This window comes from Coffea arabica, chromosome 2e (genome assembly GCF_036785885.1).
Source record: "Coffea arabica cultivar ET-39 chromosome 2e, Coffea Arabica ET-39 HiFi, whole genome shotgun sequence".
Lineage (NCBI taxonomy): Eukaryota > Viridiplantae > Streptophyta > Magnoliopsida > Gentianales > Rubiaceae > Coffea > Coffea arabica.
In genome coordinates this window covers 36,401,422-36,473,510 of record NC_092313.1, presented here as the reverse complement: position 1 = coordinate 36,473,510, position 72,089 = coordinate 36,401,422, and the positions used below count along the sequence as shown (strand labels likewise).

General features: G+C 39.5%; 1 protein-coding gene across 1 annotated transcript; it reads left to right on the top strand.

Annotated features, from left to right (window-relative positions):
* Window positions 1-36,727: 36,727 nt before the first annotated feature.
* LOC113729026 (putative F-box protein At1g67623) lies at window positions 36,728-37,810 on the top strand. The gene is made up of 3 exons (XM_027253354.2): window positions 36,728-36,852; window positions 36,951-37,113; window positions 37,598-37,810. Exons 1-3 carry the CDS (start codon window positions 36,728-36,730, stop codon window positions 37,808-37,810), a joined length of 501 nt encoding a protein of 166 aa, XP_027109155.1.
* The last annotated feature ends 34,279 nt before the right edge of the window (window positions 37,811-72,089 follow it).

The window sequence follows — 72,089 nt, the reverse complement described above, 5'->3', positions numbered from 1 at the left end:
CAATCACTTCACACATTCTACTTATCACTTAACATCCGATAAATTTTCCACAGTATCCGAAACTTACACTTAATGGCCGAATTTTTCCGAACTTTTCGCACTAGTGGGTCCCACGTCCACTATTCACTCTTAATTTTCTAAAAATTCACCAATGCTAGAAAAGTCATCTTAAAACTAGAATCGCTCATAAAATCCACTAAGAAAATATTTCTAAGCCAGAAAATGCAGAAAACATGCAATTAAAGGGAAATAAACCCTAGGAAAATATTAGGGTTTTACGGGTTCTCACACTCTCCCCCCCTTAAAAGAATTTCGTCCTCGAAATTTCTCACCTTACTTCCCGAAAAGGTTTGGGTATTTCTTTCGCATTTCCTCTTCCACCTCCCAGGTGGCTTCCTCAACTCCGTGGTTTCTCCATAACACCTTCACTAATGAAATCCGCTTGTTTCTGAGCTCTTTGACTTTTTGATCGAGCACTTGGACCGGTTTCTCTTCATAGGCCAGTGATTCATCTACGTCGATATCCTCCGGTTGTAAAACATGAGATGGGTCAGGATAGTACTTCTTTAGCATCGAGACGTGAAATACGTCGTGGATTCGAGAAAGACTAGACGGTAGTTCCAATCGATACGCGACCGCTCCAACCCTCTGCAGGATCTTGTAAGGTCCGACGTACCGCGGTTGAAGTTTCTTTCCTTTGCCCGTTGTAAGACTTCGTAAAGGTGTGATTTTTAGAAACACATGGTCTCCAACTTCAAATTCCAAATCTTTTCTTCGATTATCCGCGTAGCTCTTTTGGCGACTTTGAGCGGTTTGGATCCGTTGCCTTATCAACTTGACCTTCTCTTGAGCCTCTTCCATCCATGGAATGGTTGCCGGATCTAGTGCTTTCTTTTCACCAACTTCATCCCAGTAAATCGGTGAGCGGCATTTGCGTCCGTAGAGAGCTTCGTACGGAGCCATTTGAATTGACGAATGGAAGCTATTGTTATATGCAAATTCGACTAAGGTCATGTGCTGACCCCAATTGCCTCCAAAGTCCAGAATGCACGTTCGTAGCATGTCCTCGAGCGTCTGAATTGTCCGTTCTGACTGGCCATCCGTCTGAGGGTGGTAGGTAGTGCTCAAATTGAGTTTCGTCCCCAGGGTTTCTTGAAACTTCTGCCAAAACCGAGACACAAACCGTGGATCCCGATCAGAGACGATGCTCACAGGAACACCGTGTAATCTTACTACTTCATCCATGTACAGTCGAGCCAACTTGTCCATTGAATACTTCATGTTCACCGGCAAGAAATGGGCCGACTTGGTTAATCGATCAACGATCACCCAAACAGCATCGTGTCCTCTTTGCGTCCTCGGTAAACCGAAAACGAAGTCCATGGTAATGTTTTCCCACTTCCACTCGGGTATCTCCAAGGGTTGTAACAGACCCGATGGTTTTTGATGCTCTGCCTTCACTTGCTGGCAAATGAGACATTTTTGTACATATTGCGCGATTTCCTTCTTCATATTGTCCCACCAATAGGTTCCTTTCAGGTCTTGATACATCTTGCTGCTACCCGGATGGATTGTGTACTTAGATCTATGAGCTTCCTCCAGAATTTCTGCTTTCAATGCCTCATCCTTTGGTACCACCACTCGGTTTCGGTACTTTAAAATACCCTCAGGACTCAAATTGAAGTCCGTAGTTTCTCCCTTATCCACTTTCTCTTTCCATTTCTGTACCATCAAATCTTCTTTTTGTGCCTCTTTAATACGTTCCAGTAGAGTGGAGGTAACCCTAACATTGCCAAATATCACCTTATGGCTCCCTAGACAGGGTTTCCACTCGCACACGGATTCTAGCAAACCCCACTCCTTAATCATTAGCCCTGCTACTTGCACCTTACGACTCAAGGCATCTGCTACCACATTTGCCTTTCCCGGATGGTAATTGATCGTACAGTCGTAATCTTCCAGAAATTCCATCCACCTTCGTTGCCTCATGTTTAATTCCTTCTGGGAGAAAAGGTATCTAAGACTTTTGTGATCCGAAAACACTTCGAAGGTCACCCCGTATAGGTAATGCCTCCACTTTTTCAGAGCAAACACCACTGCGGCTAATTCTAGATCATGAGTCGGGTAGTTCTGCTCGTGAAGCTTCAATTTTCTAGAGGCGAAAGCAATCACATTCCGGTTCTGCATCAAAACGCATCCCAGTCCTTCTCGCGACGCATCCGCATATACTACAAACCCGTCCACTCCATTGGGCAAGACCAGTACTGGAGCCATGGTCAATCTTTTCTTTAATTCTTGAAAACTTGTTTCGCATCGGCCGTTCCAGATAAACTGGCCATGCTTCTTTGTCAAGTCAGTTAAAGGTCCTGCCAGTTTGGAAAAATCTTTAATAAACCGTCGGTAGTACCCAGCTAGCCCTAGAAAGCTGCGAATCTCCGTGGGAGTTTCTGGCCTTTTCCAATTTGTCACGGCCTCAACCTTCGCTGGATCCACCGAAATACCTTCGTGGGAGATCACGTGCCCTAGAAACGCTACTCTCTCCAACCAGAACTCGCATTTACTAAACTTGGCATACAGCTGATGTTCCCTCAATGTCTGCAATACCATTCTCAAATGCTTCTCATGCTCCTCGCGTGACTTAGAGTAGACCAAAATGTCGTCAATAAACACCACGACAAATCGGTCCAGGTAGGGTTTAAAAACCCTATGCATTAAGTCCATGAAGGCGGCGGGAGCATTAGTCAATCCAAAGGGCATAACGGCGAACTCGTAATGCCCGTATCTCGAGTTGAAAGCAGTCTTCGGAATGTCCTCCTTCCTGATCAACAACTGGTAGTATCCCTGTCGGAGGTCCAACTTCGAGAAGACCACTGCTCCTTGCAGCTGGTCAAACAACTCGTCGATGTGGGGCAGTGGATACTTATTCTTGATCGTAACGTTGTTCAGCCCCCTATAGTCAATACACATCCTCAACGTGCCGTCCTTCTTCTTCACAAATAAGACCGGAGCTCCCCAAGGAGACTCACTCTCGTGAATGAATCCCCGCTCCAAAAGGTCTTGCAGTTGCAACTTAAGCTCCTTAAGTTCTGCAGGCGCCATTCGGTAAGGGGTTTTTGAGATAGGTGCGGTTCCAGGTAAAAGATCTATTCGGAATTCTATCTCTCTTTCCGGAGGTAAAGCCACTAACTCATCAGGGAAAACATCCGGAAAGTCCCTCACTATGGCTACATCTTCTACCTTTAACTTATCCGTAGGGGTATTAATTAAGAAGGCCAAAAATCCTTGCGCCCCTCTACTTATCAGTTTCCTAGCTCGAATGCCCGAAATGAGAGCAGATGAGGCTAACCTACCCCTTATATCTAACCTTAAGGTTGCCTCGCCAGGAATGCGAAATTCAACTATTTTCGTTTTACAATCCAGTTGGGCGTTATATTTGGCTAACCAGTCCATACCCAAAATCACATCGTACCCCTTAATGGACAAGCTAATCAGGTCTCCTAAAAATCTCCTCTCTCCTACCCATACATCGCAATCCTTATAAACCATACTAGTCACCAACCGTTGATTCCCCGTAGGTGTACTAACCTCTAAGGCATATGGTAAGCTAGCAGGTTTTATATCGATGCCACACATGAAATCAGGGTTAACAAACGAATGAGTGGCACCAGGATCAATTAAAACTTTGGCAAAGCGGTGGAAAATAGGGATCGTACCTTCCACCACCTCGGAAGAATCTGGGACCTGATGGGGCTCTAAGGAATAAACCCTAGCTGGCACCTTAGGTTTGGATCCGTCTCCCTTGGCTGGTCCAGTGTTAGTCCTCGGCGGTAGCTGACTCCCCTTTCCATCTTGTTTCAGGACCGGACATGTAGCCAGCTGATGGTCCGCACTTCCACACCGCAGACATTTCCCCAGTTTCCTCCAGCAATTGTCCTCGGTGTGGTTTGTCTTTCCACAGTGCCCACAGGGACCACGAGGTGCCGAAGCCGAGCCACTCTGGGTGTTTCCCCTTTGTCCTCGCCCAGCTTGGCCGCCCCTGAACGGAGTCCCTCTGCCTGATCCCGATTGTCGACCACCTCCTGATCCTCGTCCAAACTTCGAGGGAGTACTCTTCTCACTTTGTCCAGATGTACTCCCAGGAAAACCACGCTTCTTGGCCTGGAAGTTTCGGACCTGAAGCCGTGCACTCTCAACCCGTTGGGCTTTTTCCATTGCCTCGCTAAAAGTAGTGATTTGAGCCGCTGCGAGATCTTTCTGGATCTCCACGTTCAAGCCCTGAATAAAGCGCCTCACGCGTCGTTGTTCGGTCATAATTAGTTCAGGCGCGAATTTGGACAGGCGGGTAAACTGGCTCTCGTACTCCGCCACAGTCTGAGCCCCTTGCCGGAGCCGGATAAACTCGTCCTCCTTCCTTTCCTGGACTAGAGGAGGGAAAAACTTAGCATTAAATTCTCGGATGAAGTTCACCCAAGTCCTCTGTGTCTGCTCCCGCTCCCATTTCTGCCTAATTACGTTCCACCAGGAACGGGCAGCCCCCTCGAGTTGGAACACGGCAAAAGTCACCTGCCGTTCGTCCGGATAGTGTAAGGCCGCGAATATGTCTACCATCTTCTCCAGCCATTTCTCGGCCACGTCAGGGTCGGGTCCCCCAACAAACTTCGGCGGGGAAAACTTTTGAAAACGTTCTAGAGCTCTATCTTCGCTCTCATTATGATGGCCAGGGTTTCCGGGGTTTCCAGGGTTAGGGTTTGGGTTCTGGCCCTGTTGTTGCACTACTTGTGCAAGTAGGTTTGTCATTTGCTGCATAGCGGCAGCTATTTGAGCATTGGGGTTTATTTGGGGTTCAGGAATTGGGCCAGTAGAAGCTTCCCCAGTTTCTCTAACCGGTGTGGGTTGTCTAATACCGCGCCCACGCCCCCGACCACTTCGTGTTCCTTCCATAAGGTATACTTGTTCTAGGCAAGAGTACTAAACCAAAGCAGGAATAAAGCAGGTAAGTAACACATAAACTTTCACATAACACATAGTGATACAGTTCATACAGGGTCACAAGCACACGTATATACAAGCCAAACATTTATACAAGCAGTCAGTCAAGTACGGCCAAAGCACGTACGTACACAAAGATCCACCTGAGGATAGGCCTATCAAAAGAGATTTACACGTAGCTAACTCTACATCCAAAACGGTTAGCTAAGGCTCTATCCCTATCCCTATGTACATTCAAAACCACCACTATCCAAAAGGTGCCCTAAGATCAAGGCCTAATCAGTCGCTGGGGTCTGGGACCCAGGCGATGGGGTAGACTCCTCCCCAGGCTCGGCCCCAGCACACGAGGCCTCATCACTAGACTCCTCGAGTCCGTCGTCGCACAAGTTAAGGATCGCCTCCGCACGACCCCTGACCTTGCGAGCGCGCTTAACCTCACGCTCGCGACCATCCCTCAGTTGATCACATAGGTCATTAACTCGGTCCTCCGCCTCATTCACATCATACTCTAGCTCCATGATACGTGCGGCTTGCTTCTCATTGGTTGCCCTAGCCTGAGTCACCTCAGCTTCCAATGTCGCAACCGCAGCTTCCAGCTTAGTATTATCCTTAGCAAACTCCTCACGTTCCTTTGCCACCGCCAACACTAGAGTGTTTGGATAGGCGTAGTTGCTACGACACTTGCACTGTCGAACACGGCTGGCCGGGCTCCAACGCACCACGGCCCCCTTCTGCCTAAGTTGATACTTAATTGGCGGCAGCGGACTACGAGGACGATCTCCTGCCGGACGGTCACTCGGGTCACCACTCGCATCCATCCTATAGCAAAGGAAGAAATAACATGATTACACTTAATAGGCATAAACAATAAAATCCTCAAATCGAGCACTTCTATTATACCCAGGCTAATTCAAACCTAGGCTCTGATACCACCTGTGACAGCCCCACCTTCCCCTAAGGCGAACCAAAGGGGTTAGCGGACTGCCTGCCCAGCTCTCGCCAGGACTACGGTACAGTTAACGTCGTTCTATAACGTTCCGGAACATACCATTACGCGCAAACAAGTCAGAAAACACAAAATAAAAAAAAACGAAAATTGAAAACCGAAATGAATAGTGCTGGACACGCCAGAATCCGGCCGGAATCTGGCCGGATTAGCGGCCGGATTCTTGGCCGGATACTGTCCAGTGAGCAACTCGATTTTTTTTCAAAAGTTCCACCCAATCCGGCCGGCAATCCGGCCAAGATTCCGGCCGGATTGTCTGGCCGGATACCGGCCAGTGAGCAACTGGCCGGGTTTCCAATTTTTCTCAGGCAATCCGGCCTTCAATCCGGCCAGTTTCTGGCCGGATTCCTGGCCGGATTCAGGCCAGTGAGCTTTTGCCAAATTTTTTTTTTCTTTTGCCGTTTGAAAGCCGAATCGCTCCGAAGTTCATCCAAACATGAATTCAACATATAAACATATATATACAATGGAAATCAACAGTTACAACCATAATGGCATGCCAACCATTCATTAAGGAGTACACATTCGATTTGCCTATCAAAAGGAAATGAACCCGTTACATTAGGGTTTCACTTCGAGAGCGATACAAAAGACATGTACAAGCTCAGTATGGCAATTGACTATCCAGTCCATTTTCAAAAGCATTTATATTCCTGTAAGGAAAACAAATAACACGGAATGAGCCAAGGCCCAGTGGTATACCACCCAATAAGCAATCAAAGTCATATAAGAATGAACCTTCATTTAAAGTGCACAAATAAGCAATGAAGCAAAATGGTAAAAGGATACGGTCGGCTCTCAAGAGCCCATTTCCACGCTTGCAATCTTGAACCAATCTCATTGACTCTCCGTCAATGTTAAAATACCAAACCGTAGACAACTCTTTACTTCCATTCCTTCCACCCAACATACCCCAACCGGGCCCGCACTCCATTTCGGTAGCTTTTGGTAATACTCGAGTTTACCGGAACCAAGGGTCTCATTACCACAAGGTTCCCCAGTACAGTCCCCGTGGCAATTCAATCTTCACGACCAAGCCCTCGCCGGCTCGATCCAATTGACTACCAAACGGAGTTGAGCTCAGTAATGCAGTATGGCCGTTGGACATCGTCCAAACGACATCAATTCGGTTTCCATGAAATGGAATTTACCAACCAATATATTAAGTCCAGTAATGCAATAAAACGGTAACCAATCAGTGACAATAACAAAAGAGGTGAGGGCGGTCAAGTACACCCTCACCTTGATCAATTTCAATATCCAAGTAGGCCATTAAGGCATCACATAACATTTAACAAAGCCACATAGTAATCCATCAAGTGAGTAGTATACTCACCAAGTGAGAAAATGGTGTTTCATACACCGTGATCACCAAGACGCCGTGAGCTACCGTCACGCCCTAGAATCACACAACAAATGCAATGAGACTCGAGAACGAGTCATCAAACAATGCTAAACACAACCCCAATAGGGTTTCACATGCATAAGTAGGCATGATAGCAAACCAGAAATTAATATATGGCCTTAACTTAAGCCTCGATAGAAAACCGTGTTTGAGCTTAGAATGCGGTAATGGCGTCAATTTCACTACGGTTATCGGTTGGGGGTGTAAGACCCACCATTTCGAAGCTATGAAACAGGGCTACAACAATGTAGAAGGGCACTCAATCTAGTTCCTAGCTTAACTAGGTCAAAATTGCAAAATACTAAACCAGAATTACCAAAACAGGTTTGCAAAACACAGAAAACTGTAATCGGTATATCTCAGTCCATACAAGTCCAAATACCGAAATTCCAAAGGCATACGTTAGCTAAGACATTCAGCTACAGTTCATCAGAAGACATCAACTTCAAAATCCAAACCAAAACCAGTCAAAATGGCCAATCACTATCGCAGTTTTCACATTCTGTCCAAAGCAGAACAGCTACAGTAATTTCGTCATAACTCATTCTACATTAATCCAAATGACCTTAAATTTTACAGGCATCTCCATCACATCAATACCTACAACTTTCATGTTTTGAGCAAAGTCTAATTCGGCCTCTAACCTAGTGATCTAAAACCGGACAGAATTGGGGATTTTCAAACCCTAACTTTCCAATTTTCCATCCAAATCCAAAATTAGTTGCATTTATCCACATTTCACATCCACCAGAGCCATTATAGTCCATTGCCAATCATCAAAGACGGCCACAACATTCATTTCATATGAAACCAGAAAAATTCCCAATACCAAGAAACAAGAGAGAGAGGGTTGTTGAACACCTTAAACCTTCAACCAAGCTTCACTAAACAACTTACTAGCACTAGGAGGTAAGATTGTATGGAATGGAATTGGATGTAACCAATGTTTTTGGTTGATTTGCTCCAAGTAGAAGCTTGAAAATTGAAGAAATCTCCTTCCTTTCTTGCTCAAGGTGGCCGGCCAACAAAGAGAGAAAAATGGTGAATTTTGTGCATTTTTTTGATATATAATTCTTTGGTCAAAAAAGTCAAGAAATTGAATAGTGACCTCCATAAATGCATTCTTATCTTTCTTTCCTCACTCACATCAATCACTTCACACATTCTACTTATCACTTAACATCCGATAAATTTTCCACAGTATCCGAAACTTACACTTAATGGCCGAATTTTTCCGAACTTTTCGCACTAGTGGGTCCCACGTCCACTATTCACTCTTAATTTTCTAAAAATTCACCAATGCTAGAAAAGTCATCTTAAAACTAGAATCGCTCATAAAATCCACTAAGAAAATATTTCTAAGCCAGAAAATGCAGAAAACATGCAATTAAAGGGAAATAAACCCTAGGAAAATATTAGGGTTTTACGGGTTCTCACATTCTATCGTAGGGGTTGTCTGTATGATGGCATTAGATAATGCAAGTTCCCAACCTTTGGCAAATGGTGTGCATTCCAATAGTAGGCCAACGCAATGACACCCACACACACAACACTTAGTACCAAGAAGCACTTGTTGTAACACCGTAGCTTCCTGTACAGCAACTATTGCTTCTCTCCGCATTCTCGCACAACCATTCACAAACCTTCATTCCCCTTTTCCAATTCTGCCACCCTACGCGTCAAACACTGATTCCAGTCTATGGCATGGACGTTCGTCGCCTGCAGAGCCAAATTGGCTTCCTTTAGTGTACATATCTTCTCAGCTGCTAGCCTAGCGAGTGATCTTCCCCTGTTGCAGTAGCTATCAACATCGACCCACCTGAAAAAGAGCATTCGTGTGGCTGCATTCAAAGGGGGTTTGTGGCCCCTCCAGTATAATTGCATAAGTAGATGAGCTATGTATAAACTTTATGTGATAACAGGGAACAAATCGAGTAATTACTGCATGCTGCAAATCTACGGCTTGGGTTGCTGCGCGTGAAAGAAGTTTGTATACGGACAACCAATCTACAGCGACATCGCAGCTCTGATGTCGCGGTGGAGTCTTCACTTGCAGCTGCAAATGTCGCCATGTGAAATGTAGCTGTGGTTTACAATGAATGAGGGTTCAGTACCAGGGAATTGGTACTTCCTTTGTACAACCGCAGAGATGTTACCCAAAGGCAACAGTTGCGGTATGATGTTATATGTACTTCGTGAAAAAGTGGATAATGGATACAAGAGGGAGAGAGGAAGAAATGAGACGAATAAAGAGTGAGAGAGACCAAAAGAGAAGGGACGCGACAGTGGCAGTGGCGGTGTATGGTGGCGACGGTGGTGGTAACAAAGAGAAGAAAGAGGAGGAATGAGATGGAGAAGAGAGAACACGAAAAGAGGAGGAAATGAGATAGAGAATTCGTGAGACAGAGAGAGATGAGGAAGGGGTGGTGGTGGAGCGGATAAAATTGGGGAGGAAGGAGATGGAGAAGACTGAAAAGGGATAAAATCGAAGCACGGAGGGGGACACCGAAACAGAGGGAGAGGGAGAGAGAGACAGCAAAGGTGATGGCGGTGGCGGCGGGTGGTGGTTGGGGTGCTTGTTGGAGGGGGAAGAAATGGGAGGGGAAAAGAGGACAGGGAAAGTTGAAGAGAGAACGGGGAGAGAGAGACAAACACAAAGACAGAGAGAAAGAAAGAGAGAGAGAGAGATGTGCAGACAGAGAAAGAGACAGACGGAGAGGGCGGCAATTGGGGTGGGACTACTAGTGGCTGTGGGTGCGGGGTGATGGCAGGCATAAGAAATGTTGAGATGGACTAAATAAAAGGGAGCAATGACAGGGAGAAGAGAGCAGTATGAAAGACGAAGAAAGAATGGAAAGAAAGAGACAGAGAGAGACAAAGACAGAGACAAAGCATTGCAGACAGAGAGAGAGGGAGAGAAAGAGGAGAAAGAGGGGGTGGCAGTAGGTGGTGGTGGAGGTTCAAATTCATTATAAAATATCTGAAACAAATGTTAAATTCTTAAAAATTTCCAAAGTTGTACCGTAAATAGTGCGTTATGGCTTTCCTCCGTCATAAGAACAGAATTCCCATTTGAAGTTAAAGACATACATTTACCGGAACTTCTATAAATAATATAGCAGCAGACTGTGTGTTATTAAAACACCAGCTCTATATGCATTTCCTCCATTATAACAACTGAGCAGCCATTTTTCCACAATAAATTTAATTTATCGGATCACCAGAAGAGTTAACCCATTCCCTTGTAAAACATTAGCTGTGTGTGGCTTTCCGCCTTCATAACAACAGACTGGCCATTTTCCCATAAACCATTTTTTGTTAACCGAAAAAATAATAAACCCGTTTTTGGTAAAACACAAGCTCTATATGGCACGTCCAAAATCTATAACAAGACTGTGTACCTATTATCCCTACAAAAAAATCCATTGTTGACACAAAAACAAACCACGTTTTGCATCAAACAGCAGCTCTATATGGCTTTCGTCCATTATAAGAACAGAGTATCCAATTGACATATATACAAATTTATTCTTCGGATAAATTGTTGCCGAAACCCGTTTTGCACTAAAACACCAACTTTTTATGGCTATCCTCCATTACAAGAACAGAGTACCCATTTTGCTATAGGCCCAAAATTACTTTAAGGCATGAAGTTAAATGAAACACGCTTTCCAATAAAGGCGCATGTCTTTATGGCTTTCCTCCATTACAAGAATAAAGTATCCAATTTACTGAAATACAGATTAATTCATCGGCTACATTTAAATTAAACCCATGTTACAATAAAACACCAGGTTTTTATGCCTTTCCTCCATTACAAGAATAGAGTACCCATGTTGCCTGCGCGCCAAAATTAGTTGATCGTATAAATTTAAATTGTGCCCGTTTTTCACTAAAATACCAGCTCTTTATGCATTTCCTCCATTACAAGGATAGAGTACTCAATGTCCCCATATAAAAATTTAATTTATCGCCTACATGTATATTCAACGCATTTTGCAATAAAACACCAGTTCTTTATGACTTGCCTCCAATGTAAGAACAGAGTGCCCATTTTTCTTTCTGGTGAAAATTACTTTATGGCATAAAATTAAATTGAATCCGTTGTCCAGTAAAACACCAGCGGTTTGTGACTTTCCTTTTTTACAAGAACACAGTACCCATTTTGCTTTCGGACGAAAATTAGTTTGTGGCATAAATTTAAATACAATTCGTTTTCCACTAAAACACCAGGTTTATATGGGTTTCCTCCATGATAAGAACAGTGTACCCAATTCACATACACACAAATTTATTTTTTGGATAAATTGTTGCTTAAACCCGTTTTGCACTAAACACGTTTTGCAATAAAACACGTTTTGCAATAAAGGCGCAACTCTTTATGCCTTTCCTCCAGTACTAGAACAAAGTACCCAATTTGCCGAAATACAAATGAAGTCGTCGGCTACATTTTAATTAAACCCGTTTTGCAATAAAACACCAACTTATTATGGCTTTCCTCCATTATAAGAAGAGAGTACCCTTGTTGCTTTCGTGCCAAAATTGCTTTATGGCATAAATTTAAATGCAACCTATTTTCCACTCAAACACCAGTTTTTTATGTCTTTCCTCTATCAGAGTACTCAATCTCCCGAAATAAAAATTAAGTTATCGGCCACATTAAAATTGTACCCATTTTTCAATAAAACACCAATTCTTTATAACTTTCCTCCATTATAACAATAGAGTACCCATTTTGCTTTGGCCTCAAAATTGTATTATGGCACGAATTTAAAGTAAACCCCTTTTCTAAAAAAAGTTCAACTCTTTATGGCTTTCCTCCATGACAAGAACGAAGTACCCAATTTGATGAAATAAAAATTAATTTATCGGCTACATTTAAATTTTACCCGTTTTGTAATAAAACACTAGTTCTTTATGGCTTTTCTCCATTATAAAAATAGAATACGCAGGGAAACATAAATACAAAGTATTTGTCCGGAGAAATACAAAGTACGCAGTCTGTGGCCCCATAAAAATCCAGCTCTTTATGCCTATCTTGCATTAATTTAACAACCTATCCACTAGCCTAAAAACTAATTCAGTTATACGATAAATTAATCTGAAGGCCCATTTTCCAATACAAAACCTGCTCTTTATGGGTTCACAATAAGATTTGCATCCCTCTAACTGTGTGTTTTTGCCCTCCAACAAAAACAGTTTACTACCTCCCAAAAATTTGAAAAAATTGGAAAGCAGCAGACTCAAACGGAAAACCTTTGAATCCCATCCTGACCCGTACTCTGCCACCACCAGTCGCGACTTGGTAAACATGCCCCCCGCCGGATTTTCACCTCTTCTCGTAAGTTCCGCCACCATGTTTAATTTGCCACAATTTCATTGATGTGTGATTCAATTTGTTGTGTATTCGTTTGCGTTTGACTGGTGGCAGCTGGCTCGTGCTTCAGGCTTCACGCTCGGGTCGTCTACGCAAAACTGAAGCTTACGTATCTTAAGGTATTTTTCATTAATGTGTAGACAAATTTTTATCTACTTTTTAGAAAATTTGCTGTTGTTTAGGGTTGTGTGATTTAGAGTTATTTTTTGGGTAGTTATTTTGTGTCGGTGATTTGGGTTTACACACTCAACATGTAAGGATCGAAAATAACCTAAGAGGGGGGTGAGTTAGGTGGTTAAAAATACTAGCCAAGATTTGAGTCACTTTTTGTGAACTTGCCCTCTTTTTCTAAAAGACCACCTAACGGAGCAATTGATGAGGAAGAACAAGTGCTTGTTAGTAGAAGAAATAAGCAGTTTATATTGCAAGACAGTAAGTAAAAAGATAGAATAGCAAACCAAGCTTCAAACTCCATTTGAGTTTGAACTACACTTTATATAGGAAGTTTTTTTAAGTTGATCAACTTACAACCAGTCTCTTGTGTACAAAGAAAGGATCACTTCCTCCTTACCCCAAGCCTCACTTGGTCAAGTAAGGAAGTTTTACAATCTCTCAGATAACCCTCACAAAACTACACTATTGAAGAAATTGAAACACACTTGAAAAGCTTATCGAAAATTACACAACAAAGAGTACAAATCTTTTTTTTGGAGTATTCTCATACTTGAATCACTCAAGATCTGATGTAGTCTCAATGTGCGAAGTTGTTTTGAAGTGGTTGACTTTGCTCTATTTATCGGAGACCAAAAAGTACTTCAATTAATGTCGTCAACGGATAGAAGGCAGTTGAAGAGTCAACTAGCCGTTGCTGGTGTCGGACGTCCGATAGGCTGGTTTTCCGTGTCCGATCGCAGGCAGTGAGTTCAAGAAGTTTTTCTTGAAATGTTTAGGACATCCGGTGCTTCAATGTTTTGCGTCCGAAGTGTTGCAACGTTTGTCGGACGTCCGGTACTCAGGTATTGTACGTCTGAATGAAGTCAGTGAGTTTAGAGAACTCGGTTTATTATTTTTTGAACGTCCGAGAGTGTGTTCCTTATGCGTCCAAAGTCACTCGAAGGTTGTCGGACGGCCGATGCAGACTTTTTGTGCGTCCAACTCATGCTTCAGCATATGTTAGCCTGTTTTGTTCCAAATCTGAAAACATCTATTTAGGGAATATTAGTAACATCAATTTATTTTGTAATCATCAAAAGATACGAACTGAGATGAACAATCTCCCCCTTTTTGATGATGACAAAATAATGGATGGAGCAAAAAATTAAGTACAGCTCCCCCTTACTTAATGCATCTCCCCTCTTTGCTTAAATATAAAATTTAAGCATAACTTCCGTTCAGAATAATGTTCACCCCCATGTTTACTCAGAAAAAGATGACTCCCCCTCATATAAAGACCTCATAGAGAATTATATCCAATCCATTTCTCCCCCTTTTTGTCATCATAAAATCAATCATGGCCATATTACCAACAATATCATCCAGCAACAAACAATATCAGACATTAAGTGCCAAACATTCATCCAAAAATCATAGGAATAATAAAGGGAAAGGGAATAACCATAGGAATATCAAAGCACACAAGATATCCAAATATTCTTACAAACCAGCAGTGAAAGGGAAAGTGGAAGTTTTAATACAAAACACATAAAGTTTGAAACGCAAGGGATGCCAAGAGCCTATTATAAACTACCATGAGGTGCATGTGTCTAGGGGTGCCTAAAATGTGATTTTGGAGGATCCAGATCTTCTTCTAACTAGACAAAACTGAGCAGGGTCTTCTTCCTCAGTGTCCTCATCCTCATCATCATCATCCTCCTCTTCAGTTTCTTCTTCAGTTGCCGGAGCTTTTCTCTTGTCCTGTGGTTGTGAACTGGAGGCACGGTACTCTGAGGTAGCCTCAATGGTTGGCTCAGTTCTAGGCTCCTTTGGGTGTGCATTTTCATTTTCTGGAGGAATGGGAGGTACGAGCATATTCCTTTTGGCAACGAAGGTGGCTTGTTGATCAGAAGTCATGGTCATCATCAAGCCATCTTCAAGAAACAAGATATGTTGTTTGAGATCCTCAAGCAGAGTGATGACCTCAAGGTTGGATGAAGGAAATTTAGAGACTGATTTTCTGGGATGAATGGTGAAGGGTGTCACATACATTGACTGGTCACGAGGAGTCCTAGGGGTGACAGGGGTTTCATGAAGATTTTTCCTCCTAAACTCAGAGACAGTTTCTTTGTAGCACCAGTGACCCTAAAAAAATTTCAGGTTTTTCCTTTCAAAGTAAGCCTTTGAAAACACAGTTGATGCACTCTCTTTTGGGGATTTGCCAGTAAAAGGAATTTCAAAATGATTGAAAATAGGAGTCAGAAATTTTTCATAGGACAGTTTCCTACGGCTGTCAGAACTTATCTTGAGCAGAAACTTATACATAATAAAACGAAAATCAATTCGAATTTTTTCCAGAAAACAGTAGAACAAATAAAGTTCTATTTTATTTGCATCAGTTCGGTGGCCATCAGTGGGCACCAACAAGTTTGAAATTATGGTGAAAATGATCAGATTCTGAGGGTTAAGATCCTCCAATCTAGCCTCAGCAGGAGTATTAAAGTGAGATTGAAAGTAGGTCATTAATTTTGCAACATGAAAGTGATGGTATGCAGAGGAAAATTCTTCGTATGAAACGAAGTTTGCAATTTTGCCTTTAAAACCACTTTCAATTTTGGTTTCCAAAACAGAGTTAATAATGTCAGGGTCCAGTTCAATGTTAACAGAGTTGACACGAGAAATGAGATCAGTTTGTGATCTGCCTTTCCTAAGATTAGCAAAAAACTGATGGAGCATGTCAGGATAGTATGTGTTTGGAATGGTTAAAAGATGGGTCTATTTTTAGAATTCAAACAGGTTGAGAACAGGTTCAAGATCAAGTTTACGAAATTCGTAGGGGATAATGGTCCTCTGGGTGATGAAGCCCTTCTACAAGATCCATTCAAACCTTTCTCTGGCTTCATCGTCGATAAACTTGGGTAGAGAAGTAGGTTCAGTAGCAATATGGGTCTCAGGTTGCTCAGGACGCTTCCTTTTTCCACTGCGCTGAGCAGTTTGCGCAGCACTCTGGACACCAGACCTTGACCTTGGTGATCTCCTAGTAGATGGTTCCTCAGTTTGCTGTTTCTCAGCAATTTTTTCTACATTCTGCTGATCCCTGGAAGGATCAACAGTTTGCTTTTCCTTGGGTTGAGCATTGCTCTTCCTTTTGGCAGACCTTTTTCCTTTCCTGGAAGATTTGGTTACTGTTACATCTGCATTGGTGGGCTGCACTAGTTCCTCTTCATTGTCACTCACTTGATGCCCTTCAGATTGCTGTTCCTCTATCTGCTCATCAGATGGTTCAGCAGATGGCTCTCTAGTTTGCACATTCTGCTTTTTTCTTGCAGATTGTTTCATTTTTCCACCCCGGTTTCTAGTTTTCTTCTTGGGTGATTTGATGGTGGGTTCAACAATTTGAATATCTTCATCCTCTTCGTCACGCAGCCTGAAAGTGCGTCCGGCACTCACGGATCCCCCTTTAATCCTTACCATGATTGAAGTGCAGTGTGGTTTGTGTTGTGTGATGTGATGCGAATGAGTATCAAACGGTGAAAAATTCAGTATAAACTACAATGGATGCACAAACAGCCCACAGAGAGTGAGTTTCCGTGATTAGGGTTTCGGGTAGTAATTGAAATTTATAGTGTAGTTGGCGGTTGGGGAAAGTTACGAAATGCAATAAACCCGCAATAGGTGTGAGAAGGTGACGGTCAGAGTGATTTCTTGGTACTTGTTCCAAGGAGAGACGAATTTGAATTTTATACTTTGAGAGAATGTGAAGAGTTGTGTCCGAGATAAAAAGGTAAGAGTGAATTGAATGACGTAGAGAATTTCTTTATAAGATGCAATTTTTGAGTGTCGGACGGTCGAACGAAGTGAAGCATCCGACACAACCGTTCGAACCAAAACTTTTCTGGAAAAGGGATGAAGTACACTGTCGGACGTCTGTTCTAACCTATTGGACGTCCGATAAAGAATGACCAGAAAAAAAATCTTAGAATATTTTTTCTGAAACGACCAGTTTTGTTCTCAGATACACCAATTGATCTAGTGGAAGGGCTTTTGTGAGGATATCAGCAATTTGATCTTTAGAACAAACATATTGAACACAAATTTTACCCTTGTGGACAAGATCGCGAATGAAATGATACTTTATGTCTATGTGCTTAGTTCTAGAATGTTGAATGGAATTTTTTGTCAAATTGATGGCACTAATGTTATCACAATACATAGGCACACAATCATACACTAAACCAAAATCATTAAATGTGATTTTCATCCATAATAATTGAGCACAACAAGCACCAGTAGCAACATATTCAGCTTCAGTTGTAGACAATGAAATGACATTTTATTTTTTGTTAAACCAAGACACTAAGCAATTTCCAAGAAAATTACATATACCTGTTGTACTTTTTCTATCTACCCTACAGCCACCAAAATCAACATCAGAGAATCCACACAGAGGAAGTTCATGACACTTAGGATACTAAAGGTCAAATCTCAAGGTTTTTTTTAGATATCTAAGGATTCTTTTTGTGAGAACCCGTAATTTTCCATTTTCTAGGTTTTATTATTTTTCATGGCTTGTTTTCTGCATTTTCGTGAGTAGGAAAAATTTCTAGATATTTTAAGGAGCAGATATAATTTTTAGATGATTTTTCTAGTATCAAATGGATTTTGAGAAATTAAGAGCGTATACCGGACGTGGGACCCACTAGTGCGAAAAGTTCGGAAAAATTCGGCCAACTAGGTTAAGTTTTGGATACTGAAATTAATTTATCGGGTGTTAAGAGATAATTAGAGGAGGCTAAGTGGATTGGTATAAGAGAGACAAGTTAGGTAAGTATTTAATAAAAGGTGACAAGTGTCACCATGTGATTGCTTCTTACCTTAAGACCACTATTCATGGTCTTACCAATTGACTAATTAAATCAAAAAAACAACCAAAAATTCTCCATTTCTTCTCCCTTATTGGCCGGCCCTCTCTCTCAAAAAGAAAGGAAGAAACTCTTCAAGTTTTGCTTCCATTTTGCTCCAAATCATCAAAACCAACCATTGAAACTTGAACTTACTCCATAAAACCTCTTCAATTAGTGTTAGTAAGTTGTTTGGTGGAGTGATTTGGAAAGCTAGGAGGACCTCTTGCTCTCTCTCTCTTGTTTCTAAGGTGAGTTGTGAAGAACCACCCTCCTCCTTTAATTGATGCTTAAATCATGCTTAGTGGTAGTTTGAGATGCAAGTTTATGGATTATTTCTTGATTTGTGGTTGAAGTGATGAAGTTTTATTATTTTTGGGGATTTTTCTGTTTTAATATAAGCATGATTGTGTGGCTATCTATGATGATTGGAAATGGTATATAATGACTCTAGGAGGTGGAAAAAGTGATTAATTGCAACCAATATCTGGTTTGGAAGAAATTTCAGAAAATTAGGGTTCTTGTGGGAGCATTCTGTCCGAATTTTTAGCTCCTAGTTAGAGGCCGAATTGGCCTTGGCTTAAAAAATGAAAGTTGTAGGGAATGGCATTTTAGAGGTGCCTACAAAATTTTAGGTCAATTGGAGTAGTGTAGAATGACAAAAGTCGAAATTACTATTGCTATTCTGGTTTTACCCGAATGTAAGAACTGCACCTGTAATTGGTTGTTTTGGCTGTAATTGCTTCCGAATTGGTTGTTGAGGTCTTCTGATGAAATGTAGCCCTGTTTCTTAGATTTCATCAGGCTTTGGAATTTCTGGATTTGGACTTGGAGAGCCTGAGTTATCATGTTTCCGCTAGAATGCGTTTTAGTGAATCTGTTTTACGTTTTTGATGTAGTATCTTGCATTTTTGACCTGTTTGCACTCAAAACTGGGTTGAGTGACCTTCTGTGATGTTGTAGCCCTGTCTTTTAGCTTCGAATCTGTGTATCGTACACCTTCATCCGATAATCGTAGTGAAATTGGTGCCATTACCGCAAAATGAGGTCAAAAACTGTTTTTTTCAGGGCCAAAGCTAATTGCATTTCCGAAATTTCTGGTTTCCTCTAATGTTTGTATATGCTTATGGAACCCTATTGGGGTCATGTTTGGCCTTGGTTTATGACTCGTTATCTAGTCTCATTGTACTTGTTTGCATGTTTTAGGGCGTGACGGTGGTGCACAACGTTCTTTTGACGGAAGTGCATGAAACCACATTTGCGAGCTTGGTGAGTGTACTACTCACTTGTGTGTTAATATATGGAGTTGATACTTGAACTTGGTGCTTTGAATGTTAATTGCTTGAAGTGAAAGTGTACTTTATCACTCTCACTATGTGCCTTATATTCTTGTTATCATGTGATTGGAATGTTACACGAAGTGTTACTTGAAATGAAAATACATGACTTGGTGTCGTTTGGACGCGTATCCAACGACTACAATTGTTATCAATGAGCTCAACCCCATTGGTAGTTGATTGAATCGAGCCGGCGATGGCTTGGTCGTGCCAATTGATGTGCCTTGGGGAAGTGTTATGGGATCTTGTAGTATGAGAGACTCTCGATTCCGGTTTACTCGAGTAATATCAAAGTGCAAGTGTTTGGATTTCGGGCCCGGTAGGGGTATGTTAGGTGGAAGGAGTGGAAGTAAAGTGGAGTCTACGGTTGGTACTTTTGAACATTGACGGAGAGTCAATGACGTCCGATCAAGAAATGCAAACGAGGAAAGGACTCTTGAGAGCCATCTGTATCCTTTTATCACTATATTTGACGTGTGCCTTTGCTGATTTTTACTATATTGAATGAAAGCTTGATGCTTATATGCACTTGGGTGCGTAAGTGATAGTATCTCATTGGGCAATTAGCTCACACCGTTCCTTTTGTTTTCCTTACAGGAATATGACTCTTTTTGGAATGAATCTTGATAGATCATTGCCGAATGAACTAGATGTATATCTCTTTTGTATTGTATATGAAGTGAAACCCTAAATGTATATTTAGGGCCGTTTTCACTTTTAATTTGGCAACCCGTGTATATATTAACTTTTGAAAACTTTTGTATGCCACTTTGGGTTGTAATTACTAAAGTTCAAGATGTGAATGTTTGTTTGATATTGGTTGGGTTCTGACGGGTCGGTTACTATTCATGGCCGACTCCGAATTTCATTTTTTTTATTTTGGGTTATTTTGCCCTTTTGCTTTGTTTACGCACGTTATAAGTTTCGGAACGCAATAGATCGCTCTAAACTGCACCGTTAGTCCTGGCGAGAGCTGGGCAGGCAGTCCGCTAACCCTTTTGGTTCGCCTTAGGAGAAGGTGGGGCTGTCACACTTTTTACCGCATTCAATTATGATTCCTTTGGACAAGACTGAAAACGAGCACATAGGCACATAGCAAACATAATATCAGGTCTACTAGCAGTTAAGTAAAGCAAACTACCAATCATACCTCTATACTTCTTTTCATCAACTTTTGTACTTTCTTTATCCTTGTCAAGCTTGGTAGATGTGCACATAGGTGTTCCAACTTGCTTTGAATCCTCAATTCCAAATCTTTTTAGCAGCTCCTTGGTGTATTTGGTTTGATTGATGAATGTTCCGTCTCGGGTTTAAACCACTTGGAGTCCAAGGAAGAAATTTAATTCTCCCATCATACTCATTTCAAACTCTTTTTGCATGATATTGGAAAAATTCTTGCACAATCTCTCATTAGTAGCACCAAATATAATATTATCCACATATAGTTGCACAATTAAAAGATCACGTGAACTTTATTTAGTGAAAAGAGTAGTATCCATAATATCTCTTTTAAAATCATTTTCAATCAAAAAATCACTCAAACGTTCATACCATGCTCTTGGAACTTGTTTTAATCCATACAAGGCTTTTGAGAGTTTAAAAACATGATTTGGATAAATTTCATTTTCAAAACTAGGAGGTTGATCAACATAAATTTCTTGATCTATAAATCCATTTAAGAAAGCACTTTTAACATCCATTTGAAATAATTTAAAGTTCTTAAAACATGCGAAGACCAAAAATATTCTAATTGATTCTAGCCTAACTACGGGTGCAAATGATTCATCAAAATCTATTCCTTCTTCTTTAGTGTATCCCTTGACTACCAGTCTGGCCTTATTTCTTACTACCTCACCTTTGTCATTCATTTTGTTTCTAAAAACCCACTTGGTGCCAATGATAGGATGATCTTGTGGTCTAGCAACTAATGTCCAAACCTTATTTCTTTCAAATTGATTTAACTCCTCTTCCATAGCTAAAATCCAGTTCTCATCTTTCAATGCATCAACAATACTTTTGGGTTCAAAATGTGAGACCAATGCAAAATTATCTATTAGTTGTCTAGAGGAGAAATGTGTTCTGACCTTTTCAGATGGATCACCAATGATGAATTCCTTAGGATAGTTTTGGACAAATTTCCAGGCTCTAGGAAGATCATTAGGAGTGGTAGTGTCTCTGTCATTATTTTTCCTAGCTGGACTGTCTTGAGTTTCATCTTCCTTTGAATCATTTTCTGGTAAAGCAGTACCTTGGTCACTAATTGTTAGTTTCTTTAGTTCTTCTTGAACACCTGCATCATTATCTTCACCACAACTCATGGAAATGTTACCATTAGATTCATCAAAAGTAATGTGTATAGCTTCCTCTATAACCAGAGTCCCACGATTATAGATTCTAAAAGCTCTCTTATTCTCACAATATCCCAAGAAAATATCCTCATCAGATTTTTTATCAAACTTTTCAAGATGTTCCTTGATATTTAGAATGAAGCATTTGCAACCAAAGACTCTAAAATATCCAACAACAAGCTTTTTATCAAACATCAGTTCATAGGAAGTTTTGTTCAAAATTGGTCTTAAAAGAACTCTGTTTATGGTATAGCAGGGTGTGTTTATAGTTTCATTCCAAAAATACTTTGGTAAATTACATTTACTAAGCATGGTTTTAGCAGCCTCTTGAAGAGTTCTATTTTTTCTTTCAACAACCTTATTTTGTTGGGGGACTCTTGCAATGGAGAATTCATGTGTAATACCATTGTTATCACAAAATTCTGGAAAACCACAAAAATGAAATTCTGAGCCATTGTCACTTCTTATTTTGATGATTTTCAAACCAATCAGATTCTGAGCTTTTACAAATAGTGAAACAAAGTTTTTGAAAGCATCATCTTTGTGTACAAGAAACATCACTCAAGTGTATCTAGAATAATCATCAACAACAACAAAATAAAATCTTTTGCCACCTAGACTTGTGGTTTGAGTAGGACCAAATAGATCAAGATGTAAAAGTTCTAGAAGCTTTGTAGTAGAAACACATTTCTTGGGTTTAAAAGATACATTAACTTGTTTTCCAAATTGGCAAGCATCACAGATTCGATTTTTTTCAAATTTGATTTTTTTTTTGGAAATTTCTTTTAGCAAATCCATATTGAAATGACAGAGCCTTCTATGCCACAACCAGGGGTCCTCATTTGCTGCTTTGAGACAACTAAGGCTAGAGGAATTAACTTTTTCAAGGATGACTACATAAATGTCATTTACTCTTTTTTCTTTAAAAATAATGTTGAATTTTGAGTCAAGAACAAGGCATTCATGCTTTTTAAATAACACAAACAGATTCCTATCACACAACTGACTAACACTTAACAAGTTGTAGCTCAAATTGTCAATTAAAAAAATATTGTGAACAAAGATTTGACCATTCTTACCAACATTACCAATTCCAACAGTTTTGGCTTTGTTGTCATCTCCAAAGATTACCTTTCCGCTTGCTTTTGGTTTGAGTTTGATGAACTGTGATGTATCACCAGTAATATGTCTTGAGCATCCGCTATCTATGAACCACTTTGATTTCTTAACAATATTCACCAGGTTCACCTACACAGAGATCTATAAGATAATATTTGGTACCCTTTACTTTTTGGGTTCTTGAGAGTTAGCATTATGTCTAACCATCCACATGCATCTCATGCCATTTCTCATATTTTTTCTAACATAACAATTGCTTTTTATATGGCCAAATTGACAACAGAAGCTACACTCAGTTAAAGAATTATTCAAATGAACAGGTTTAATAAATCTGACTTGCCTTCTCCTATGGATAGCAAAATCATTTGCATTGTGATTCAGCCTATTCTAATGAGTACCAAAATGAGGTTTTGTGTCATTCTTTTGAAAATAGTTTTGTTTCTTATATTGAAGCATATGACTAAGATCATCCATTTTTCTTTTCAAGTTACTTTGTTCATTTATAAGCATGTTACAGAAGTTTATTTTTCTATCAAGTTCAGCATGCAAATCATTTTCAATCCTTTTTAGGTTCTCATTTTCATTTCTCAAACATTTATTTTGTCGAAAAAGCTTGCATTGTCTTGTATCAGAAAATTAACTTTCTATTTTAGTTCCTTGTTTCTAACATAGGATTCTTTCAAACTGTTGTGCATTTTTTCCAAAAATGAATTAACATCATTATCAGATTTACTATCACTATCAGTTTGAGAGTTACACGTGGTTCCTCTTTATCACCAATGGCCATGAAAGCCACTTGGACAGATTCCTCTTCTTCTTCGACTTCACCTTCTGAATTGCAATCATTCCAAGTGATTTGAAAATTGTTGAACTTTGATTTTCGTTCAACCTTGCTCTCCTTCTTTTTCTTCATTGGACACTCATTTGCATAGTGTCTAGGTTGGCCGCATTCAAAGCACTTATCAGTTTACTTTTTGTTGAACTCTAGCTTCCCTTTGTTTCTCAGGTTGTTGGACTGATTTGGGAAGGAATTGCTGGGTCCACCTTTTCTGAATCTTCTCTTGTTGAGTATTCTTTTGAAGCCTCTTGTAATGAATGCAATATCACTGTCATCACCTTCCATGTCATCTCCATCTAGGGAGGCTGTATCATCTTCATCTTGTGAAGCTTTCAGAGCAATATTCTTTCTCACTTTTGTGTTTTCTTCTTCCTGCACCTTGGACTTGAGTTTTCTCACCTAGAGAGTAATCTTTCTCAAGCACTTCTAAATCCTTAATAAAATTATTGAATCTACAATACATCTTGTCAATGTTTTCTTGAGGTTCCATCTTAAAAGATTCATACTTAGTGACCAGAATGGATTTCTTCTGTTCTCTCACATTCTCACTTTCTTCATGAATTTCTCTAAGTTTATCCCAAATCTCTTTTGCAGATTTGCAGCCCTTGACTCTAATAGACTTATTTGAATATAAAGAATTGTATAGTACATTCATCGCCTTGGCATTTAGAGTGAGATGAGTTCTATCTTCAGCAGTCAGCTCACTTCTTGTTTTTGGTCTCGGCCTATTTGTATCTTCATCAATAATAAAAGTATCATATGGATCTTCATTGACAATAAATCACAGCTCAATATCAATAGATTGTAAGAAAATAATCATCGTCTCCTTCCAACTCACATAATTTGATCCATTGAACATTGGAGGTCTAGTGGCTGATTGTCCCTCAAAGAACATGGCATTGTTGGTTGTCATTTTTACATCAAAACCGATTGAGTTTAATCTCTAGGAGACCAAGCTCTGATACCAATTGTAAGGATCGAAGACAGCCTAAGAGAGGGGGGTGAATTAGGTGGTTAAAAATACTAGCCAAGATGTGATTCACTTTTTGTGAACTTGCTATCTTTTTCTAAAAGATCACCCAGTGGAGCAATTGATAAGGAAGAACAAGTGCTTGTGAGTAGAAGAAATAAATAGTTTTTATTGCAAGACAGTAAGTAAAAAGATAGAATAGCAAATCAAGTTTCAAACTCCACTTGAGTTTGAACTACACTTTATATAGGAAGATTCTTCAAGTTGATCAACTTACAACCAGTCTCTTGTGTACAAAGGAAGGATCACTTCCTCCTTGCCCCAAGTCTCACTTGGTCAAGTAAGGAAGTTTTACAACCTCTCGGATAACCCTTACAAAGCTGCACCATTGAAGAAATTGAAACACACTTGAAAAACTTATAGAAAATTACACAACAAAGTGTACAAATCTTTTTTTTGGAGTATTTTCATACTTGAATCACTCAAAATCTGATGTAGTCTTAATGTGCAAAATTGTTTTGAAGTGGTTGACTTTGCTCTATTTATAGGAGACCAAAAAGTATTTCAATTAATGCTCTCAACGGATAGAAGGCAGTTGAAGAGTCAACTAACCGTTGATGGTATCGGACGTCCGATAGGCTGGTTTTCCGCGTCCGATCGCGGGTAGTGAGTTCAAGAAGTTTTCCTTAAAATGTTTAGGACGTCCGGTGCTTCAATGCTTTGCGTCCGAAGTGTCGCAACGTTTGTCGGACGTCCGGTACTCAGGTGTTATACGTTTAAATGAAGTCAGTGAGTTTAGAGAACTCGGCTTATTATTTTTCGAACGTCCGAGAGTGCGTTCCTTATGCGTCCGAAGTCACTCGAAGGTTGTCGGACGGCCGATGCAGACTTTTTGTGTGTTTGACTCATGCTTTAGCATATGTTAGCCTGTTTTGCTCCAAATCTGAAAATATTTATTTAGGAAATATTAATAACATCCATTTATTTTGTAACCATCAAAAGATACGGACTGAGATGAACACAACAAGTTTGGGGAGTTTTACAGACCCTTCACGGCATTGTATGGTGACATTAAAATGAGTGTTGGGTATAAAACATGAGTTATGAACCCTTACATTATTTGCAAATGTGTAATTGCGTAATTGATGGGCCAAGATGTAAGTGGAGTAAAATCAGGGGTATCATACGCAGAAACAAATGTACCATTGTTGTGTTTGAAAAAATGAGTGGTAGAGGGTGCACTTAAAGGCTCAAGTAAATAAAGACCCTATATAGCATAGATTTAACTTCTTTAAATTTATAAATAAGGATAAGATCAATCCAAAATACTCGTAACCCTCCCAAAAGAAGTGGAACAAAACATTGATAGTTTAGTTGTTATGCTCACTATGATTACAACGGCAAATACAAAAATTATACAATATATGAATGTTTAGAATTTCTGACAAACTCTGGATAGTTATACAACTTGCCCGCAAAGATGTACGATACAGTTTTGTGACTATCCCGTACTTTTAAAGAATGTGTAGTTTTTGGCCTTGTCTACTTTGCCGTAATTGCAAAGATGGGGCTAGAGTGGTACTATGTTTGAACATAAATTTAATGCAACTGCTGAGAATTATAGTTGATAGGTGTTTGACAGTCGCTGCGTTTCGCTTTGTGTAAACCATAAAAGGCCTGCTTTTTGTTCGCACAGACTTAGAAACATTGAGTTTAAGTTTTTCCCCGTACGAGTATTTCACCAGTTTGTCACCCTTTGCTTTCGGACAGCCGACCGCAAATCACGTCACCATCGTGCTGTGGTTTTGTGCTGCTCATATAACTGAACAATTCATATCCCATCCGAGACTAAGGTTGTTGCTATTATGGACAGTTGTTTGCATCTTCCAGTCTCTCCAGGCATGCCGGTTGAGGTAGAAGCACTGGCCTCCGAGTGTATTGACATTAGGTCTTATCTGCATTCCCAACATTTTGATTAATTTGTTGTCCATTAATGATAAGTATTACAATGGACTGGTTAGAGAATTCTATGCAAATTGCAGTGCAAATAAGGACAAGTCAGTAGTGCGTTCTGAGATTAGAAATGTACATATTGAGGTGTCCACTGAGATTCTATGTACAGAGTTTGGTCTGGTTGACACTGGCTATAGTGTTGATTATAAAATGATTAATACAAAGAATGTTGATAAGTTGGCTGTCTCGGGGTATAGTGAGACAGAGTTTCTAGGAGAAACTCTTGAAAATGATGACAACGTTAGGCGTGAAATGGGTAAAAACCCAAAGGTTTGTGCGCCTGACATGAAAGTTTTGCCGAGCCTCTTGCATCTTATCATCAGCCATTACATTATGCCTAAAGCCGAAAGTATCACTTCCGTTAGTGCACTAGAAAGAGTAATTTTATGGCATTTGTTGAAGGAAAAACCTCTGAAGATTGCCAAATTGATGATTGCCACGATGTTCAACAAGATTAGGAAGATTAAGAGTAGGGACAATAAAAAATCCATCTCCCGTTCGGTATCTTTCTAACCAGGATATTTAGGTGCTTTAAAGTCCCTTTTTATGGTAATCATGTTGACAAAGATTTTTACAGTCATAGTATGGGAGTTTCGTACTTCAAGAAAATGGCTGTGAAGACAGAAAGACAGGGTTGGATGTGGAAGAAATTCAAAATTGTTGATGCTGGTATTGGACAGATTGGGGAACAAAACCAGAAAATTGAAGCAGTCAACAAATTGGCAAAGATGGGGGAGTGTTCTGGGGTTGAGAAGCTGTCGGTATTCGGAGAAAACGAAGACATTGAAGATGTTGTCATACTTTCAGAACATACCAGACTTGGGGGAAGTGTATGCTAACGTAAACTCTTTTGTCATCTTATTGTTTATTTATGGCAAATAACCAAAGTGCATAACGTAATTTGTTTAATTTGTAGGCTGAAAATAAGGTCAAAGAAATTTTGAAAAAGATTGGTGTCGTGCAACTCAAAGGGACCACATTTGACGCTATGCCATTTCTAAAAGATGTAAGAGATGTTTGTTACGTTTGCTTCACTGATTTGTATATGCACTAATATCTTCATTGAGCAGTGGCATGCAGAAGGATCTGGTGTAGCAAACGAGGACGTGAAAGAAGCTGTAGCCCTCTATCTTGCAGAAATTGTTCGTCAAATGTATGGCTAAGTGTACTTCCTTTAATCAGTTCAAATATGTGACTTCCATCTCATTTTGATGATCCTGAACTTCATTGTCCACAGCTGTGTGAGTCTACTAGATAAGCAGCATATATTTGATATTCGAAAAGAAGAATTGGAGCAAATGCTGCATGATGACCAATGTCTGAATGACAAAGTTAGGTTTTCCATTCTTCTCAATAGTAATTGTTGCTTCTTCGTTTTTGTGTATTGCCATTTTATTCATACTGTGCATTTTGTTCCATTTGTTTTAAGGTTGTGACACAGTACATGCATTTACCCCAAAGAGAGTACCACCAATTATTTTTCTTCAATCCTTTGTTTTGGGTACGTTGTAATACTTTTTTTTTTTTTTTGTGTTTTGCTTGCCAAATTTAAAGCTATGTCTTGCTTGTCATGCATTTCATTGCAGCTAAAATACGTGTTGGATTATCCATGCATATCTTCCACAATGAAAAGGACTTTTGTTGATGAAACCAATCTGCAAACAATGAAAAATCCTGAAAAGGTATACACATTTTTTCACTGTCACTGCTTTGTCCCCCTCAACTTTAGGGGTGGAAAAATTACTTTCATGGTTGCTCAGCCTAATATTGCATAGTTCTTACCAACAATACCATTGTTTATTGTGTGATATGTGCAGATATTTTTCCCCATCATTTATTCCAAACATTGGTTTCTCATGATTGCACATGCCAAGGAAAAACAAGTGTACATAGTTGATTCTATGGATAATGTGAACACGTTTACCAGGGTATAATGCAATCTGTGGTGGGTACCCTGCAAACTTGTTGCTTAGCCTAATAACAAAGAATGTCAGATTTACAATGGCAGGGTCTTTGTGGCTTTTGTAGGAATGGATTTTGGGAAATTTTTTTAGGGATGGACCATGGACATTTTGCGTTGTAGATCACAAACTGAAACAGACAGATACGACAAGTTGTGGCGTCTTCACTTTGAAGTTCATGCAATGTTGGTCAATAGGATGTCAACCGAAACCAGTAAGTGCACAGATGAATGATTTCTGTCTAGCAGACTAACTCTATTGCTTTCCTATACTTACATGTGTATGTACAGCTCGATGTTGTCATTGCTAGAAATTTCATTACCTGGGAGATTGCATTGGGGAAATTGGCAAACCCCACCAATTACGCTACTTTTCTGAAATCAAATAAACAGGCAAAAGAGGTTGATGGCAGAGGACATTTGCAGGAAGCTGGTAGCAAACATGTGGAGCATGTGGATGTAGGATAAGGTACGCTAGATATGTCAGTATTCTAATGTACTGGTGAACTTTAAGGCTATATGTCTTTTAAAATTCATTGTCAAATGGCACTATTGGTACCAACACTACTTGTTTAAAGGTGCGGAAAAAAAAATTGTATGGTCCTCTGTTCCAATGCATCTGTTGCTGGCCAAGGAGACCGGAAATTATTTTTGTAGTCCTCCAAACCAACACATTCAATGGATGCTACTTCGCAAATTGTTTGTGTCCACTGTGCATCCCTTTTGCTTGAACTTTCCAGATTATGTTGCTTGATTTCACATGGTCGGGCCATGTTAGATTTCACAGGCAATACATCCAACACATGTAATGCTTTGTGTTCTAATTAATTCTCAGCGGAAAGTATAGGCCTTTGTTCAAGCATACCTCAAGGTCTTTCCAATAAGGATTCAAATAAGAAGTTTCTTATTCTGGATTTGAATGGAGTGCTTATGGCCAGTGCATTATCTCGGAGGACCAGAAATTGTGATTTTAACTTCAGACCGCATTGCTGTGAATTTTTGCAAGTGTGCTTCTCATATTTTGTTGTGGCAGTTTGGTCATCAAAACAATGGTATATGTCAGTGTATATTCCAAAGTAACTGATTCATACGTTACGGCTTGTTTTTATTTAACAACAACTTATGTGAATGGCATTTTTTTGCAGGCATAATATTGTACCAGTTTTGGATAGTATATCAACACAAATGAAATAAAGTTTCGAACATAAACTGTTTTTTGTCTGGGTGAGACTTGTTTCGTATTTAATAAGCTTTTCACAATCAGTCGCTTAGTATCATTTGTGGTAATGTGCACTTGGGGTTCTGCTGTATTTTGCAGCATCAGACTCGTTGCATTGTCACGGAAACCAGAATTAGGAAAAATCCGGAGAAAAAGGTCATGTTCAAGGAACTAAAAACTGTTTGGAGAGATTATAAGTCATACAACAGCTCTAATACAATATTAGTTGATGATTCCCTGTATAAATCATTCCTTAATTCTGCAAGCATACCAACTCAAATTTCATTATGTGATGTATCCTTGTATTCCCGTTTAGATGATACTCTAATTTTTTGCATTTCTGAATTGTTTAGCCGTACAATGCCATCTTTCCAACCAGTTACACATCTTCCAGTGTACAAGACAATTATTTAGGTCAGAAGCATTTTTGGTGGCTTTGTCATTTCTATTGTTACAGTAACCTGAAATTGTTCAACAATCCTAAAAACATATATTTGCAGATCCTGAGGGAGCGTTTGTACAGTACTTGAAGAAATTGGCCGAGGCAGATAACGTTCAAGAATTCATCAAACAAAATGCTTTTGGCTAATCACCTATAACACAAGGCAGTGATGATTGGAAGTTTTACAGTGCTGTTGTTTCGAAGCTTTGATTGGTTAACCCACCACAGGAATTGAAGCGAAAAAGGGAAGCCCCAAAGAGATATATTTCTGAGGTATGCATGGGGTACATGTTTATGAATATGTTTGCAAAGCTAGAGTATAGTCTGTATATTTAAAAATTGCGTTTACGTGCTGCACAGCTCAAGCCAAAAAGAAAAATATGAAAGCAAGAGGAACATCAGGATCTGGACCTTTGATTCTGAGGATGCTTCGCCAAACATATGGGACAGCAGAGAAGCTTTGTTGTGAAGGCTGAGACAAGCAATACGGGTGTGCTTCAGTGGGACGCTTGGTGCAGGCACTCATGTTCAGACTTTTGGTACTACTTTCTTCCCTTAGGTCTGCCTTGTTTACAAACTGCTTTGGGCTGAGTCTATTGATGAATGGTAGTGAAATCTTCACGTTCGGTATTGTTTACGTTTGGAAGTTTTCGAATGCAAATGGAAAAAAAATTATTGGAAGACAGCAAAACAGAAAGGGAATTTCCTTGTTAGACCGCAAGTTAGTTGCCGGTTATGTATTTATTGGTTTGAGGTTATAGACAGAAGAACCTCAAAACTCAGTTAAAACACTTCGTTACGTCTGCACTCTTCTGGAATGTTCTTTTAAGACTCCGTCGTACTGACCCCAACATTTTTGCTATTGTTGTGGCTCTTCAGTTTATTCCCAAATATGTTGTATGTTTCAATTGTCCGCTGTATCTTTTTGGATTGTGCGTTTTATTGCCAATGTATGTGGGCTGCAATTGTTTTACTCCACTCTTATAAGTTCAAATGTTGTAAATTTTCCGTGTCAACATATTCTTTTTGTGTCTTAGCATCTTGTGTTGTCTAAGACAATCGTAAATGCCAGTCACTCCATTTGTCCATCTGCTGCCTCTATCGGATAGATGGAATGCGGAGAGTGTAGAACGTGTTGAGAAATAGAAGTCTGTATGAACTCTACTGCTTTAGCTAATCCATTGGTTTAATATGTCATTAGATAGGATAGATTAGCTGTTGGCAGACGAAGTAGAGATGTTGGATTCAAAGACGGGAATGTCTCTGCTGGTGACAACCTTGAACAACTTGCGGTACAAAAGACATCTTTATGGATGGATTAGTGGAACAGAATTTGGGAGATGTTACAGTGGGGATCCATGCAGCTGGCACATGCGAATCTCATGATGCAAATGGTTTGTCGGAACAGGTAACTGATGCTTCAACTTCTGATAAACAAGTTGTTGTTTCTGGTTCTGAGTTGAGCCTGGAAGGTTGTCGTGCATGAAGAAAGCAATGTGTGTTATTAAATTCATATTAGAACTGGTGAAACTTAATGGGGAGTTCCAGGTGTGGCCTTACCTGTGCTTCGATTGCAAAGGCCAAGCACTCAGTTTATTTATGAACAGATTATACAAGTGTTGAAGTTGGAGGCTGTATTTTATGATTCCTCCCCGTTGAACTGCTTCTGAACAATGAACACTCTCCCAAATTTGTACAGACAACTGTGATGGTATAATTGATACATGTTGCAAAGCAGCACTAATGCTGGTATTGGAGTTGATTTGTGTTTCCATTCAATTTCATTCTGAAATTTTTAGAATAAAACACCTTATTCTTTTTGTTATTCACTGTAAGCTCTACGTAGCTGTATGCAATGACTGAATTCATATGAAGCCAGCTCTTGTTTAGCACGTCCAAAGCATCATATTCTACAGTCAGCTGAACATATACTTTTTGTTGTCGCACCAGGCCTGATACAAAAATGTGGAATTTGTTGGGCTGTAAGTCATGCGTCTTTTACTGTACACGGTTGATTCTCTGCTTGTCATCACGGATTAAACTATGAAAACATTGACATTCCTCATGGAAAATTTAACCTTTGTCACGCCAAATTGAGTACACAAAGGATATCTGAAAAAGTGTTCATGGTATCCATATTGGAAAATGATGCGCATAAAAAGCTGGTACATTTAATTCGATTCAGGAAACCCATAAAAAACTGGTATTTCATGTCGAAAGAAGGGAGAGGGACGGAGGGGTTTGGAGTGTCTGCTTAGGTGTACATGATTTTGAAGAGTAAGCAAGGGAAATTTTAATTGTAACGACGGTTATACAAGTTTCAAAATAAAAGAAACAAATTTATAATTATTTTTTGGGATACTTTGTTATAACAGATCGTGGTCACCTACTGTAAACCATGACTTTGCCGTTAAAAACTAGTTCTTTATAGCTGTCTTTCGTCATAAGCAAAAAGTACCCATTTGTCTTAAAACCATTTCAAAAAATTTTTAAAATGGCATCTATTGGCCATGGTTTTGACATGACAAACACCAACTTTTAACGGCTTTCCTCCCTTATTAAAAAAGTGTACCCATTTCGGAGTCAAAAACAAAAATGTATTGATGGATAAATTTGAAAATAAAGTCCCGTTCGAATAAAGCACCAGCCCATTTACGCCTTTCCTGCATTCCACCGACAGTGTACCCACTTTGGACGGAAAAAATAGAATTATTTATCGGATAAAACTTTAAAAAATTGTTCTTCCAACAAAACATCAACTCTTTATGACTTTCCCCAATTACAGCAAAACAGTACCCATTTTGGGGGCAAAAAACAAATTTGTTGTAATGCAGGAAAAAAAATGGTGTTTTTCAATAAAACACCAGCTGTCTATGACCAGCCTCTAGTATGACAAAGCAATTGTACCCATGTTGGAGGCCAAAAACTAATTTTTTTTTACGAAACAAAAAAATGGTGTTTTTGAATAAAACACCAGAAAATGTATGGCTTTCCCCCATTACAGCAAAACTGTACCCACTTTGGAGGAAAAAACAGATTTATTTAGCGGATAAAATTACAAAAAAATGTGTTTTGGAATAAAACAGCAGCTCTTTATGGCTTTTTTCCATTACAACAAACGAGTTCCCTTGTTTTCGGAGGCCAAAAAATAGATTTTTTTTTTATCCATTTTGAAATATTTGTGTTTTGCAATAAAGCGGCAGCAAATTCATAGCTTTCCTGCCATTCGTATGAGTTGGTACCCATTTTGGAGTAAAAAACATATTGACGCATCAGATAAAATTACAAAAAAAATGAGTGTTTTGGAATACAACACCACCTCTTTATACCTTTCCTCCATTGTAACGAAAGACTTCCCTTGTTTTTCGAGGCCGAAAAAAAATTGTGTTTTCCACTACTGCACAGGAAAAATTTATAGCTTTCCTGCCATTCCAACAAAACTGTGCCCATTTTGGAGCGAAAAACATATTCACTTATCGAATAAAATTTTTAAAAAATGGTGTCCTCGAATAAAACACCAGCTCTTTATGGCTTTCCTCCAATACATAAAAAGAGTTCCCTTGTTTTCGGAGGCCAAAAACAAATTTTTGGTAAAGCAAAAAAATATTTGTGTTTTGCAATAAAGCACCACGAAGTTTAAAGCTTTCCTGCCATTCCAAAGACTATGTACCCATTTTGGAGCAAAAAACATATTCACTTATCGGATACATATTCTGCAAAAATGGTGCTTTCGAATAAAACACCACCTCTTCATGACTTTCCTCCATTATAACGAGATACTTCCCCTGTTTTTCGAGGCCCAAAAAAAATTTTTTGTTTTGCACTATAGCACTAGCAAATTTATTGCTTTCCTGCCATTCCAACAAAAGTGTGCCCATTGTGGAGCGAAAAACATATTCACTTATCAGATAGAATTTAAAAAAAAATGGTGTCCTCGAATAAAACACCTGTTCTTTATGGCTTTCCTCCATTCTAACGAAAGAGTTCCCTTGTTTTTGGAGGCCAAGCACAAATGTTGTAATTATGTAATCTATTTTGATTTCAGATGTTATAATGTGTAGACGGTTCAGGGGACTTGAAAAGTTGAAGTGCTGAATCCTTTTTTGAATGTTAATAAATTGGAGTTGTTTATACGCAAAAGGGCATTAGGTATTCAAAATACCAGCTGTTGATACCCATTGCACTGTCAAACATTTAATTTATGACAAATACATCAATGTTTGTAAGTAACATATAAAAAGTGTTACAGTAATATTCGTATCAAAATATATAACGGGTAGGTTATATATTTAATATAAATTAAAAATTTTTGTAAAAAGAAATGGTGTACCAGGTAATAACTCTTTATGACTTCGGGGTTTCGTTACATGAAGACATTTTCGGCCCTGTAAGGGCATGTTACTGTGAAACATCTAATTTCTGTTAAACACAATAATTTTCGTAACTAAAACTGAAAAAGTATCACATTAATGGTTTGGTATGAAAACGAAACTGGTAGATTCTAAATTTAACAAACTTTAAATGTGAAGAAAAAAAAAAGATATTGGCCATAACATACCAGCTCCCAATGGGTTTGATGCATTACATCAACAAATAGTAGCTATTTATGCCAATTTTACTCTGAATCATAACATTCATCTTGAATTTGGAATGGATTCAATGATGACAGTAATGTTGTTTGGTTCAGTGTGATGAATTTTTATCGTTACTATAGTTGCTATCTTGTTCGTTGGCTCTTTGGAACTGGGATATATGAAATTTGCACTCATTAAACATATTTGTATAAAATGTATTTCTAAATTGATTAAAACTAAATTGTAATTTGTACCGATAAACATTATTAATTGTTAGTATAATTCATAATATCAATTACATTACGTACATTAATATACATTATATAATTCTGTATAATTAATAATAATATCATTAATTGTGTGTAACTTAGTAAATGAAATATTTTAGTCCAATGTACATATACAAATGTTATAAAATAAATACATACTTCTAAAAATATTAGTTATACAATGCAACTGCTCCCCATTCGAAACCGTTTTACCAAACGGTTGCTTAGACTAATGAATGCCTGTACAATTGGACCCCATGCGGACCCAGAGTTGGCTAAATTTCGTTCCAGTCGTTTGAAGTTTAAATGCGAAGGTGTTAAGCCTTCCCTGCTGTTTGTTTTTTTTTTTTAAATTTACTTTCCCGCGGTGTTCTGCTCTCGTTTCATGCTTTTTTTACCATGAATAACATTTGTATTAAAGGTCTATGTATAATATCGGGTAAACCTAGCAACAACGTATTGTGAGTGAGGGAAAAATAAATTTTGTAAAATCTGGGGGACGAACAAAATCCCTCACCTTGGTGCAATGTGAGGAACAACGGATCAGATTATGTGTAATGAATTTGATAATTTTAAACCAGGAAAACGATCATGTACAAGACATGTGGTACATTTCAGCGGAAGTTGGTGGAAAAAGTAGATAGGGACCAACATTGACCAATGTTAATTTCTAAGGGATGTAAAATTACACTTTTAAAAGTAAGACACCAAAAAGTTGAAACTCTGTTTAATAAGATGTTCTACACGCTTTTCCCTTGAACATGTGCAGTACCATAATTTTTTAATCAGAATGTTGTTGATTTTCCATTCCCCCATTCTCAAAATACTACATGTTATGTACCAATTCGAGGGCGTAAAGTGTCATTACGCCGTCATAATAAGTTTTCCTGTGTTGTGAGGGGGTATATGCCTTTTGGGTTCCAATTAGGACGGCCGTGCCAATAGTTGAGGAGTCAGGCAGGCAAATCGCAAGGAGACGTGACTTTCTACTTGACCTGGATCGGGCGGGCCTAGTCTACCAAAGTGATTCTGCTGCATTTGGAATTCCTTTGACGATTGATTGCAGGTACGTGCTCATCCTGGTTAGCTATCATATTGGCACCAACTTTGCTTGTTTCTGCACGTTTTACAGATAACTACACTTCAATACTGTTGTCGTATTTGATATCGTTGTATGGTTTCGTTTCTTCAAAATTGTACCCAATTCAGAGTTAGATTGTTGTGTTGTTTGCATGTTTGGGATGAATGTTTTTTCACGTGCGTTTGCTATTTCGTCTTCAGTACAAATCACCATTTTACCATTATTGTTGCTTTATTGCTATGCTGCGACGTTCCCCAAAATTATGTCTGAGGACTTTCTATCATCGAAAGAAGAAATAACGTATTTGTCAAAATATGCACTGTAGTTGCAGTAATGCAGTGGTAACTTTCCCACTCCGCTGCCTCATCATATTCCTTTTTGGTTTGTTTTGTTTGTAGAAGATTCCTTAATTAACCCACATACAAAAAACAGAAAAATTTCACATGCTATGTCACAGTGTTAATCCTCATCCGTTTTGGAAATTAATTGCAAAACTTATGAAGCTTACTTTTCGGATATGACATTACGTAACTTGGAGCATGTTTTGAAACTTGAAGCCATGCAAGCCCACAAACCAGAGTGTTATCCACAAACAAGCGAAATTTAGGTTGTTGTACCGGATGAAGCATTATTTATTTTGATTATCAAATGGTGGTTGCAAAAATTTGACTTCATTGTTGGGGCTATCCGGGATTGCGTGTAGCGAAGAAAAGGAAGCAACCGGACATGGCCAACGCGGGTAATTTGCAGACAATAACCTCCATCTCCTCCCTTCCCAAAGAGCTGGTATCCGAGGTTCTTGCACGTGTCGCAGTTTCTTCATCCACTGATCTTTTTCGGGCAAAACTATGGTACAAGCAGCTATTAATGATACGACCATGAGCAACTTTATTTTGTTTTACACGTGATTTTCTTTTAAGTTTGATGGATCATGATTGTTATGTTGTAGTTGTAAGGTGTTTTGCGAAGTTTCTGAAGAAAACTATATTTACCAGCGTGTGTCCCTCGACAAGTTTGAAATCAGTCCATGGCGTAAAAATCATAAAGTTTCCATGTTCTTGGACAAGTGCAGACGAAGTAAAAATCCAGAAGCCTTGTATCGAAAAAGGGTGGTAAGCAATATGTTTTTTTGTTAATTTTGAATATTCTGCCTTTTGAATTCAAGCTAGGAATGAACAGTTTAGTCTTTGACATTATAATTCCAGCTCAACATTAGGACAACTTGGGTTTCTTTGGAACGTTAGAAGCAAGAAACAAAAGAGATCATGGATTGATTGCCTTAAAAGATACGAAATTATTTATTCATAGCTGAAGTATAGTATTGTCTTACCAAAGGAAAAAAATAAAACATCTGCTGATGTCAAATACATTAATCTTTTAATCATACACGAACACTATCAGTGCCCTTTTGTTCGTAAAAATCCATAATCCTATGTCTTCATTGGTAACTTTGGGAAATCAGCTTGTGTCCTGATGATTTTGTTTTTAACCTTATGTGCTAATGATGTTCTGCATGCAGTTAACCTATTTTCATTGTCTTGTAAATATTTTAAGCAGTTTTAGGTAACATTGTACTTTCAACCTTGAACTGTTTAGGTTGATTATTTTAGAGGTAACAATCCAGAATCAGCATTGGAATGCCTAGAAGAAGCTGCGAGATCAGGCCATGACGAAGCTGCCTATGCCTTGGGAATAATTTTCGTCTTTGGTGGGGACGAATTAAAGCGGAAAGGTATGACTCTGCTTAGCGCCATGAAGAAATCAAGAATTCAGAAACGGAGAGTGAAACATTGCCATGACAATTTGTGAAGGATTCTGAAGATGATTTGGGTAAAAATTTCTTTGGTTCTAAGCCAAAGGCCCATTTGTTGTGCCATGCAACATAACAGAAAAAGAGGTTGGCTTATGGATGAAATTGACGAAGAGGAGAGTACATGTGAAGGCTGCGCTTGTAATGAAAAAATTACCCCAATTTGTGATGCCTTACCTCAATTTCATGTCTAAGTTTCAATGTTTGCAAATCGTTTTTACGCACAAATTTGTAACCAATTGCATTATACTATGTTTAGGAACTGAATGAACAACTACGTTTCACTCTTTTGATATAAATGAATGAAAATGTAATTTGCTACTTTTGCCCCTTGATCAAGGTTGTTGTGGAGTTGATGGAATGATTCATGAAGTTAGTTTCACGAATTTCTAAAAATCCGGTGATGCAACAAAAGGTGAGGAGTATCATATTGGATTGGTTTTTTATGCCTTCGGAGGACATTGCACGGTAGTCTGCAAGGCTCGTTACGGTCTATATTTAGCAATCTACATATATACATAAACGTACTTAACGTTAGTACTTCATACAGATGCAAAATCAACAGAACACCAAAATAGTTAAAAGTGTATGAAATTGAAGAACAAAAGATGATATTTACAAGCTAAAGAGGAAAATCGTAGGCAGTGATCAACATGAATGGTTACTGTAGTGAAGTTAGAAGTATATTAAATACATAAGTAATGGTGTTAGATTAATTGTAAAAAAATTTATGTATGGAAAGGAACATTTGAGCAAGCTAACAACTAATTAGCATATCCAGTGACCATAATTAGCTACCCGACTCTTTGTGGCTTTCCTCCATTATAACAACAGCGTACCCATTTTCGTTATATAGAAATTCAGTTATCGGATAGAGTGAAAATGAACCCGTTGTTGAATAAAAAACCACCTCTTTATGGGGGGGCCTTTCCTTCCGGGTGTGGAAAAATTCCCCACCCGTTCTACTGCCGCCCAACGAGTTTTTGTTTGGTTACGTCATAACAGAGTATGTCTGATACCATTTTTATGTTTCGGTCCAAACAGCTGTATCGAAAACGAAAACAATACACCCTTGAAAACCAAAAATTTTGTAAGTGCTAAGGCTGCGTACAGATTGAAATTACCATGTTTGGCGATCGGCATCTCAGTATGTTACAGTGTTCACACAAACCAAATCACATACAGTTGGAAAAATAGCACGGTGGCTGAATAAAAGGTAGGGTCCGACGTAACAATTCCTCCATTATAACAGCAGAATACCCAGTTTCCTTAATTGATTATTTAGTTGTCGGATAGGATGAAAGTTAACCTAGAAATGCCACAAAAAACCAACTGTTTATGGCATTTCTCAATTACAAGGACGTAGTACCCAAGGGGCCGTAAATGATGTTTTAAGTACACGCTCATTAAAATTAAACCCACTGTTGAATAAAAGACCGTCTCTTTATGGATTTCGTACATTGCATGCACAGAGCACCCCTGTTCCTTAAGTAAAAATTTAAACACTGAAAAAAGTGAAAGAAAAAGGGAAATTCCAATAAAAGGCAAGCTCTTTGGGGCTTTCCTCCGGTATAATAACAAAGTACCCATTTTCGTTAAAGCAAAATTAAGTTATCGGAGTGAGTGAAAATTAACCCGTTGTTGAGTAAAGAACCTGCTTGTTATGGCTTTTGTCAACTACAACGACGTAGTACCCAAGCTGCCGTAAATGATGTTTTAAGTACACGCTAATTAAAATTGAACCCATTGTTGAATAAAAGACCGGTTTTTTATGACTTTCCTACACTGTAACAACAGAGCACCCCTGTTCCTTAAGCAAAGATTTAAACACCGGAAAAAGTGAAAGGAAAAGAGAAATTCCAATACAAGGCCAGCTCTTTGTGGCTTTCCTCCAGTATGACAACAAAGTACTCAATAGATAACTAAATTTTAATTTAGTTATCGGATAGAGTGACAATTAACCCGTTGTTGAACAAAAAATCAGCTCTTTATGGTTAGTCTACATTACAACGACGTACGACCCAAGGTGCCGTAAATGATAAAATTATGTATACCAAAACAGAATATTAACCTGTTGATGAATAAAAGATCTGCTCTTTATGACTTTCTTATATTATAGTGACAGAGTACCCATTTGTGGCCGTCCAACATACTTTCCTTACTCGTTTGTGGTCTCAATCACTTACTCCTCCTGTTCCCCCACCTTTCCACACCTCTTCTTGGACTAATAAACATACCGCAGCAACATCCACTATTATATCCATTTTTCATTTATTCATCATACAAATGCTACCAATTTACAGTTTTGCTGCATGAATTGCCCAATTTACCATAACACACCTGCTCTTTATGGCACTCCTCCAACATATGAACAAACCACCCGCTCTTTATGAGTGATTTACTTTTACATATTTAATTGACGTTAAATGTATAATCCACCCATTTACCTTTCATAAATGTAGGATACCAACAGATAACAGTTAAAACAAATTCACAGATAACAATAATACAATTAAAAATAAAATTACAGTTAAATAACAGTATAATTTGAATTATAATTATATAATTGTTTTGGTAAGTTGTCCATAATCACTAATGTTATGGCCAACACAAAAAAGCCTACCGCTTACATAGGTGCATTGCTTCTTCCGTTGTTTTGCGCTCTCAGCACTCGCACAACAGCCACTTGAAGACATTGCCTCCCAAAATATTGTTCACCCACTGCCATTAACATATAAGTTGCATTAAATTACTGTTCCTCCTACATACAGTGCCAGATTAATCAAAATCTCTCCATTCATATTGGTGGCTCGGGAAGTGCAACATGAAGAAGATGATCGAACCCCGGCACACCTTTCAGCACGACCGCCCTCATTGCTACGTTATATTCGAAGAGGAACATGTTAACGGCTATCTTGAAGCACTCTTGACTTGACATTAACTGTGGTGACATAAATAGAGCATTAATGTTTTGAAAGGCAGCAGATGAGACATTTGTATAAGGCGCAGTTATTGTTATGTCAAACCTTAAGATTCAATCCCGGACGAAACTCATTTATGTGCTCCATGAACTTCATGATGTATAGTCCGCAGTCAAACCTAAAACAAAGTAAGCAATGGGTTAGGGAGGTTGGACTGAGAAACCGTATAAAGTGTAAGGTTAGAGTCGTAACGTGTTGGTTTGGCGAGGACACCACGATGCCCTTTCAATGGGAAACTGCCACATGTTCTGCTTGTACCGTGGTCCAAAATTGAACAACAGAGCCTCGTGAATTCTGCGCAGCTACATGGAGTGAAAGCAAGAAAAAAGAATTACGATCTTATGTGCTGGCTTATAAGTAAACATATGTACATATTACATTAGTTGGGGTGGGTTGGAGAAAGGGCAAAGGCAGGACTTATGATTTCTGACTAAACTAGACTCGTATCAGATGGCTTGAAAGTGAGGAGGTACATCTTAATGTCAAACAATACTATGTTGAGGTGGGTGAGTGGATGAGTGCTGACAAACTGACAACTAATCATGTAATTGCCTCACGGCCAGCATTTTGTTCTTCATCAGGCAAACTATCGTATATAAGTACTCTGTCGTCGGTCATGTCTACGATGCAGAGGAACTGGTGCTCACATCGATGGTTCATTGGGACACAAATCTGCAAGCCACGAATGCAAGAAACAAAACATGTTATGATTACACCATACAGACAATCGTATGTGAAAGTATCAAGTCTGCTGTAACTTCAAAACCATCCAACAGACAGAACAAATGCCTATGCCACTTGTATGCCATACCTTGCTGCAGGCATACACAGGTCCGCCAAACGATGCCTCTGTTAGGTAGTCCATATACAATGTCTTGGCAGCCACATTGGTTGACAATACCAGGTGCTATTCGCGAAAGAAAATGTCAGTTAATGAGACGAAGCAGAAACAATATTTGGGTGGGTGGACATGCCTTACGTAAACTTAATAGATATGCTGTTCATGTATGCTTCAAAGTAGACGAGATGGTGACACATGCTTATTACACACACTTGAACGCTGACTAGGTGGAATGTCAAATAGCATGTGCACAACATAAGATGCACAATTAACTCTGCAAATAAATGTGTTGGGCAATGAATATTTGGGTAAGCAGGAAGTTCAAGAGGACCTTCAACTTCGTGTTTAAGTACAGCTAAAACATGTTCATACATATGTTCAATAACTGGCGTCCGTATAACCTACCTTTTGTAAACACAGCCCAAAAAATGGCTTATGCGTACCTAGACAACTACAGGGAGAAACCATGTTGCTGCCGTGGCAAATGGGTTGAGTCGCCGAAATCGACAAGTTAGCCAAGCAGCATAACAGTTGATGACTTGCAGCACAGCATGAGGGATGTAATTCAGTTTTGTTATAATTGCCACACATATTACTTGGACCGCATTTAAAGTTAGGAGGTACTAATTAGCATGATACCTCAGAACTTATCCAAATTCCGGGAGACAGACTCATTAGATGGTCTCGACATGCAATCTGACCCAACATCAGGAGCAGCGTTTCACTGCATGTTACAATAGGAACGCGTGAGCATGTGTACGTATGAAAATAATGGTACGTGAAAGCAACAATAATACCTTTGCATATGCCGATTGTGGAAGATGAAGTCAACGACCTGGGCAAACGTGTGAAGTGGTAAGTATCCGCAATCCACTCCATTGTTGTCCTACGATTGGTGCGGCATAAGACAGCGTTAGGGACAAGAACACGTAAGACAGGGGTTATTGTGAAGCATTCAGTCCACAAACACTTATACATATATAACACAAAATCACTTACTCCAACGTTGAATATTTGGTTAAGCGATGATGCTTCTGATTTGAGAGTGGACTCACTCCACAAAACTTACCCTACACATTATGAACATGTTAGCATAATGTACGCCATCTGTCACACTGACACGTGCGTGCACATCATAGTTATCAATTACACCGCTGGGGATAAGGAATTTGGGGTATATGCCATATAGTGTAACGTGGGCAAGCATGGACACTATATAACAGCCACCTTTTGCCGACGCCGCGCTGATGTCTGTAGCTTGCCTCTCAGTTTATAAGTTGCTGAGCTTTTGTGAGAACCCTCACTTTAAAACACAATTTCCTCAAATTACTTGCCTTACCCTAAGATCTAAATCACTTATTATATGCTCTTACATTATATTCTACATGTGTTACAATATTTTTCATGCATTACATTTCATTTCCTTTTACTTGAAGTAAAACATTTTCTTGAGTTGGTTTTAAATAATTCACCACTTGCATTTTTCCAAGTGTTCTTTTATTTGTGGTAGGGACTTTATATGAGGGATTAAAGGTGTTAAATAAGTATTGGTACATTTGGAAGGATTGAAACATCATTAGTCAAAGAATTAAGAGAAGGTTTGGACAAGAAGTGGGCTATGTGGCAAAACCATAGCTAAGTATTTTGTTTGACCAAAGGTTAGAAGACAATTTAAACTAAGTTTAGCCTTTTTTTTTCTCCTTGTGGCCGAACTCCTTGAGGCTTGTCAAGGAAGAGAGAGAACTCCATATTCTTGTTTTCTAACCCTAGTTGATCAAGAGCAAAAACCAAAAGAGAAAGATCTTGAGTTAGTGAGAAACTTTCCTCCAACCCTAGTGCTTGATTCAAGCTTGAAGCTTTCATTTTGGTGGATTGATTTGGTGGTTCAAGTTTCTTACAAGAGAGGTAAATATTCTTTAAATGATAGTTTTATGGTGTTTTATCATGTACTTTAAGCTTTAATGGCAAACTACAAGTTGTTTTGCTTGAGATTTGGGGTTAATCTCTTGAATTAAACAAGTAGTAGTTGAGTTAGTTAGTATGCCTACCAAGTGTTTGGTGAAATGTTTGAACCTTGCTCATGGTTGTTTATGAATTATTAACATTTTTTAAACCTCTTTTGAGTTAGATTTAACACTTGATATGTTGTTTAAGTGAAAATCATTAGAGGATTAAGGTTAGATGAATAGAGGAAATTGTGGACTATTTTCATCTCCATGGCTGACCGGTATGAGAAGGAGGGGTTTCTTCTTGATCTTTGTGGTTTCATTGTACCTTAATCAACCCTAATAAACATGGCTAGACATTGGTTAAACTCATGTATGAGTTGGAATGAAATTTGAGCAAGTAAAGTGGTGGACTGGTTTGGTTTTCTTGATGGCTAGACTGCTATGGATATTCTTAATCATGTTTATGTGTTACATTTTGAAATCCAATGGTTCTAGGTGATGTGACTCCCTGTATATGAACTCTTGAGGACTGATTTGGGTGAATTTGAACCAAAATAAATGAAGATAGCACCAAGAACTAATGTAGTTTTGCTTGAGGTTAGGGCTGATCCAGAGTTGGAAAATCAGCCGATTTGTCTGAGCTACTGGTACTGATAGCAGACTATCTAGAGTATGAATTTGGTACCGTTGAAAAGCCCTTCGAATCTAGTTTCCAACGCCATCAACAGTACCTAATTCCGACCTTCCTACAGTGAGATATAACCGTTTTTCCAAAACTGCGCGGTCTCGACTGTTTTACCCGTGAAGAACCTTTTCAGCTCGAATGAAACTTTTATTTTGCCGAACTTTCACGCACCTACTAAACTTGTTTTCTCATAAACTTTTACTGCATTTTGGACCAAATTTGCATGATGAATTGTATGGCTTTAACCACTCACTTGGTCTCTTAATGAGCCTACGATTGAGTGAGAAATGAATCCAATTTGTTAACGATTTCACTTGTTGCTCTAAGATTGGGAAACGAAGGTGGTCGTAACTGAGATATTTGACGTTTGACTACTGCATTGCTTGATAGGTGAGTGTTCCACTACCTGCTACCTGCTTATGTGAGATATCTGAATACTTGATTTACGACTGTTTGAGCCAAACCTTGTTTTGGTAAAAATGGAGGCGAGCGTGTACTTTATCGCACTCGACCTCCCTCACTTTCCACTGAGGCTCTATATACTACATTATGAGATGTGATTTCTCTATATGTGACTGTACTTGAGTTGTTTGGGTGATACCCCCATCAACTACTGCTATTGTTTGGGTACCCAACCTCATTGGTGAGTCGGTTCTATAGAGCCAGTAAGGGCTTGATCGAGAAGGGCAATAAACCTTGGGAACTGTTTACTGAACACTGGAAACCGGTATACTCGAGTTTTACCTAACTACTGTTTATGGAGTGCGGGCCCGGTAGGGGTTTGACTAGTGGACGGAGATTGGAGAAAGTGGTGTTCTACGGACTTTATATTCTTTAAATACAAACGTTGATGGAGAGTCAACGGACCTTGGTATGATCAAGCTCAAGGGGATTTGGCTTTTGGAAGCTACCCATATCCTTGAATTGAACTGTGATTAAATTGTTGTTGTACTATACGGTATTTATTTGGTTATTTTATGCCCTTATTTGGCTATATGCTTACTTTTTTACTTGGAATCTCACTGAGTTTTAGCTAACCCCACTCCCTTTGTTATCCTTAACAGATCGGGAATGGACTAACGGTCAAGAGCTTTCTTAGCTTTATTTTGCTTGAACTTATAACCTTTTGTTAAGACGACTGTACTTTTGACTTTTGTAAGTTTGAATTCATAAGTTCGACTTATGTTATGTAATTATAGTATGGAGTGGTAAGTGTGACCTTTAGCTTGCCATTTTATGTTTGGAAGTTGGCTTGACGTTTATGTGCCATTAGGGTTTGTACGCTTCAAATTGAAGTTATTTCACTAGTTATCTTGAATTGCTAGTTCTTTGATCGACCGAGTCCCTGCGAGAGCTGGGCAGGCAGTCCGCTGATACCCTAGGATTCGTCCTAGGGAAAGGTAGGGCTGTCACAGGTGGTATCGGAGCCTAGGTTTGAATTGGCCTGGGCGATTTAGAAATTTTCGACTTGAGAATTATATTGATTATTCCCTTTAAGAGTACTTAAGTTTATCTACACTTTTGTGTAAGATGGATGAATCTAGTGGCCCTAGCGATAGATCGGTTGGCGAGACGTCCCGTGGAGTACTCCCGATGATTAAGTATCAGATCCGGCCAAGAGGGGCCACTGTACGTTGGAGTCCAGCCAATCATTTTCAACGTTGCGAGTGCCGCCATACCTATGCGTATCCTAATACAGTCGTTTTGGCTGTGGTAGAGGAAAGGAAGGAGTTAGCAAAGAACAATGCTAGGCTTGAAGGCGAAGTGAATCAACTGAAGGAAACTAATAAGATACAAGCCGAGCGGATTAAGGAGCTCGAGTATGATGTGGTCGAGGGCCAAGAAAGGATGGATGACCTTTGCACGCAGTTTGGAGAAGCTCAGGAGTGCATGGTCAAGAGGGCCATGAAAGTAAGGAATAGAGCGGAGTCCATTCTGAATGTTTGTGATGATCTACTAGGAGAAGCGAGCGATGAGACTTCTCACATTGGAGATGGTACGGGAGCTGAACCCGCCAAGGTTGGGGGGTCAGCTAGTCCAGCCACGGACTAGGCCTTCACTATTAGGGTAGGATAGTGGATAATTTTGACCTTTGTACATAGAAAGGTTAGGGGATGTGGTGACTCGGTGGTTGTACAGCTTTCTTTTGACCACTTGCACTAAGTTTTTGCTTGATATGACTGTACAACTATATCTGTACTTTTGAGGCTCGTAGTTGATACTTTTGGTCTTGTTATCTTGTAAATGACTACTATGAGCTTTTTAATGTATAATGCTTTGATCTTTGACTTTGACTTTGAATTTCACCTTGATTTTGACTTTGACTTTATTTCGGCATTGGTTTTTAACTGCTTTGCATTTTCCCTCGCTTATCGTAACTTCGATTCCATTTCTTATTTAACTTTTAAATATGAATAAGCATCTATTGTATACCCATATTTGCTTACCCTGTTAGTTATTATATGTGGACCCTAGGCCAGTGAGTAATAATGGAGACTAGGCGACAATGTGGTCGGGGCCGTGGACGTGGATCCAGGCAGGTTCAGGACCAATAGGAGGAACAGGGATCGGTAGCAAATCAGAACCAGGGACCCAGAGTTGAAGGAGGGGACCAGGTAGCTACGGCTATCAATCGTATGACTGATTTACTAGCCCGTTTGGTTGACCAGCAAGGTCAAGTACATGGTAACCAACAAAGAGACCTTGAGGTTGGTGAAGATAGGGCCCTGGAACGTTTCCAAAAGTTCGCTCCTACAAAATTTCTTGGGGGACCCGATCCGGAAGTTGCCGAGAACTGGTTGGAGCGAATGGAGGATATATTCGCTGCGTTACATTACACTGAAGAGAGGCAAGTAACTTTTGCCGTTTTCTAGTTAGAATGTGCGGCCCGTTTCTGGTGGAACGTAGTAAGTGCCAAGTGGGAAAGGGAGCAAACCCCACATACTTGGTTAAACTTCACTAGAAAATTTAATGAGAAGTTCCTTCCGCCCTTAATCCAGGAAAAAAGGAGGACGAGTTTATCAAACTGCGCCAAGGCACTTCAAGTGTGGCGGAATATAAGACCCAATTCACCTGACTCTCCAAGTTTGCTCCGGAATTGGTAGTTAGTGAACAAAAGCGCATAAGGCGGTTTATACAAGGATTGAATGTAGAATTCAAAAGGATCTAGCCGCTGCTCAAATCGATACCTTTAAAGATGCTCTTGACAAAGCTCAACGAGTGGAGCAGGCTCGACTTCAAGTTCGGACCTTTCAAGCCAAGAAACGTGGTGCATCTAGTAGTTCTCCTGGGCGAGATGATCAGAATGTACCACCTCCTAAGTTTGGAAGAGGTGCGGGTGGAGTTTAAATTGTTGGGACACAAAAAGGAGGAGCTCCATCTAGAGGGACTCAAAGTGGAAAAGGACAAGGGCAACATAGGACCCTCTCCCAAGGAGTTCCCATACCCACTCCTCGCGCAAGCTGTGGATATTGTGGTAGGGCAAACTACACCACGAACGTGTGCTGGCGAAAATTGAAGAAGTGTCTCCATTGCGGAAGTTCCGAACGTCAGATCGCCACTTGTCCTGTTAAGAACCGTGAAGGGAACGAGGGTGCATAGCCGGAGAAGTCAAACCCTAAGCAACCCACTTCTAGTAGAAGTAGACCCAAAACCCCTACTAGGGTTTTTACTTTGGACCATCAGCGAGTTCCTGAATCATCAGAAGTAGTGGAAGCTACGGTCCCTGTATTCCACCGATTAGCTAAGCTTTTAATTGACCCTGGGGCAACCCATTCTTTTGTGAATCCTGCCTTTATGTATGGTATTGATGTGAATCCTATTAAATTGCCCTATGACTTAGAAGTAAAAACACCTACTGGGGATCAAAACTTAATTACCAATATGATTTATAAAAATTGCGAGATTTGGGTAGGAGAATGGAAGTTGGTGGGAGACTTGATAAGTTTAGATCTTAAGGGGTACGACGTGATTATAGGCATGGATTTGTTGGCCCACTATAACGCCCAATTGAACTGTAAAACTAAGGTGGTGGAATTCTCTATACCTGGAGAGGCAACTCTAAGACTGGATGTGGAGGTAGGTTAGCCTCGTCTGCACTTGTTTCGAGAATTCGAGCTAGAAAGTTATTGAGTAAAGGGACGCAGGGTTACTTAGCCTTCTTAATTAATACACTTGGAGATAAGATGAAACTGGAGGATGTTTTAGTAGTGAATGAATTTCCTGATGTCTTCCCCGACAAGTTGAAATTGATACCACTAGAGAGGGAAATAGAATTTAAGATCGATTTGGTGCCTGGAATTGCTCCTATTGCAAAAACACCATACCGAATGGCCCCCGCCGAAATTAAGGAATTGAAACTGCAGTTACAAGATCTGTTAGAGCGAGGGTTTATTCGAGAAAGTGAGTCACCGTGGGAAGCACCTATGTTATTTGATAAAAAGAAGGATGGTAGTTTGAGACTGTGTATTGACTATCGTGGCTTAAATGATGTTACGGTGAAAAATAAATACCCTTTGCCACACATTGATGAATTGTTTGACCAACTGCAAGGAGCAGTGGTTTTCTCTAAGTTGGACTTGAGGCAAGGCTATTATCAACTCCGAATTAGGCAGGAGGATATACCTAAGACTGCTTTTAATTCTAGATATGGACATTTTGAGTTCGCCGTGATGCTTTTTGGTTTAACAAATGCTCCTGCCGCATTTATGGATTTGATGCATCGAGTCTTTAAACCCTACTTGGATCAATTTGTCATAGTGTTTATCGATGATATTTTGGTGTATTTTAAGACTCGAGAGGATCACGAACGGCATTTAAGAATAGTTTTGCAGATTTTAAGAGAACATCAGTTATATGCCAAGTTTAGCAAGTGCGAGTTTTGGTTTGAGCAAATTTCTTTTCTGGGGCACATAATATCTAAAGATGACATTTCTGTGGATCCAGTAAAAGTAGAGGTTGTATCTGAGTGAAAACGATCGGAAACCCCAACTGAGGTCCGTAGTTTCCTAGGTTTAGCTGGTTATTATCGTCGGTTCATCAAAAATTTCTCCAAGTTAGCCTGTCCTTTAACCGACCTGACCAAGAAGCATGGTCAATTTGTCTGGAATTCTAAGTGTGAAACTAGTTTTCGGGAGTTAAAGAAATGGTTAACGTCAGCACCTGTTTTAGATTTACCAAATGGGAGAGATAGTTTCATTGTATATACGGATGCCTCAATGGAAGGTTTGGGATGTTTTCTAATGCAAAATGGGAGTGTAATTACGGATGCCTCTAAGAAGTTAAAATCCCACGAGCGAAATTACCCCACTCACAACTTAGAATTGGCCGCTATGGTTTTTGCACTAAAGAAGTAGAGGCATTACTTGTATGGAGTGACTTTTGAGGTGTATACCGACCATAAGTGATTGAAATACCTACGCTCTCAGAAGGAGTTAAACTTGAGACAGCATCGGTGGGTGAAATTTCTTTTGGATTATAACTGTACAATTAACTACCACCCGAGCAAGGCCAATGTTGTAGCGGATGCTTTAAGTCAAAAAGTGCAAGTAGCTGGATTAATGGTAAAAGAATGGAATTTGTTGGAAGAGGTGAGTTAATGGAACCCGCGATTAGACCGACAGAGGGTGATTTTCTGCAATATTACGGTAAGATCTGATTTGTTGGACCGAATTAAAGAGGCTCAAAAGAATGACCAGATGGTGCAAAAGTGGACAGAAAAAGTGCAAAAAGGGGAGATACAAGACTTTAATGTGAGTTCCGAAGGTATCTTGAATTTTCGTGATCGGATAGTGGTACCGCAAGATGAAGTGATAAAAGGGGATATTTTGGAAGAGGCACATCGATCCAAGTATACAGTACATCCTGGAAGTAGTAAAATGTACCAAGATTTGAGAAGGCTGTATTGGTGGGATAAAATGAAGAAGGAAATTGCTCAGTTTGTCCAAAAATATTTGGTGTGCCAACAAGTGAAAACTGAACATCAGAAGACCTCAGGTCTTCTACAACCTCTGGAAATCCCTGAGTGGAAATGGGAACATATAACAATGGATTTCGTATCAGGGTTACCCCATACCCAAAAAGGTCATGACGCAGTTTGGGTAATAGTAGACAGGTTGTCCAAGTCTGTTCATTTCTTACCTATAAATATGAGATACTCTTTGAAGAAATTGGCCCAACTGTACGTGGACGAGATAGTGAGATTGCAAGGGATCCCCGTAAGGATTGTTTCTGATAGAGACCTGCGGTTTGTGTCCCATTTCTGGCAACAATTACAAGGAGCCTTGGGGACCAAATTGAACTTTAGTACTACCTATCATCCCCAAACTGATGGACAGTCGGAGAGAATTATTCAAACACTTGAAGACATGCTGAGGAGTTGTATTTTGGATTTTGGTGAAAGTTGGGGACAATACATGGCTTTAGTTGAATTGGCATACAATAATAGCTACCATTCTTCCATACAAATGGCACCATATGAAGCTCTCTATGGAAGAAAATGCCGATCACCAATATTTTGGGATGAAGTAGGGGAAAGAAGGGGTTTAGACCCAGTTGCAGTACCATGGATCGAGGATACGTATGAGAAGATGAAAGTGATACGTCAGAGGCTTCAGACAGCTCAAAGTCGACAAAAACGTTATGTTGATAATCAACGAAAGGACTTGGAGTTTGAGGTTGGGGACAAGGTATTCTTGAAGGTTACACCACTTCGAAGTCTCACGGCGGGAAAAAGAAAGAAGCTTCAACTGCGATACGTGGGACCATTCAAAATTCTCCAATGAGTTGGAAATGTAGCATATCGATTGGAGTTACCGACAAGTCTATCCTGGGTTCATGACGTATTTCACGTGTTCATGTTGAAAAAGTATCATCCAAATCCCACTCATGTACTGAAGCCAGAAGAAATTGACATTGATGAATCCCTAACTTATGAAGAAAGGCCGGTACGGATCTTAGATCGAAAGGTGAAGGAATTGAGAACTAAACAGATACCCTTAGTTAAAGTTTTGTGAAGGAATCATGAGGTAGAGGAAGCTACTTGGGAAGTGGAAAAGGACATTCGCGCCAAGTACCATAAACTATTCAATGATCCAGGTAAGAATTTCGAGGACGAAATTCTTTAAGGGGGAGAGAGTGTGAGAACCCTCAATTTAAAACATAATTTCCTCAAATTAGTTGCCTTACCCTAGGATCTAAATCACTTATTATATTCCTTTGCATTATATCCTACATGTGTTACAACATTTCCCATGCATTACATTTTATTTCCTTTTACTTGAAATAAAACATTTTCTTGAGTTGGTTTTAAATAATTTACCACTTGCATTTTTTCAAGTGTTCTTTTATTTGTGGTAGGGACTTTATATGAGGGATTAGATGTGTTAAATAAGTATTGGTACATTTGGAAGGATTGAAACATCATTAGTCAAAGAATTAAGAGAAGGTTTGGACAAGAAGTGGGCTATGTGGCAAAATCCTAGCCAAGTATTTTGTTTAACCAAAGGTTAGAAGACAATTTAAACTAAGTTTAGCCTTTTTTTTTTCTCCTTGTGGCCGAACTCCTTGAGGCTTGTCAAGGAAGAGGGAGAACTCCATATTCTTGTTTTCTAACCCTAGTTGATCAAGAGCAAAAACCAAAAGAGAAAGATGTTGAGTTAGTGAGAAACTTTCCTCCAACCCTAGTGCTTGATTCAAGCTTGAAGCTTTCATTTTGGTGGATTGATTTGGTGGTTCAAGTTTCTTACAAGAGAGGTAAATATTCTTTAAATGATAGTTTTATGGTATTTTATCATGTACTTTAAGCTTTAATGGCAAACTACAAGTTGTTTTGCTTGAGATTTGGGATTAATCTCTTGAATTAAACAAGTAGTAGTTGAGTTAGTTAGTATGCCTACCAAGTGTTTGATGAAATGTTTGAACCTTGTTCATGGTTGTTTATGAAGTATTAACATGTTTTAAATCTCTTTTGAGTTAGATTTAACACTTGATATGTTGTTTAAGTGAAAATCATTAGAGGATGAAGGTTGGATGAATAGAGGAAAATGTGGACTGTTTTCATCTCCTTGGCTGACCGGTATGAGAAGGAAAGGTTTCTTCTTGATCTTTGGGGTTTCATTGTACCCTAATCAAGCCTAATAAACATGACTAGACATTGGTTAAACTCATGTATGAGTTGGAATGAAATTTGAGCAAGTAAAGTGGTGGTTTGGTCTATGGTGGACTGGTTTGGTTTTCTTGATGGCTAGACTGCTATGGATATTCTTAATCATGTTTATGTGTTACATTTTGAAATCCAATGGTCCTAGGTGATGTGACTCCCTGTATATGAACTTTTGAGGACTGATTTGCGTGAATTTGAACCAAAATAAATGAAGATAGCACCAAGAACTAATGTAGTTTTGCTTGAGGTTAGGGCTGATCCAGAGTTGAAAAATCAGCCGACTTGTCTGAGCTACTGGTACTGATAGGAGACTATCCAGAGTATGAATTTGGTACCATTGGAAAGCCCTTCGAGTCTAGTTTCCAACGCCATCAACAGTACCTAATTCCGACCTTCCTATAGTGAGATATAACCGTTTTTCCAAAACTGCGCGGTCTCGACTGTTTTACCCGTGAAGAACCTTTTCAGCTCGAATGAAACTTTTATTTTGCCGAACTTTCACGCACCTACTAAACTTGTTTTCTCATGAACTTTTACTGCATTTTGGACCAAATTTGCATGATGAATTGTATGGCTTTAACCACTCACTTGGTCTCTTAATGAGCCTACGATTGAGTGATAAATGAATCCAATTTGTTAACGATTTCACTTGTTGCCCTAAGATTGGGAAACGAAGGTGGTCGTAACTGAGATATTTGACGTTTGACTACTGCATTGCTTGATAGGTGAGTGTTCCACTACCTGCTACCTGCTTATGTGAGATATCTGAATACTTGATTTACGATTGTTTGAGCCAAACTTTGTTTTGATAAAAATAGAGACGAGCGTGTACTTTATCGCACTCGACCTCCCTCACTTTCCACTGAGGCTCTGTATACTGCTATTATGAGATATGATTTCTCTATATGTGACTGTACTTGAATTGTTTGGGTGATACCCCATCAACTACTGCTACTGTTTGGGTACCCAACCTCATAGGTGAGTCAATTCTATCGAGCCAGTAAGGGCTTGGTCGAGAAGACCGATAAATCTTGGGAACTGTTTACTAAACACTGGAAACCGGTATACTCGAGTATTACCTAACTACTGTTTATGGAGTGTGGGCCCGGTAGGGGGTTGACTGGTGGACGGAGATTGGAGAAAGTGGTGTTCTACGGACTTTATATTCTTTAAATACAAACATTGACGGAGACTCAACTGACCCCGATATGATCAAGCTCAAGGGGATTTGGCATTTGGAAGCCATTCATATCCTTGAATTGAACTGTGATTAAATTGTTGTTGTACTATACGGTATTTACTTGGTTATTTTATGCCCTTATTTGGCTATGTGCTTACTTATTTACTTGGAACCTCACTGAATTTTAGCTCACCCCACTCCCTTTGTTATCCTTAACAGATCGGGGATGGACTAACGGTCAAGAGCTTTCTTAGCTTTATTTTGCTTGAACTTGTAACCTTTTGTTAAGACAACTGTACTTTTGACTTTTGTAAGTTTGAATTCATAAGTTCGACTTATGTTATATGTAAGGATCGAAGACAACCTAAGAGGGGGAGTGAATTTGGTTTTTTAAAAACAGCTAAGATATAGGTCACTCTTTTCAAGCCTACCCTTCTTTTCTCAAAGACCACTCAATGGATCAGTTTACAAGAAAGCACAAGTGTTCGTGAGATGAAAAGGAGAACAGTTTATATAGTAAAGCTATAAACGAAAATAGAGAAACAAACCAGGCTTCAAACTCCACTGAGTTTGAACAACACTTTATATAATCAAGCTACTTCAAGTTGAACAATCTTGCAACCAATTTCTTGTGTACAAGGGAATGATCACTTCTTTCTTGCCCCAAACCTCACTTGGTCAAGCAGGGAAGTTTTACAAACACTCGGATAACCCTCACAATGCTACACTATTGAAGAAGCTGTGTCACACTTGAAAAGCTACAAGAAAATTGCACAAGTTAAGAATACAAATGTTCCTTTAGAGTATTCTAACACTTGAATCACTCACGATATGATGTAGACTTGATGTGCAAAGTTATCCTGAGGTGGTTGACTTTGTTCTTTTTATAGAAGACCAAAAAATTCTTCAATTAATGCTGTCAACGGACAGAAGGCATCTGAAAAGTCAACTAGCCGTTGGTGCTGTCGGACGTCCGATCGTCAGTTTTTATGCGTCCGAGCAAGGTCAGTGAGTTCGAGAAATTTTCTTGAACCACTTAGGACGTCCGATCCCCTCACACCATGCGTCCGAGGGTAAGATGCAGACATGGAGGTTCCTCTTCAATTCCTTCGGACGGCCGATGCGTCCAATGTGTTGCGTCCGAAGTGCAGCAACGCTTGTCGGACGTCCGATGCTCAGGTGTTGGGCGTCCGATCGTGATCAGTAATCGTAGAGGCCCTGACTTTTCTTCTTCGGACGTCCGAGTCTGAGTTCTTCATACGTCCGAAGTTACTCAATGGATGTCGGACGTCCGATACTCTCCTTTTGTGCGTTCGACATCTTCCTCAGCATTTTTTACCTTTTTTATCTTCTTTTTGCTCAAAGTCCTCAGACCTGTTTAGTGCCATTTCTGAAAAGAGTCTCTACAAAAAATATTAGTAACATCCGTTTGTTTTGTAATCATCAAAAGATATGAATTGAGATAAATAATCTCCCTCTTTTTTATGATGACAAAACACTTGGATAGAGCAAAAGAAAAGTAGAAATATGAGCTGGGATTACAACTCCCCCTAACGAAGTGCATGAGTATACGAAAAGAAACACAACTCTCCCTAAAATTGACTCCCCCTAACTAATTTCTTTACATCATCAGTGCTAATCAATTTCTCCCCCTTTTTGTCATCACAAAAGCAGGTATGCCATGTCTGATCAATTTTGATACCAGCAACATCAGACAACATCAGCACGAGCCATCAGAAACATTAGCAATAGAAAATTTGACAACAAAGATTTTTTAATCAGATAATATCAGCAAAATCCATTCATGCTCAGCACAATCATCAGAAACATTCATTCATAACAAACACATCCATTCACATCAGATAACATCAGAAACACTCAGTCATATCATCCATAAACATTAGAAAACATCCAGTTGTACAGATCAGAAGTACAACTCTTAGTACATAGCATACGAAAAGTTTTGCAGTGCAAAAGATAAACTACAGTCCTAAAAATAAAGTGCAGTGACCTAGCAGTGCCTAGATAGTGATTTTAGATGATCCAGGCCTCCTCCTGGCCAGACGAAACTGTTCAGGATCTACTTCTTCCTCAGTTTCTTCATCATCTTCTTCATATGCCTCCTCAGTAGCTGGAGCCTTGCCTTTATCCTTGGGTTGAGAGCTGGAAGCTGGTGTGGCCTTAGTACCAGTAGTTGGCCCTGTGGGCTCAGGTCTTGGCTCCTTCTGATGAGCATTTTCATTATTTTCAGGTATTGGAGGCACAAGAAGGTTCCTTTTTTCAATGAAAGAAGATTGTTGGGCAGGGGTCATGGTCATCATGAGACCATCTTCAATAAGCATGACATGCTGTTTGAGGTCTTCAAGCAGGGAGATGACCTCAGAATTGGAAGAGAGAGACTTGCTGGCAAACTTTCTATGATGAATGGTGAAAGGAGAGACATAGTCTGACTGATCACAAGGAGTCCTAGGAGTGACAGGGGTTTCATGAAAGTTTTTCCTTCTAGACTCAGCCACAGTCTCCTTATAGCACCAATGACCATCAAAAAATCTTAAGTTCTTTCTTTCAAAATAAGCTTTTGAGAAAACTGTTGAAGTGTGAGAACCCGTTTTGCCCTAATATTTTCCTAGGGTTTATTTTCCCCTTAATTGCATGTTTTCTGCATTTTCTGGCTTAGAAATATTTTCTTAGTGGATTTTATGAGTAATTATAGTTTTTAGATGAATTTTCTAGTATTGGAGAGTTTTTAGAAAATTAAGAATATATATTGGACGTGGGACCCACTAGTGCGAAAAGTTCGGGAAAATTCGGCCAATACGGTTAAGTTTCGGATACTGTGAAAAATTTATCGGGTGTTAAGAGATAAGTAGTGTGTGTGAAGTGATTGATGTGAGAGAGAAAAGAAAGATAGGAAGGCATTTAATGAGATGCCACATGTCACTTTCTCATTGGTTATGACTTAAGAAACACTATTCACCTTTTGACAAATTTTTGACTTTTGACCCAACTAGTAAATATCTTCAAAAAAATTCACTAAAATTCCCTCATTTTCTCTCCACCATAGCCGGCTCTCTCAAGCTCCAAGGAAGACAAAACTCTTCAACATTCAAGCTTCTAACAAGTCCAAATCCACCAAATCAAGTGCTTAAGTTAGTTCTACTCCATAAAAACTTTCTTTCTAGTGCTAGTTAGTGTGTTGGTGAACTTTGTTTGAAGGATTAAGGTGTTCAACATCCTCCTCTCTCTTGTTTCTTGGTAAGTGAAGCTTGAAACACCCTACTACACCTAATGATGCTTATGTTGTGCTTACTAGTGATAAGAGTGCTGAAATTTCTGGTTTTTATCTTGGTTGGAATTGATTTGGTGAAGTTTTCCATTTTATGATGTTTTTTCTGGTTTAATTGGATTATGATGGTGTGGTTGTTTGTGATGATTGGCAATGGACTATAATGGCTCTAGTGGATGTGAAATGTGGTTAAATGCAATCAATTTTGGATTTGGTGTGAAATTGAAAAGTTAGGGTTCTTAATTTCCCAATTCTGTCCGGTTTTTGATCATAGGGTTAGAGGCCGAATTTGACTTTGCTTAAAACATGAAAGTGGTAGGTATTGATGTGATGGAGATACCTGTAAAATTTCAGGGCATTTGGATTAGTGTGGAGTGAGTTATGACGAAATTACTGTAGCTGTTCTGCTTTGGACAGAATGCAAAAACTGCGATAGTAATTGGCTATTTTGACTGGAATTGGTTTGGATTTTGGAGTGGGTGTCTTCTGATGAAATGTAGCTGGATGACTTAGCTAACATATGCCTTTGGAATTTCGGCAATTGGACTTGTATGGACTGAGATATACGGATTACAGTTTTTGGTGATTTGCAAACCTGTTTTGGTAATTCTGGTTTAGTATTTTGCACTTTTGACCTAGTTAAGCTAGGAACTGGATTGAGTGCCCTTCTACATTGTTGTAACCCTGTTTCATAGCTTCGAAATGGTGGGTCTTACACCCCCAACCGATAACCGTAGTGAATTTGACGCCATTACCGCATTATAAGATCAAACACGGTTTTTCTATCGAGGCTTAAGTTAAGGCCATATTTTAATTTCTGGTTTGCTATCATGCCTACTTATGCATGTGAAACCCTATTGGGGTTGTGTTTAGCATTGTTTGGTGACTCGTTCTCGAGTCTCATTGTATGTGTTCCATGTTCTAGGGCTTGAAGGTAGTGCTCGACGGCTTGGTGATCGTGGTACATGAAATACCACTTACTTGCTTGGTGAGTATACTACTCACTTGATGGATTACTATGTGGCTTGTTAAATGTTATGTGATGCCTTAATGGCTTACTTGGATATTGAAATTGATCAAGGTGAGGGTGTACTTGACCGCCCTCACCTCCTTTGATATTGTCACTGATTGGTTACCGTCTTATTGCATTACTGAACTTGATATATTGGTTAGTGAATTCCATTTCATGGAAACTGAATTGATGTCGTTTGGACGATGTCCAACGGCCATAATGCATTACTGAGCTCAACCCCGTTTGGTAGTCAATTGGATCGAGCCGGCGAGGGCTTGGTCGTGAAGATTGAATTGCCACGGGGACTGTACTGGGGAACCTTGTGGTAATGAGACCCTTGGTTCCGGTAAACTCGAGTATTACCAAAAGCTACTGAAATGGAGTGCGGGCCCGGTTGGGGTATGTTGGGTGGAAGGAATGGAAGTGAAGTGAGGTCTACGGTTTGGTACTTTTAACATTGACGGAGGGTCAATGAGCGTGGATCAAGAATGTAAGCGTGGAAATGGGCTCTTGAGAGCCGACCGTATCCTTTCACTGAATTGCTTTACTTCGAAATTGTATACTTGACTTGAATGGTTATGCTTATGTGATCTTAACTGCTATTGTGATAGTTGCTCACTGAGCTTTAGCTCACACCGTTCCATTTGTTTTCCTTACAGGAAAATGAACACTTTTGGAAAAGATTGTAATAGTTGAATGACAAGTTGAGCTCATGTACATGTATTTTGAATAGCTCCTTGAGGGTGAAACCCTAAGTGTTTTGTTTCCTCCAATGTTGGTTTGTAATTGGTTATTGTACATGTATGGATTAGTTGGATTTTTTTTTTGTATGCCGATTTGGCTTGGAATGTTGGATTTCAATGTATATATGCTTGGTTGATGTTTGGCTGAACTTTGAATCGATTTGGATTTCAAACGGCAAAAGGAAAATTTTGAACGAAAAGTCACCGGACTGAATCCGGCCAGGAATCCGGCCAGAAACTGGCCGGATTGCCGGCCGGATTGCGGAGGGTTTTGGAGAACATTTTGGATTGCTCTCGGCCTAGTATCCGGCCAAGAATCCGGCCGGATTCTGACGTGGCCTGCACTATTCATCTTCGGCAAATTTTTCGTTTTTTTTTTATTTTGACTCTTTTGACTTGTTTACGTGCAATGGGATGTTCCGGAACGTTATAGATCGACGTAAACTGTACCGTAGTCCTGGCGAGAGCTGGGCAGGCAGTCTGCTAACCCCTTTGGTTCGCCTTAGGGGAAAGTGGGGCTGTCACAGGTGGTATCAGAGCCAGGTTCGCGTGGTCTCTGCGTGGAGTGAGACTGGGCCAAGTGGTGGTGTGGTCCTAATTTCATGAATATGTCTAAGTGCTCGTTTGAGCATAAGTTATGAACCGGGCATGTGATAAGTGTACGAATCATTATCATGGGACTCGAGGAAGCTAGGTATGTATGTCGGGTAGGAATCTTTAATAAGGATGGTTTACTCTTGGGACCGGCCGGCTCGAGATGTGAATTATCTTAGACGAGATTCTCGCGCCCGGATACGAAAGATATGAAGGCCTAGGGTAGAAAGGATTAGGTGAACTAGAAAGGCGATTCTATGGAACTTCGTGTGGTTTGTTCGGGTGGTTAAGCGTGATCGACCTTGATTAAGATATAAATATTTGGACGAAACCCTAGAAGGGGAAAAGCGTTTCGTGAGTCCTTTTGTACTTGTGACCTAGGTGTCTATAGTACTTTTGGAAGACCCTATTGTTTCATGCAATGACTTCATATGTACTTGACTGACTGTTCCGTATGATTGCTTAACTTGGTTATGTGATCTATGTATACGTGGTATATGTTTAAATGCTCTTCGCGGTAATTGTTTGAGTTACTTATTCTTGTTTCCTTGTTCCTGTCTGGTGCTACGGAAAGGAGGGTTAGGTGCCCTTTAACAGTATATCTATTTGGTGACTTAGATTGACTTAGATTGATGGAAGGCACTCGGAGTGGTCGAGGCCGTGGACGCAGAACTAGACAACCTACACCGGTTAGGGGTGCGGGGGAAACCTCGACTGGACCTGATCCTGAACCCCGAATAGACCCCAATGCTCAAATAGCTGCCGCTATGCAGCAAATGACAAACCTACTCGCACAAGTAGTGCAACAACAGGGCCAAAACCCAAACCCTAACCCTGGAAACCCCGGAAACCCTGGCCATCATATTGAGAGCGAAGATAGAGCTCTAGAACGTTTTCAAAAGTTTTCCCCTCCAAAGTTTATTGGGGGACCCGACCCTGATGTGGCTGAGAAATGGCTGGAGAAAATGGTTGATATATTCGCGGCCCTACACTACCCGGACGAACGGCAGGTCACTTTTGCCGTGTTTCAACTTGAAGGGGCTGCCCGTTCCTGGTGGAACGTCATCAGGCAGAAATGGGAACGGGAGCAGACGCCGAGGACTTGGGTGAACTTCATCCGAGAATTTAATGCAAAATTTTTCCCTCCTCTAGTCCAGGAGAGGAAGGAGGACGAGTTCATTAGGCTCCGCCAAGGGGCTCAAACTGTGGCGGAATATGAGAGTCAATTTACCCGTTTATCCAAGTTTGCGCCTGAGTTGATCTTGACCGAGCAACGAAGAATACGGCGATTTGTCCAGGGCCTGAACGTAGAAATCCAGAAGGACCTCGCGGCAGCCCAAATTAACGCCTTCAGTGAAGCAGTGGAAAAGGCACAACGGGTAGAGAATGCTAGGCTCCAGGTGAAAAACTTTCAGGCGAAAAAGAGAGGATTTCCTGGAAACAATTCGGGACTGGAGGATGGAAGTATCCCTCCCAAATTTGGGCGGGGAATGGGAGGAGTGAGGATGCCGGAAATGTCACCAGAGAGGCCGTCAAGAGGAGGCTCAGCTTCTGTAGCACGCGGACCCTGCGGGTATTGCGGAAAATTAAACCACTCGGAGGACAATTGCTGGAGGAAAGGAGGAAAATGCTTGCTCTGTGGGAATGCCGAACATCAAATTGCTAACTGTCCAGCTCGCCTGCGCGAGAGGCAAGGGACTCTGCCACCAACCACGACCCACCCTGACCAGTCGAAGGGGGACAAGGATGGATCGAACGTGTCTTCTCGGGTGTACTCCTTAGATGTTGACTCATCAGAGGACGTGGAAGGTAAGAATTTAATGAACCTGGCCAGTGAAGGGGTACAGATCAGTATACTGCTCAATTTAATCCCGGAGTAGTCAATGATAAGGAATTTCGGGGACGAAATTCTTTTAAGGGGGAGAGAGTGTGAGAACCCGTTTTGCCCTAATATTTTCCTAGGGTTTATTTTCCCCTTAATTGCATGTTTTCTGCATTTTCTGGCTTAGAAATATTTTCTTAGTGGATTTTATGAGTAATTATAGTTTTTAGATGAATTTTCTAGTATTGGAGAGTTTTTAGAAAATTAAGAATATATATTGGACGTGGGACCCACTAGTGCGAAAAGTTCGGGAAAATTCGGCCAATACGGTTAAGTTTCGGATACTGTGAAAAATTTATCGGGTGTTAAGAGATAAGTAGTGTGTGTGAAGTGATTGATGTGAGAGAGAAAAGAAAGATAGGAAGGCATTTAATGAGATGCCACATGTCACTTTCTCATTGGTTATGACTTAAGAAACACTATTCACCTTTTGACAAATTTTTGACTTTTGACCCAACTAGTAAATATCTTCAAAAAAATTCACTAAAATTCCCTCATTTTCTCTCCACCATAGCCGGCTCTCTCAAGCTCCAAGGAAGACAAAACTCTTCAACATTCAAGCTTCTAACAAGTCCAAATCCACCAAATCAAGTGCTTAAGTTAGTTCTACTCCATAAAAACTTTCTTTCTAGTGCTAGTTAGTGTGTTGGTGAACTTTGTTTGAAGGATTAAGGTGTTCAACATCCTCCTCTCTCTTGTTTCTTGGTAAGTGAAGCTTGAAACACCCTACTACACCTAATGATGCTTATGTTGTGCTTACTAGTGATAAGAGTGCTGAAATTTCTGGTTTTTATCTTGGTTGGAATTGATTTGGTGAAGTTTTCCATTTTATGATGTTTTTTCTGGTTTAATTGGATTATGATGGTGTGGTTGTTTGTGATGATTGGCAATGGACTATAATGGCTCTAGTGGATGTGAAATGTGGTTAAATGCAATCAATTTTGGATTTGGTGTGAAATTGAAAAGTTAGGGTTCTTAATTTCCCAATTCTGTCCGGTTTTTGATCATAGGGTTAGAGGCCGAATTTGACTTTGCTTAAAACATGAAAGTGGTAGGTATTGATGTGATGGAGATACCTGTAAAATTTCAGGGCATTTGGATTAGTGTGGAGTGAGTTATGACGAAATTACTGTAGCTGTTCTGCTTTGGACAGAATGCGAAAACTGCGATAGTAATTGGCTATTTTGACTGGAATTGGTTTGGATTTTGGAGTGGGTGTCTTCTGATGAAATGTAGCTGGATGACTTAGCTAACATATGCCTTTGGAATTTCGGCAATTGGACTTGTATGGACTGAGATATACGGATTACAGTTTTTGGTGATTTGCAAACCTGTTTTGGTAATTCTGGTTTAGTATTTTGCACTTTTGACCTAGTTAAGCTAGGAACTGGATTGAGTGCCCTTCTACATTGTTGTAACCCTGTTTCATAGCTTCGAAATGGTGGGTCTTACACCCCCAACCGATAACCGTAGTGAATTTGACGCCATTACCGCATTATAAGATCAAACACGGTTTTTCTATCGAGGCTTAAGTTAAGGCCATATTTTAATTTCTGGTTTGCTATCATGCCTACTTATGCATGTGAAACCCTATTGGGGTTGTGTTTAGCATTGTTTGGTGACTCGTTCTCGAGTCTCATTGTATGTGTTCCATGTTCTAGGGCTTGAAGGTAGTGCTCGACGGCTTGGTGATCGTGGTACATGAAATACCACTTACTTGCTTGGTGAGTATACTACTCACTTGATGGATTACTATGTGGCTTGTTAAATGTTATGTGATGCCTTAATGGCTTACTTGGATATTGAAATTGATCAAGGTGAGGGTGTACTTGACCGCCCTCACCTCCTTTGATATTGTCACTGATTGGTTACCGTCTTATTGCATTACTGAACTTGATATATTGGTTAGTGAATTCCATTTCATGGAAACTGAATTGATGTCGTTTGGACGATGTCCAACGGCCATAATGCATTACTGAGCTCAACCCCGTTTGGTAGTCAATTGGATCGAGCCGGCGAGGGCTTGGTCGTGAAGATTGAATTGCCACGGGGACTGTACTGGGGAACCTTGTGGTAATGAGACCCTTGGTTCCGGTAAACTCGAGTATTACCAAAAGCTACTGAAATGGAGTGCGGGCCCGGTTGGGGTATGTTGGGTGGAAGGAATGGAAGTGAAGTGAGGTCTACGGTTTGGTACTTTTAACATTGACGGAGGGTCAATGAGCGTGGATCAAGAATGTAAGCGTGGAAATGGGCTCTTGAGAGCCGACCGTATACTTTCACTGAATTGCTTTACTTCGAAATTGTATACTTGACTTGAATGGTTATGCTTATGTGATCTTAACTGCTATTGTGATAGTTGCTCACTGAGCTTTAGCTCACACCGTTCCATTTGTTTTCCTTACAGGAAAATGAACACTTTTGGAAAAGATTGTAATAGTTGAATGACAAGTTGAGCTCATGTACATGTATTTTGAATAGCTCCTTGAGGGTGAAACCCTAAGTGTTTTGTTTCCTCCAATGTTGGTTTGTAATTGGTTATTGTACATGTATGGATTAGTTGGATTTTTTTTTGGTATGCCGATTTGGCTTGGAATGTTGGATTTCAATGTATATATGCTTGGTTGATGTTTGGCTGAACTTTGAATCGATTTGGATTTCAAACGGCAAAAGGAAAATTTTGAACGAAAAGTCACTGGACTGAATCCGGCCAGGAATCCGGCCAGAAACTGGCCGGATTGCCGGCCGGATTGCGGAGGGTTTTGGAGAACATTTTGGATTGCTCTCGGCCTAGTATCCGGCCGAGAATCCGGCCGGAAATCCGGCCAGATTCCGGCCGGATTCTGTCGTGGCCTGCACTATTCATCTTCGGCAAATTTTTCGTTTTTTTTTTTATTTTGACTCTTTTGACTTGTTTACGTGCAATGGGATGTTTCGGAACGTTATAGATCGACGTAAACTGTACCGTAGTCCTGGCGAGAGCTGGGCAGGCAGTCCGCTAACCCCTTTGGTTCGCCTTAGGGGAAAGTGGGGCTGTCACATGAAGCACTGTCTTTGGGTGATTTTTCAGAAAAAGGTATTTCAAAATGAGCAAAGATAGGGGTCAGAAATTTGCCATAAGAGAGATTCCTACGACTGTCAGTGCTAATTTTGAGCAGAAACTTGCACATCACAAATCCAAAGTCAATGCGGATTTTTCAACAAAACAGTAGAAAAGGTAGAGTTCCATTTTGTTTGCATCTGTTCTGTGGCCATCAGTTGGCACCAACAGATTTGAAATGATGGTGAAGATGATCAGATTCTGAGGACTGAGATCATCTAATCTTGCCTCAGCAGGAGTATTGAAGTGGGTTTGAAAATAAGTCATGAGTTTAGCATTGTAAAAATGATGGTAGGCAGAAGGAAATTCCTCATACGAAAAGAAATTTGTAATTTTTCCTTTGTAACCATCTTCAATTTTTGTTTTCAAAATGGAATTTACAATGTCAGGTGTTAATGTGATGTTCACAGAGTTGACCCTAGATATGAGTTCTGTGTGTGAGTTACCCTTTATAAGATTAGCAAAGAATTGATAAAGCATGTCAGGGTAAAAGGTATTAGGAATGGTCAGAAGATGAACCCATTTTTGGAATTCAAACAACTTAATAACAGGTTCAAGATCAAGCTTACGAAATTCATAGGGAAGGATGAACCTTTGGGCGATGAATCCTTTTTGAGAGACCAACTCAAATCTGTCTCTGGCTTCATCATCAATGAATTTTGGGAGAGGAGTGGGTTCTATTACGGGCTGAGATACTGGATCCTTCCCAGATCGTTTCCTTTTCGAGGTTTGTGTGGCAGATGACCCAATATTTTGAGCCTCAATCCTTGTCCTTGGAGATTTCCTGGTGGAGGGTTCAGGTGTTTGCTGATTCTCAGCAATGTTTCCTTCATTCTGCTGATCATCAGAGGGATCAGCAGATTGCTTTTTTTTGGATTGGGGAGTGCTCTTCCTTTTTGCGGTTCTTTTTCTTTTACCAGACGACCTTGTGACAGTTTCATCATCCTAGATAGCCCGTTCTGGTTCCTTATTTCCACCAACTGTGTTTCCTTCAGAGTTCTGCTCTTCCATCTGCTCATCAGATGGTTCAGCAGTTGGAGAAACCCTTTTTCTTTGGACAGTTTGCTTCACTTTACCACCACGGGTCACAATCTTCTTTTTAGTTGCTTTGGTAGACGGTTCCACAATTTCAATGTCCTCATCTCTAAGTCTAAAAGACCGTTCGCACTAGTAGAACCTCCTCTGATTCTAACCATGATGCAATGTGGATGTGTTTTTGATGCAGAACGTGGTGTATAGAGGAAGAATGCAGTATGAACAAATGAGAATGCACTGAAATGCCGCAAGGAGAGAGTTATGAGAGGTTAGGGTTTTCGCATGTGAATTGGGAACTATGGGGTAGTTGGGGGTTAGGAGTGATTTTTATGGATGGTTAACGGGCAATAGAGGTGTAATGGCGTTGGTTGAGTCAATTTCTTGGAACTTGATTTGAGGAGAGAGGAATTTGAATTTTAAATGTGAGAGGAAGCTGAAAAGTTGTGTCCGAGACCGTGGAGGAAAATGAACTGAGTAAGATGGGTAACTGCCTTATAAGGCTCAATTTTTTTGAGTGTCGGACGTCCGAACGAAGTGAAGCGTCCGACACAACTATCCGAACCAGTGCTTTTCTGAAACAGGATGAAGAACACTGTCGGACGTCCGTTCTAATTCATCGGACGTCCGATAAAGATTAACTAGAAACGAAACTTAGAATATTTTTTCTGAAACGCCCAGTTTTGTTCTCAAGAACACAAATTGATTCAGTGGAAGAGCTTTTGTGAGGATATCAGCGATTTGATCTTTAGAACAAACAAACTGAATACAGATTACCCCCTTGGAGACAAGATCTCGAATGAAATGATGCTTTATATCTATGTGCTTAGTCCTAGAGTGTTGAATGGGATTTTTTGTCAGATTAATTGCACTAGTGTTGTCACAGTACATAGGTACACATTCATATACTAAACCAAAATCATTCAATGTGTTTTTCATCCATAACAATTGAGCACAACAAGCACCAGCAGCAACATATTCAGCTTCAATAGTGGACAATGAGATAGCATTTTGTTTTTTACTAAACCAAGATACTAAGCAATTTTCAAGAAAATTGCATATACCAGTAGTACTTTTTCTATCTATTTTACAACCAGCGAAGTCAGCATCAGAGAATCCACATAAAGGAAGTTTATGGCATTTTGGATACCACAAGCCAAAGTTTAAGGTTCCTTTAAGATATCTAAGAATTCTTTTTACCGCATTCAAGTTTTGTTTTTTACTAAACCAGGATACTAAGCAATTTTCAAGAAAATTGCATATACCAGTAGTACTTTTTCTATCTATTTTACAACCAGCGAAGTCAGCATCAGAGAATCCACATAAAGGAAGTTTATGGCATTTTGGATACCACAAGCCAAAGTTTAAGGTTCCTTTAAGATATCTAAGAATTCTTTTTACCGCATTCAAGTGTGATTCCTTTGGACAGGATTGAAATCGAGCACATAAGCATACAGCAAACATGATATCAGGCCTACTGGCAGTTAAATAAAGTAAACTTCCAATCATACCTCTATACTTCTTTTCCTCAACTTTTGTACCTTCTTCATCTTTGTCAAGTTTGGTAGATGTGCACATAGGTGTTCCAACAGGCTTTGAGTTCTCCAATCCGAATCTTTTCAGCAGTTCCTTGGTGTATTTTGTTTGATTTATAAATTTTCCATCTCGGGTTTGAACCACTTGGAGTCCAAGAAAGAAGTTTAATTCTCCCATCATGCTTATTTCAAATTCTCTTTGCATGATGTTGGAAAAGTCCTTGCACAAGCTCTCATTAGTAGCACCAAATATGATATCATCCACATATATTTGCACAATTAAAAGATCTTGTGAGCTTTGTTTTGTGAAAAGTGTAGTATCTACAATGCCCCTTTTAAAACCATTTTCAATCAAAAATCCACTCAAACGTTCATACCATGCTCTAGGAGCTTGTTTTAATCCATATAAAGCTTTTGAGAGTTTAAAAATATGATCTGGATAAGATTCATTTTCAAAATCAGGAGGTTGGTCAACATAGACTTTTTGATCTATAAAACCATTTAAGAAGGCACTTTTAACATCCATTTGAAATAATTTAAAATTCTTGAAACATGCAAATGCTAGAAACATTCTAATGGACTCCAGCCTAGCTACAGGCGCAAAGGACTCATCAAAGTCTATTCCCTCTTCTTGAGTGTATCCCTTAGCCACCAACCTGGCTTTATTTCTAACAACCTTCCCTTTATCATTCATTTTGTTTCTAAAAACCCACTTTGTGCCAATGATGGGATGGTCTTGTGGTCTAGCAACCAGGGTCTAAACCTTGTTTCTTTCAAATTGGTTTAACTCTTCTTCCATAGCTAAAATCCAGTGCTCATCATTCAATGCATCAACAACATTTTTAGGTTCAAAGTGTGATACTAAAACAAGATTATCTACTAGGTGTCTAGAGGAACGAGTTCTGACCTTTTCAGATGGATCACCAATTATAAGCTCCCTGGGATGGTTCTGGACAAATTTTCAAATTCTTGGAAGATCATTAGGAGTAGTGGTATCTCTGTCATTTACTTCTCCAGCTGGACTGTCTTGAGTATCAGCATTCTTTAAATCAATTTCTGGTGAAGCAGAGCCATGATCATTGATTGCTAACTTCTTTAATTCTTCTTGTACACCTGTATCATCATTTTCACCACAACTCATGAAAATGTCACTATTAGATTCATCAAAAGTAATGTGTATCACCTCCTCTATAACCAGTGTTCTACGATTATAGACTCTGAAGCCTCTTTTGTTTTCACAATATCCCAAGAAAATTTCTTCATCAGATTTCTTGTCAAACTTTCCAAGATGTTCCTTGATGTTCAAAATGAAACATTTACAACCAAAAACTTTAAAGTAACCAACAACAGGCTTTTTGTCAAACATGAGCTCATAGGAAGTTTTGTTCAAAATTGGTCTTAAGAGAACTCTGTTCATGGTATAACAAGCTGTGTTTATGGCTTCAGCCCAAAAATACTTTGGTAAATTGCACTCGCTAAGCATGGTTCTAGCAGCCTCTTGGAGAGTTCTATTTTTTCTTTCGACAACTCCATTTTGTTGGGGGACTCTAGCAATAGAGAATTCATGTGTAATGCCATTGTTATCACAAAAATCTGGAAAGCCACAAAAATGAAATTCAGGGCCATTATCACTTCTAATTTTGATAATTTTCAAGCCAATCAAATTCTGAACTTTAGCAAACAGTGATACGAAATTCTTGAAAGCATCATCTTTATGTGCAAGAAATATCACCCATGTATATCTGGAATAATCATCAACAACAACAAAATAAAATCTTTTACCACCAAGGCTTGTAGTTTGTGTAGGACCAAACAGATCAAGGTGTAAAAGTTCTAGTGGCTTTGAAGTGGAAACACATTTCTTAGGTTTAAAAGATACCTTGACTTGTTTTCCAAATTGGCAAGCATCACATATCCGGTCCTTTTCAAATCTGATTTTTGGGAGACCTCTAACAAGATCCTTTTTAGAAATTTCTTTTAGCAAATCCATATTGAAATGACACAGCCTTCTATGCCACAACCATGGGTTTTCATTTGCTACTTTGAGACATTTGAAATAGGAGGAATCAATTTTTTCAGGAACAACTACATAGATATCATTAACTCTTTTTCCTTTGAAAACAATGTTGAACTTTGAGTCAAATATGAGACATTCAAGCTTTTTGAACAATACAAACAGATTCCTATCACACAATTGGCTAATACTTAATAAATTGTAGCTCACATTGTCAAAAAGAAGGACATTGTGGATAAAGGTTTGACCATTCTTACCAACATCACCAATACCAACAGTTTTGGCTTTGTTATCATCTCCAAACGTTACCTTTCCACTTGCTTTTGGCTTGAGTTTAATGAATTGAGATGCATCACCAGTCATATGTCTTGAACATCCACTATCAATGAACCATTTTGATTCTTTAGCAATGTTATCCAGGTTCACCTACACACAAACCCACAAGATAATACTTGGTACCCTTTACATGTTGGGTCCTTGAGAGTCAGCATTATGTCTAACCATCCACATGCATCTCATGCCATTTTTCATGTTTTTCTTGACATAACAATTGCTATTCATGTGACCAAATTGACAGCAGAAACTGCACATAGTTGATAAATCACTTGAGTGAACAGGTTTTATAAATCTGACTTGCCTTCTTCTATAGACAGTGAACTCATTTGCTCGATAATTTAACCTATTCTGATGAATATCATAGTGAGATCTTGTGCTACTTCTTTGAAAGAGGCTTTGTTTCTGATGTTGGAGTAACTGATCAAGATCATTCATTCTTCTTTTCAAGCAGTTTTGTTCTTTTTTGAGAATGTCACAGAGGTTTGTCCTTTTGTCAAGTTCAGTATGTAAATCAAATTCAATCTTTTTCAGGTTATCATTTTCATTTTTCAAATGTTTGTTTTGTCAAAAAAGGTTTGCATTGTCTTGAATCAAAAAATTAATTTTTTGTTTTAGTTCTTTGTTTCTGATATAAGATTCTTTCAAATTGTTGTGCATCTTTTCCAAAAATGAATTAACATCATTATCAGATTCATTATCACTATCAGTTTGGGAACTACAAGTAGTTACCTCTTCCCATGAAAGCCACTTGAGCAGATTCCTCTTCTTCCTCAACTTCACCTTCTGAGTTGCAATCATTCCAGGTGATCTGAAAATTGTTGAACTTTGGTTTTCGTTCAACCTTGTTCTCCTTCTTTTTCTTCATTGGACACTCAATTGCATAGTATCCTGGTTGGCCACATTCGAAACACTTATCAGTCTGTTTCTTGTTGAACTCCAGTTTCCCTTTGTTTCTGAAGTCATTAGACTGATTTGGGAAGGAATTGCTGGATCCACCTTTCCTAAATCTTCTCTTGTTGAGTATTCTTTTGAAGTCTCGTGTGATGAGTGCAATATCACTGTCATCACCTTCCAAATCATTTCCATCCTGTGAGGCTGTTTCATCTTCGTCTTGTGAAGCTTTCAGAGCAATACTCTTTCTTACCTTGGTGTCTTCTTCATCCTGCATCTTAGATTTAAGTTTCAGTTCATAAGAAGTTAGAGAGTTAATCAGAGATTCAATGGGTAAAGTATTCAGATCCTTGGCTTCCTCAATGGCAGTCACTTTGCTCTCCCAATCCTTTGATAGAGCATTTAGGATTTTTCTATTCTTCTCACCTAGAGAGTACTCCTTCTCAAGCACCTCTAAATCCTTGATCAGATCATTAAATCTACAATATATTTTGTCAATATTTTCATGAGGCTCCATCTTAAAGAATTCATACTTAGTGACTAGAATGAATTTCTTTTGCTCTCTCACATTCTCGCTTCCCTCATGGATCTCTCTAAGTTTATCCCAAATTTCTTTTGCAGATCTGCAGCCTTTGACTCTAATAGACTCATTTAAGTCTAATGCACTGTATAGAACATTCATAGTCTTGGTATTCAGAGTGAGATGAGTTCTATCTTCAGCAGTCAACTCACTTCTTGTTTTTTGTCTCGGCCTATGAGTAGTATCATCAACAATAGTCGCGTCATATGGTCCTTCACTAACAATAAACCACAACTCAATATCAATGGATTGTAAGAATATAATCATCCTTTCCTTCCAGCTTACATAGTTTGATCCATTGAACATTGGAGGTCTAGTGACTGATTGTCCCTCAAAGAACATGGCATTGTTGGTTGTCATATTTACTCCTAAGCTGATTGAGCTTAATCTCTAGGAGACCAAGCTCTGATACCAATTGTAAGGGTCGAAGACAACCTAAGAGGGGGGTGAATTAGGTTTTCTAAAAACAGCTAAGATATAGGTCACTCTTTTCAAGCCTACCCTTCTTTTCTCAAAGACCACTCAATGGATCAGTTTACAAGAAAGCACAAGTGTTCGTGAGATGAAAAAGAGAACAGTTTATATAGTAAAGCTATAAACGAAAATAGAGAAACAAACCAGGCTTCAAACTCCACTGAGTTTGAACAACACTTTATATAATCAAGTTACTTCAAGTTGAACAATCTTGCCACCAATTTCTTGTGTACAAAGGAAGGATCACTTCCTTCTTACCCCAAACCTCACTTGGTCAAGCAGGGAAGTTTTACAAACACTCGGATAACCCTCACAATGCTACACTATTGAAGAAGTTGTGTCACACTTGAAAAGCTACAAGAAAATTGCACAAGCTAAGAATACAAATGTTCCTTTGGAGTATTCTAACACTTGAATCACTCACGATTTGATGTAGACTTGATGTGCAAAGTTATTCTAAGGTGGTTGGCTTTGTTCTTTTTATAGGAGAACAAAAAATTCTTCAATTAATATTGTCAACGGACAAAAGGCATCTGAAGAGTCAACTAGCCGTTGGTGCTGTCGGACATCCGATAGTCAGTTTTTATGCATCCGAGCAAGGTCAGTGAGTTCGAGAAATTTTCTTGAACCACTTAGGACGTCCGATCCCCTCACACCATGCGTCCGAGGGTAAGATGCAGACATGGAGGTTCCTCTTCAATTTCTTCGGACGGCCGATGCGTCCAATGTGTTGCGTCCGAAGTGCAGCAACGCTTGTCGGACGTCCGATGCTCAGGTGTTGGGCGTCCGATCGTGATCAGTAATCGTAGAGGCCCTGACTTTTCTTCTTCGGACGTCCGAGTCTGAGTTCTTCATACGTCCGAAGTTACTCAATGGATGTCGGACGTCCAATACTCTCCTTTTGTGCGTCCGACATCTTCCTCAGCACTTTTTATCTTTTTGATCTTTTTTTTGCTCAAAGTTCTCAGACCTGTTTAGTGCCATTTCTGAAAAGAGTCTCTA

Bases quoted from the DNA above. Each gene is read 5' to 3' on its own strand.
- LOC113729026 (XM_027253354.2), top strand. From the start codon at position 36,728: ATGGCCAACGCGGGTAATTTGCAGACAATAACCTCCATCTCCTCCCTT. The intron at 36,853-36,950 runs GTACAAGCAGCT...GTTATGTTGTAG, and splicing joins CTTTTTCGGGCAAAACTATG to TTGTAAGGTGTTTTGCGAAG. The intron at 37,114-37,597 runs GTAAGCAATATG...TGAACTGTTTAG, and splicing joins CCTTGTATCGAAAAAGGGTG to GTTGATTATTTTAGAGGTAA.